Source organism: Bos javanicus, chromosome 27, assembly GCF_032452875.1.
Source record: "Bos javanicus breed banteng chromosome 27, ARS-OSU_banteng_1.0, whole genome shotgun sequence".
NCBI classification, from domain to species: Eukaryota; Metazoa; Chordata; class Mammalia; order Artiodactyla; family Bovidae; genus Bos; species Bos javanicus.
In genome coordinates this window covers 25,679,612-25,751,700 of record NC_083894.1, presented here as the reverse complement: position 1 = coordinate 25,751,700, position 72,089 = coordinate 25,679,612, and the positions used below count along the sequence as shown (strand labels likewise).

General features: G+C 44.0%; 1 long non-coding RNA gene and 1 other non-coding gene across 2 annotated transcripts; both read right to left on the bottom strand.

Moving 5' to 3' along the window:
• Window positions 1–15,777: 15,777 nt before the first annotated feature.
• TRNAE-UUC (transfer RNA glutamic acid (anticodon UUC)) lies at window positions 15,778–15,850 on the bottom strand. The gene has a single exon. It is a non-coding gene; the product is annotated as a tRNA-Glu (tRNA).
• Window positions 15,851–21,705: 5,855 nt separating this feature from the next.
• LOC133239950 (uncharacterized) lies at window positions 21,706–53,579 on the bottom strand. Its single transcript, XR_009734049.1, has 3 exons — window positions 51,524–53,579; window positions 49,621–49,687; window positions 21,706–24,467 (listed from the first exon to the last, which is right to left on the bottom strand). It is a non-coding gene; the product is annotated as an uncharacterized LOC133239950 (long non-coding RNA).
• Window positions 53,580–72,089: the final 18,510 nt, after the last annotated feature.

Genomic DNA, 72,089 nt, shown 5'->3' with positions numbered 1-72,089 from the left:
ACACATCCTGCAAGTTAGCCCAAAATGAACAGAAACCAAACTTCACCTTGCAAAGACTCTGGACTCGGGAAGGTGGCCACTGGTGTGCTGAAATTGAAAGAGACTTAAGAGATGGAAGGAAGTGGTTTCTGGAACAACACAGAGACTTTTCCCAGAATCTTTTCCAGTTCAGCTCCCCCACCCCAACAGCTCCTGTGGAAGGCAGAGAGAGGCAGGGGAGCCCTGTCCCTGTGCATGTTCTTCTGGAGAAGAGTAAACATCGGCAATCTGGACCTCAGCAGCTGGAGGAGTGTGGAGCTGGGGTCTGGGCAAAGCAGCTCAGAGGGTGAGTATTCTGCTCAAATGAATGGCAGACCCCAGGGAGAGTGGTGATGGTGTGAGAAGTTGCCCCCTGGGATGTCCATGGGGTTCTGGAGGGGGCACTCCTACAGAGCAGTGGCAGTGGTTCCAGCCAGGTGGCCCAAGAGAGTCCCAAGGGGTGTCACCAAGAAACCAACACTGAGCGATGACGCCAGAACTGCCAAGGGCATCGTTAAAGATGACCTCCTTTCAGTGAACTCTCAGACATTCCTCAGGAGGGAGGCAACTGACCTCGAAAGGGGCTGGGAGTCCTGCAGTCAAGAAGATGGAAGGATCCAGCAATGTTTGGGCCTGCATAGTAAACGTGATCTCATTTTTCTTGAGGTTCGTGATGTCAGGTCATAAATGTTAAGTTCAACAACACAGAGAAGGTTTCTTTGACAGATAGCTTTTAACCATTCACAGAAAGAGGGGCCCCCGATGTCTCTGTGAACCATTCTGGGTGATTAGGCATGTCAGTTCAGTTCAGTTCAGTCGCTCAGTCATGTCCGACTCTTTGTGACCCCATGAATCGCAGCACGCCAGGCCTCCCCGTCCATCACCATCTCCCGAAGTTCACTCAGACTCACGTCCATCAAGTCGGTGATGCCATCCAGCCATCTCATCCTCTGGCGTCCCCTTCTCCTCCTGCCCCCAATCCCTCCCAGCATCAGAGTCTTTTTCAATGAGTCAACTCTTCGCATGAGGTGGCCAAAGTACTGGAGTTTCAACTTTAGCATCATTTCTTCCAAAGTAATCCCAGGGCTGATCTCCTTCAGAATGGACTGGTTGGATCTCCTTGCAGTCCAAGGGACTCTCAAGAGTCTTGTCCAACACCACAGTTCAAAAGCATCAATTCTTCGGTGCTCAGCCTTCTTCACAGTCCAACTCTCACATCCATACATGACCACAGGAAAAACCATAGCTTTGACTAGACGGACCTTTGTTGGCAAAGTAATGTCTCTGCTTTTGAATATGCTATCTAGGTTGGTCATAACTTACCTTCCAAGGGGAAAGCGTCTTTTAATTTCATGGCTGCAGTCACCATCTGCAGTGATTTTGGAGCCCAGAAAAATAAAGTCTGACACTGTTTCCACTGTTTCTCCAATTAGGCATGTATACACCCATAAAAGGGGAAAAGACCAGGGTGGGCACATGAAACTTGTTGGGCACCACGGGGGAATGCAGTTTGCTGCAGTACAGTGACGCTCAGAAATAATCCTTCCAGCCTGTATTTTTAAATTGCATGCAGGTTCTTTGTGATCTTTTCTCATTCTGTGAGCAGTCTTTCTGTGTATATGTGGTCTCAGACTGACTGGGTACTGACTTTGCCCTTGAGTTCACCCAAATCCCATGCGCTCTGGGACAGACTGCATTTATCAATAATGCCAAAGATTATCCTGGGAGTTCCCTGGTGGTCCAGTGGTTAAGAATCTGTCTACCAACGCAGGGGGCACAGGTTCGATCCCTGGTCCAGGAAGATCCCACACACTGCAGAGCAACTAAGTCCATGTGCTGCAACTACTGAAGCCCGTAAGCCTCCATGACTGAAGCCTGGGCAACAAGAGAAGCCTCAGCAACGAGAAGCCCACGCACTGCAACTAGAAAGCAGCCACGAAGACCCAGAGCAGTCAAAAATAAACCAGTTAAATTAAAAAAGTGCGCCCTACAAGGTGATATCACCTTAACACTTCAGAGTTTGTGCACTGCCTTTCCACTGACTCAGTAGAGCATTATCTTACATTCTGAACTGTGAGCATAAAGAAGCTAACTCTTTTCCTCAGGAAGGTTTTGAAGGTTGAAGGGGTTTTCTTTGTATGTGCCACAAGAATCATAAGTGCCTATTGTTATGTTTTGATTTAGTTACTGAAGTATACTTGATTTATAATATTGTGTTAGTTTCATGTGTATAGCATAGTGGTTCTGGTTTGTTTTTTTTTTTTTCAGAGATTATAATTCCATTGCCTATTTTTTAAGAACATAGAGTACAGAAATGGATAAAAGTGAAAAAACAGAAGTTTTTACTTTTATGTTTTTCAGCTGCCCTCGCTCCCATGCAGACAATTGAGACTTTCTGAGATAGAGACTGTGAAGAGATTTGGGGTCTGTTTTGTTTTCTAAGTATTTATAAGAATACACACACATAATACACACCAAGAAATGTCATCATACAAAAGAAGTGTAGGCATCTTGCCATTTTCAATCAATACTCTATATTGGAAAATTTTCCATGTTAGCCCTTATACACATTTTCCTCATTACCTTTTTAATAGCTGCATGGTTATTCCCTTCTATGAACCATATCTAATTAATCCACATTTTATTAATAGACATTTAAGTTGTACAGAATGCTGCAGAAAAAGTATCTTTGTATAGATATCCTTACCAATTGCATCGATTCAGATGCTAAAGCTGAAACTCCAGTACTTTGGCCACCTCATGCAAAGAGTTGACTCATTGGAAAAGACCCTGATGCTGGGAGGGATTGGGGGCAGGAGGAAAAGGGGACGACAGAGGATGAGATGGCTGGATGGCATCACCGACTCGATGGACGTGAGTCTGAGTGAACTCCGGGAGATGGTGATGGACAGGGAGGCCTGGCGTGCTGTGATTCATGGGGTCGCAAAGAGTCGGACACGACTGAGCAACTGAACTGAACTGAACTGATTGCTGTAAGGTAAATTTCCTGAAGTAAAATTGCTGAATCAAAGGGTACATGCAGATTTTTTTTTTCTTTTTTGATGAATGTTTTCAAGAGGTTGTACCATTCATCCTCCCAGAGAAGTGGGTTTTATAAAAGTGGGAGTATGTTATTGTTGGAGGTCTTGGTGGGTCCCAATCTTGCGCATTGACTTAGAAGTAAACTCCTGGGCTCCCAGCATGACTAAAAGGTGCTCTCCACCCTTGGAAATCCAGCACCTTTATATACAGCTCTGATGGTTTATTTATGGAAAAGGTGGTCCTCAGCAGTTGCGGGGGAGGCAGTCTTTCAGAATCACAGAAGGCTGGCACCATAAGGTCCTTGGCGAGATGACTTAATCGACCTCCTCATTTGACAGATGAGCAAATGCAGATGTGGGCGTGCGCCGGCTCTGGGTGCACAATACTCGGCCCCCACCCACCCCTCTGTGAGATGTGGGAGTTTATCAGCCATCCAGATCACTGGCGTGTTTCCAGTGCAGCCTTGGGGGATGGAGGGGGGCATACTTTTGGAAATACAGCTGCCACCAAGGCTACAAGAGGCGTTCTCAAAAATGTACGTCAACCCAGTATGAATGTATAGGATCGATGCCCAATCTGGGATGAACAAAATGATGAAAATCTACTTGCTGAACAACAGATTGAAGTATAAATCTGCCTCCTGAGTCATGACTCACTCTTCAATGAATGCTCAGCAGGAGCAACCCTCTCCACAGCAATCTCCCTCTCTCAGCCCTTAAAGTCAAACCTCCTCCCTTTCAGAAATAAGAGGGAGGAACTGTCTAGGCATCTCCCCACCTCTCTCTCTTTTCATCTAAGGACAAAGTCTGGTCCATCTACGTGGTCAGGTGGGAGAAAGGGAAGCCCAACCCAGCTCCTGTCTTGGAGGAGCTCTACTTGGAGTGCTGTCCCCCAAGGCTGCCTTCTCGGCAGCCACAGGCCTGATGCCATCAGCTCTGACTCTTCACATGTGCCCGAGGAGGGCCGAGCAAATTGACTCAGCCTCACTGTGGTACTAGTTCTAAACTGGCTGGGTCTGGCTTATCACTAAAATGATATTTTCATTTGGCCCTTGTTTTTGATCTCTTGATGGATTCAAAACTCAGATGAACAAAGGATTTATGTTAACTGGCCATCTTGAAATCACAACATTCTCCCTCTATGACAGTGAGTTTAAAGGCTCAGGAAAGGAGAACTGGATCCAGTTATTTACCTGATAAGTGCTCGATGGCTTTCTGTCTGCAGAAGCTGCTGGACCATGAGACCCTCGTTCTCTTTTCCCTGAAAGATCAGGGATTCATTTCAGGTGCATCTCTCAAGTACATTCACTTGAGTGATGACCTTTTCCCTTGACTGGTAGGACTGGGAGCTTAGGAACCTCCTGGAACATCAGCAGACCTGAGGGGCTTGCAAAGCTGAATAGCAAATAAGAATTGTGGGAGACAAAGAAAAAAATACACCTGTATATATAAACACACACATGCATAACAAGAGAAAGAAGAGTTAGGAAAGAAAAATATAATCGAGCCTCATCTCTTGAATTGTTAGGAACGTTCTTAATATATTGTCAGGGGGTGGACACCAAGAGACTGATTACAGACTGATACATTTACTTTAATTATATCTGAGTAACAACAAACCAAAAAGGAATCTATCTTATATGTAAATATGCATTTGCATCTGTTTGAATGAGCGTGGGCAGTAGGTAGCAGGTGTTAGCATGAGAGCTGGGAGCATGGGGAGAGATGGGACTGGAGACAGGACCAAAGGAGATAGTTTGCTTTTATTTTATTTTATTTTATATGTCTTTGCACCATTTCCTTTGTTACAGTAAGCATGTTTTACTCATATCGAAAAACATCACTAAAAAGAAATGAGATGAAAATGGAAAGAAAATGTTAGTTCCAAACTGGTATATTTCTCTGTGTTTGGGGGGAAGTGTGTTGTGTGTGTGTGTGAGACAGAGAGGAAAGCAAGGCATAGAATAGTGTGTATCACATGATCTATTTATATCAGCAAAAATGATTCATCACATATATGCTGCTGCATGCATTGACATGTCTTTCATCTTTCAAAATGTTTCACGTTTGAAACATTTGCCATGGCTATGTAATTCTTTCATGTGTCAAAAATGTAATTATATTTATGAATGATTTATAATACAAGGAGAAAATGCATGTGATGTATTAAACAAAACAGCAGTAAACTGCTTATATGTTAAAGTTTCAATAATAAGAGAACAACTGGGGAAATTCATAGACAATAAACTAGATGAGAAAATGCCATGATGTTAAGAGTGATGGTTAATTACAGGTGACATTTGTTAAAATTAAAAACACTTCCTGTGGGCATGAGTTTAATGCTGATACTTCAGGGTTGGGAAAGGTTTTGTCTGGCTGTGGATAGAGAGAAGATTTTAGGACCACAGCATCTGCGTGGTATCCGCAGGTCCTAGATGATGCCCTTGGCCTTAGCTGGGCCACATGAGAGCACAAGAAACACAGAGCTGCCACCACAGAGAGAAAATCACCGCCAGCCCTGCCCCAGTGACAGGGTCAGCGGCCTTTTCTTTGACTACAGACAACATAATTAAAGACGGAAGGACTCCACTGGAGTTAACAGAAGTCAGGAATATTCTATGTTCAATGGCTTTCTTTTGCTAGAATGATGCTGAATATGGACTTCTAGTTACACTGCCTGGATTCAAATTCCAGGTCCACAATTTGGGTCAGCTGCAAGCTTCTTAACCTCTCCATGCTTTGATTTTCCCATCTGTAAGATGCAAATAATAACAATAACCTACATCTTATAGGATTATTATGAAGAGGCAATGAGCTAAGAGAGGGACAAATCTTAGAGCACAGCACTTGGAACACAGCACACTATAAGTATTTGTTATTAGCAATACTGGGGGCTTCCCTAGTGGCTCAGATGGTAAAGAACCTACTTGCAATGTGGGAGACCCAGTTCAGTCCCTGAGTAGGGAAGATCCCCTGGAGAAGGGAATGGCAGCCCACTCCAGTATTCTTGCCTGGAAATATCCATGGACAGAGGAGCCTGGGGGGCTACAGTCCATGGGATCGCAAAGAGTCAGACACGACTGAGCAACTAACACACACATACACACGATTCATATTATTATTATCCTTTTCACATTTAAACATGGTGCCATTACTACTTGTTTCATCATCATACTTTAATAACTGCTAGTTTCTTGGGCTTCCCAGGTGGCGCTAGTGGTAAAGTACCCGCCTGTCAATGTGTGAGACCTAAGAAATGCGAGTTCCAGCCCTGGGTCCAGAAGATTCCCTGGAGGACGGCATGGCAACCCACTCCAGTATTCTTGCCTGGAGAATCCCTGTGGACAGAGGAGCCTGGAGGGCTACAGTCCATGGGGTTGCAAAGAGTCAGACACGACCAGAGCAACTTAAAACACACAGTTTCCTAGAGGTCAAAGTTGTGTCTGGAAACCACGTGGATTTTTTTTCCAAGGAAAGGGGACAGGTTCAAAACAAACAAGTAGTTCAGGTGAGCTGCAGAAAGCCTTTCCCACTTGGCACCCCCATGAGGGCTTGGGTTAGGGGGCCAGAGAAGAAGTTATGCATTGGAACAGGTGGTGAAAACAAAAGACATTCTCAACTGGAAACATCCCACTCCAAGGTCTCAGAATCTCCCCCTAGATTTAAGAAGCTTGGTCCTATTTCAACACCTGAAGATAATTAACCAGGTTCAACCCATTCATTATATTTTAGGACTTGGTCTGTGTGTTACTTGAAGTCACAACAGCACATTTCATTCCTGCCTTGAGCCAAAGTGGGCAAAAGAGACAAATGCTACAAATGATAGGTAACTTGCATTTCCTTGAATAAATATACAGACAAGTGACAAACACACAAATAAATGAATATATATATATATATATATATATATATAGTGAATGTAGACATATATTTTCAGGCACCATGAATTTATTAATTTGGAATGCCTACATCTTCATCTCTCAAATTCTGCCCTGGTAAATTTCTACATGACCATGTCTTCCCTTGAATGTTCCCTAGTCACTCCCAGGTCCTACAGATTCCCAGCCCTTTGGAATTCTTAAGGCATTTAAAATAATTGCCAATTTAACCACAGACTGTCTTCCATTGTTTATAGCTGTTTCATATGTGTTAATCTCTCTCATCTTGATAAACTTCCTGATGATATATGGTATGGAGAGTTAGACTGCCTTTAAGTCTACTTACTCCCTTCTCCCCCCTCCCTCCACCTCAGAAAAAAGAAAAAGAAAAGCTGAGCATACTATGGAACTCAACATAGAATGACAGGCTCACAGAATTTTTTAGATCTAGAAGAGAGCTGAATCTATGAAGGGACTCTTCATAAATGAAGAACCTGATCTAGCATCAGCTACTGGGATGACTGTACATCTAACTCACAGACACTGCCAGGAAACACACACACACATTCTTAATACACCTACCTTCCCAGGTCTGCAACCAAATGGCTACTGTCTCTTATGACAGAATTAAACAGTATAATTTTGAACTAACCTCTGATCAGCCCAAGAGAGACCTAAAAATTCTTTCCCCACCTGCTTTAGACAGGACTCCTGAGATTTCTGGATGCTGGTTTATTGTTGCCTTTTAAAAATGTTTTTGCCTTACAAACGTAAAGGGAAAGCCACAAGGTTTGACTAGTGGTGCTAGTGATAAAGAGCCCATCTGCCAGTGCAGGAGACAGAGGGGATGCGGGTTCGATCCCTGGTTTGGAAAGATTCCCCTGGGGGAGGAGATGGCAACTCATTCCAGTATTCTTGCCTGGGAAATCCCATGGACACAGGAGCTTGGCAGGCTACAGTCCATGGCATTGCAAAGAGTCAGACATGACTGAGGGACTGAGCACACGCACACACACACGCATGCACGCACGCACACACAAACACACACACACACCTCAGCCAATAAACCATGGACACTAGTTTCCTGGTTCTAACTGCAAAGTACTGTGTTAACATGTTGTTTAGTCATGTCTGACTCTTTGCGATCCTGCCAGGCTCCTTTGTCTATGGGATTTCCCAGGCAAGAATACTGGAATGGGTTGCCATTTCCTTCCCCAGGGGATCTTTCCAACCCAGGACTGAACCCGTGTCACTTACATTGAGGCACTGGCAGGTGGATTCTTTACTGCTGAGCCACCAGGGAAGGCCAGTTAACATGTTACTTAATCTTATTAATCACATCAGTGGGGAGACTGTGCCTTGTTTTATAGTGTCATTCAATCACTAACTTCTGTCCGAGTTTTGCGACTCCTTGAATTGCACCATTGTTTTATATCTTTAAGCTAATCTACCTTCATAAAATGCAAATAAGGCTAAACATTCATCCCCAAATAATGTTTCACATTATGTACACATAATGTATGTATACATAATGTTTCACATTATGTATTTGTATACATAATGTATACAAAATATAAAACTGCTGGCTGGGCACATGGGTAGGTGAATATAGACACCAGAAACTGGGCCCAGTTCTTAGTTTCCTCATCCACTAAGGAACACAATGGAACCAACCAGGATGTTGGTTCCCATGGCTTACTAGCAGTGACTCTGGGCTAAGTCCAACCCCGAACTCCCCCCCCTGCATTTATAAAACACACAATAAGAAGGTGTGGATGAGGAGTGTCCCCTGCCAAACCAGTACACAAAGGACGTTGTAACGATGAAGCCACCAGCCACTGTAGCCACTTCCGACTGTGCACCCTGAGGGGATTCAGGATGGAGAAAAGCAGAATCCTGGCCCCAGACAGTTAAAGTGCCGTCGAGAGAATGGTTTCAGTGAGGCCAGACTCTTGCATCTTCCCATACATTTTGTTGCTGTTGTTCAGTCTCTGAGTTCAGTCTCACAGACTCTTTGTGACCCCAAGGCCTGCAGCACGCCAGGCTTCCCTGTCCTTTACCATCTCCTGGGGTTTGCTCAGACCCACGTCCATTGTGTCGATGATGCCATTCAACCACCTCATCCTCTGTCACCCCCTTCTCCTCCCGCCCTCAATCTTTCCCAGCATCAGGGTCTTTTCCAATGAGTCAGCTCTTCGCATCAGGTGGTCAAAGTATTGGAGTTTCAGCTTCAGCATCAGTCCTTCCAATGAATATTCAGGGTTGATTTTCCTTAGGATTGACTGGTCTGATCTCCTTGCTGTCCAAGGGACTCACAAAAGTCTTTTCCAACACCACAGTTTGAAAGCATCAGTTCTTTAGTCCTCAGCCTTCTTCATGGTCCAACTCTCATATCCATACATGGCTACAGGAAAAGCCATAACCTCAACTATATGGACCTCTGTTGGCAAAGTAATGTCTCTGCTTTTTAATATGCTGTCTAGGTTTGTCGCAGCTTTCCTTCCAAGGAGCAAGTGTCTTTTACATGGCTCAGTCACTGTCCCATACGTGGCAAGCACCAAATTCATTAACTTGAAATATCTGGTTTTCTTTAATTAATAGTATCTTTTGATATTCTGATTACCTGGATTTTTTGGTTTGGGGGTTTTTTGGGGTTTTTTTGCAAAAACTCCTATGTATCCTGGCTCTTCCCTCATCTCTTTGGAAAAGTCCCTTAACACTGTCTGAGAGGCTGTCTCCTAGGCTTAAGTCCTCAGTAAGTCCTATGACTAAATCATATTTCACAACCTTTAGATGGTATTTTTTGTTTTTTCAGTCAACAAAGGAATAAACTTTGTCCACAAACTTCTTGAGTCCCATAGGCTGACAGTTGTAAGTGCCATAAGCAAGTGGGAAAGAGCTTTGCAACTCTTGAATGTGGTGGTTAGACACTGGGTTCTGAATTTTGTTGTGATTAATCTCCTTCCTCTTTTCTGTATGCATTAGACTGTAAACTGATCAGCAGTCCTGTTATTTATCTCCGTATTCTGGTGCTAACAAAGAACATGGTGTGCACTAAGCACTCAAAAGATATTTATTGAACTGATTTGAAACTGAGCAGTCAGCAGGCTATTGCCCAGACAGTAACTGTCTCTTTTAAAACAACATCTTCCTACTCTTCACCAATAATCACACTCCTCTTCACTTCTCCACATCTCCTGGTTGAGCAGGTTGGCCTTGAATTATAGAACAACCCCCTATGGGCTCTCCTCCTATTTAGAAACCTGACGTTTGTTTACAGATGATCCCAGCTTATGCAACGCTCCCCATTTTCCCAAAATATCATGCATCAAAATGCAGCCTGAATATAGATAGCAAAACCAACACTGATGTTCTGCCTAAAGGCCTTCCACAAGCTGCAGGAAGAATATTAATTATGTGTTCTATTTGTTTTCACAGCCTAGGGGAAGCCCACAACTGACACCAGCCCATCTTTAATCTCCTTGCCATTTCCTGTCTGGGGGCTGGGCAGGCTGATTCTTCCCTCCACTGACTTTCTAATTCAACCATATCCATTCACCTGGAGATACTGTGAGCCAGCAGCAAGCCCTCAGGAATCCAAAACCTGGTGATGAATGTCCTTTCCCCAGTATGGAGTGTGGCATTAGTGTACTAGAAACACAACAAAACCTTAAAACAGTTCTGAAGTGACTTGCTTCTCCATCTGTTCAAACAGTAGATATTTCTTCTTCCATAATGATCCATTATGATGACTATTACAATATTTTGCCCCTTTTTATCAGTTTCTGTTTCTCAAAGTTCACATAGAGCCCAGATTTCATATATTTATTGAATTGTAGAACAACAAGACCCTCATCACAGGTACTAAAGAAATATTACCACTAATTATCTTTTTAGTTACAGAACACTGGCCTAAATGTTCTTGTGTTAATGCTTTGATCTTTCTACAAACATCCTAGGTATTTATAGTCTTATGTTCCAATGAATGTCTGGAAAAAAGTGGAAGAGTAGCTGTACTTAGGGTTTATTTGTCAGCATTTCCTGAAATTGATTTTAACATAAATTAAGTGCGACTTAGAAAGGAAAACATGTTTAAGAAAGGACCAGATGTTTATCACCCAACTTAGAGTCTGCTGTATTTGGACTTTGAGAAAATTTTTTCATTTTTCTAGCAAACTTGGAAACCATTTCTTAAACCAATTTTTGGACAAGGAAAGATTTTCTGATTATACTCTGGCAGGCAGCAATCTCTGACAGGATGAGCCTTACGCATACTTTAGTGACCTGGCTTTTAAAACACACACAGCATGAATCCTTCCCACATTATAGTTCCTTTTAAAGAACATAGTGATATGTTTAATGCATTAAGGAACAATAAAGATTATATAAGCCAGTCAATCAAAAAGTGCCAGTGGTCCTTGCTAAGTGGCAATGGTTGGCCTAGATTTTCAGGCTATGTAACTGATGCTGCTGTTTAGTCGCTACCTCGTGTCTGACTCTTTGTGACCCCATGGATTGTACCCACCAGTTTCCTCTGTCCATTTCCCAGGCAAGAATACTGGAGTGGGTTGCCGCTTCCTTCTCCAGGGGCTCTTCCCAACACAAGGATCAAACCCGCATTTCCTGCGTTGCAGGAAGATTCTTTATTGTTGAGCCACTGGGGAAGCCCAACTGATGCTACGCAGGTGTAAGCATGGTTGCAACCTATGTTGATGGTAAAACAGCTCTCTTTGCTGATTCTAGATGACACAGCATCCTTTCCCAGGGGCGGCTCATATTACATGTTGCTTAGCACCGTGGTCCTTGTGGGCAGTTAAATACAAACCATCACCATTGGAAAACACATGCATACACACAAACTTCATAACACCCAATGTCTTTCACTAAGGTTCCGATGATCTATTTCTTTCATCTCCACCCCAAAGGCAGGACTAGGATGTGAGTAGTGAGTGAGGTATTTGACTTGAGGAAAAAAACTTAAGAGGATGCAAAAAAACCCTCAGTTATCAAGATAAATAATGTGTTTTAATACATTATTTATAAACTAAAATTAAATGAAAAAATACACGATAACAAAATATTGCAATTGTAAATAACAACAAAATCCAATCTGCCCTTGCACAACCTTGCTCACTTTCCCTACCCTAATCCTGGCCCTGGTTCCAATAAAACTTTATTTATATAAACAAGGAGACAGACCATGAGCCGTGGTTTGCCAAGTCAATTTTTTAATATAGTGCATTAAAATATTATTTATTTTGGTCGCTGAGTTTTTTGGTACCTTTTAAAATTTATTTCACATCCTAGTCAACTCTGTTCTCTCACTAGACTATATACACTGAGGGCAGAGACCAAGGGTTATTTATCTTTGGTGCATAGCAAGCACTCATTAAATGCTCAAAAGTGATTCTTAGGGCTAGTAGTTAATTTCACATTTAAATTGTTTCCCTAAATTTAATCCTTAAAATTTTTAGTAAAAAAATACATTACTTGTCCCTCAAGGAAAATAGAAACATGTAGTATAAATGACAAATATAATAATCATATTCAGTATGGCTACTTTACTTCTAGTAATTTATCACAAGAAAATAATTCAGCTAAGCAAAAAGATGAAGGTATTTAAATGTTTTGTTGTTGTTGTTTAGTCGCTAAGTCATGCCTGACTCTTTGCAACCTCGTGGACTGCGGCACACAGGCTTCCTTGTCCTCCACTATCTCCTGGAGTTTGCTCAAGTTCATGTCCATTGAGTTGGTAATGCTACCTTATTGCAACATAAATAATTCCCAAGCTATGGGAACTGTTTACTATATTATGGTAGAACATAATAATATATGTAATATATATGATGGACTCATATATTAAAGAAAATAATTTTTAAAGACTATGTAAAAATTTGAAATATATGATAAAATAATAAGTAAAAATTAACAAAATACAAAGAAATAGGAATACACAAAAAGTAAGCCAGTGTATACAATTATAAATTAATATGCAAACCAAACTTCACTTAGATTATGGAATTACATTTTCATTATTTTTATTGTCTTTAATCTTGTTTTGATAATGCTTTTACTAAAATATTTGTAATGAAAATTTATCTTGAATAAAGTATTCTCAGCAGGCACAAGATAAATCCATTATCTGCAGTACATTTCTTCTTTTGATTAATATTCCAAATCTTGGTGAGAGGAGTTGAAAATCCAAAAACAAACAAACAAAATACCCTTTCTTTTACATCAGGCCAATAAGTTAATTCTTGACTCTTCATTTTTCTTACTAAGCTTTGGAAATTACCCTATTTATAAGCATGGCAAATCATAGGGGAAATCACACCAGGTGGAGAGGATTTAAATATCACAAGTTTCTGTTTCAAATGGAGATGAGAATAGAAACAAGGAGAGGGAAACGTGGATGGGTCTGGCCAAGAGTAAGAAAAGAGAAAGTGTTTTGGGGCAGAAGTTCGTAAACTAGGGATCTTGGGCCCAGATTGTAAGCTAAGAAGATTGTTTAAGAAGAAAAAGGAGGGAAGAGAAAGAAGTGAGGAGAGGAAATGATAGAGACCCACACGGCCCACAAGCCTGGAGTATTCACCATCTGATTCTTTACGAAAACGTTTGCAACCTCTGTTCTAGAAGGGGAAAAAACACACTTCTGGGTGTTAGTCTACTTTGTATTTTTAAAGTTAGTACATTTTATGTTGTTAGATAAGTTTCAAATTTACAGAAAAATTGAGCAGAAAGTACAGAGTTGCCCCAGATGCCCCTTCTGCCCCACCACATATACATAGTTTCTCTCATTCTTGGCTTGCATTAGTATGGTACATTTGTTACAACTGATAAATCAACACTGGTCAATTTTTTTGGCCAAGTGGAATGTGGGACCTTACTTCCCCAACTAGGGTTCAAATCCACACCCCCTGCTTTAAAAGAACAGTGTAGTCCCAATACATTATTATTAACTAAAGAACTAAAGTCCACAACCTCAGATACGCAGAGGACACCATCCTTATGGCAGAAGGTGAAGAACTGAAGAGCCTCTTGATGAAAGTGAAAGAGGAGAGTGAAAAAGCTGGCTAGAAACTCAACATTCAAAAAACTAAGATCATGGTATCTGGTCCCATCACTTCATGGCAATTAGATGGGGTAACAATGAAAACAGTGACAGACTTTATTTTCTTAGGCTCTAAAATCACTGCAGATGGTGACTGCAGCCATGAAATTAAAAGATGCCTGCTCCTTTGAAGAAAAGCTATGACAAACCTAGAGTGAATGAAGTCGCTCAGTCGTGTCCAACTCCTAGCGACCCCATGGACTGCAGCCTACCAGGCCCCTCCATCCATGGGATTTTCCAGGCAAAAGTACTGGAGTGGGTTGCCATGACAAACCTAGACAACATATTAAAAAGCAGAGACATTACTTTGCCAACAAAAATCCGTCTACTCAAAGCTATGGTTTTTCCAGTGGTCATGTATTGATGTGAGAGGTGGACCATAAAGAAAGCTGAGCACCAAAGAGTTGATGCTCTTGAATTCTTGAGAGTCCCTTGGACTGCAAGGAGATCCAACCAGTCCACCCTAAAGGAAATCAGTCCTGAATATTCATTGGAAGGACTGATGCTGAAGCTGAAGCTCCAATCCTTTGGCCACCTGATGAGAAGAACTGACTCATTGGAAAAGACCCTGATGCTGGGAAAGATTGAAGGCAGGAGGAGAAGGGGACGACAGAGGATGAGACGGTTGTATGGCATCACTGGCTCAATGGACATGAGTTTGAACAAGCTCTGGGAGTTGGTGATGGACAGGGAAGCCTGGCATGCCACAGTCCATGGAGTCACAAAGAGTCGGACATGACTGAGCGACTGAACTGAACTGATAGGTTGCCTCAGGGTTCACACTTGGTGTTGTACAGTTTTATGGGTTTTGACAAATGCATAATGTCATGTATCCATCATGACAGCATCACAGAGAATAGCTTCACTGCCCTAAAAATCCCCAGCGCGCCATCTATTCCTTCACTTCCTCCCCCATGCAAACTCTTTGCAACCACTGATCTTCTTATTGGCTCTGTAACTGCCTTTTCCAGAATGTCACATAGTTAAAACCATATAGCCTGTAGCCTTTCAGACTGGCTTCTCTTACTTCATTTCAATAGCAACATGTATTCAAAATTCCTCTGTATCTTTTTCTGGCTTGAGAACTCATTTCTTTTTATCACTGGATAATATTTGATTTCATGGGTGTGCCACAGCTTGTTTATCCATTCACCTATTGAAGGGCATCTTGATCACGTCCAAGTTTCAAAAATTATTAATAAAGCTGATATATTCTTTGTGTGCAGGTTTTTGTGTGGATGTTGGTTTCAACTCATTTGGGTAAATACTAAGAAGTGCCATTGCCGGATCATATGGTAAGAGCCTGTTTAGTTTTGGAAGAAACTGCTAACTGTCTTCCAGACAGACTGTGCCATTTAGTACTCCCACCAGCAGTGAATGAGAGGCTCTGTGGTTCGGCATTCTCACTGCAGCTGATGTTTCTGGTATTTTGGATATTGGTTGTTCCAATAGGGGTGTCATGGTCCCTCACTGTGGTTCTAATTTGCAATTTCCTAATGACATATGATATTGTCTTTTCAGATGCTTATTTGCCATCCATATATCTTCTTCAATGAGGTATAAGTTCACATTTTTTGCCCATTTTTAAATCGGGTAGTCTGTTAGGGTCAGAGACGACTGAAGCACCTTAGCACACACATTTTCTTATTGGCAAGTTTTAAGAGGCTTTTTTTGTTTTTTTCTTTTTAAAAAATTTGATTTTGCCTCATGCCCAGGATGCAGGGTCTTAGTTCCCCGACCAGGGATTGAACCTGGGCCATGGCAGTGAAAGCACCAAGTCCTAACCACTGGACCACAGGGAACTCCCAGTATCTCTCTTTTTGTACTATTGTAGTGTTGTTTTAAGGGCTTCCGTGGTGGCTCAGCGGTAAAGAAGCTTCCTGCCAATACAGGAGACATGGGGGTTTGACCCCTGGGTGGGTAAGATCCCCTAGAAAAGGAAATGGCAATCCATTCCAGTATCCCTGCGTGGGAAATCCTATGGACAGAGGACCCTGGCCGGTTATAGTCCATGGGGTTGAAAAGAGTCGAACATGATTTAGCAACCACAAACAAGTGCTGTGTTTATATTTGAAATTCCAGATGTATATTGTTGACACATATGAAACCAACTGACCTGTGTATGTTAACCTTGTATACACCCTACAACCTTGCTGTAAATGCTTATTAGTTCTAGGAGATTTTATTATTATTATTATTACATAGAAATTTTCTATGTAAACAATTATGTTATCTGTGAACAATTTTAGTTTTCAGCTTTATTTACTCCTTCATCATCTGCATACATTTTGTTTCCTTTTCTTGGTTTATTGTATTAACTAGCACTTCAAGCATAATAATGACTAGGAATGGTGAGAGGAGGCAGCCTTCCCTTATTCCTGCTCTTAGGGGAAAGGTACCTGCTATCTCACCATTAACCATGATGAGAGTTTTTATCACAAATGGTGTGCTGGGTTTTGTCAAATGCATTTTCTGCCTCTATTAATATAATCCTATATTTTTCTTCTTTAGTCTGTTGATGTAAATGATTATATTAATTGATTTTTGAACATTGAGTGAGCCTTAACTACCTGGGATAAATCTCATTTGGGCATGCTGAAGAATTCTTTTTATACTTTGTTGGATTTGATTTGCTTAATATCTCATTAAGGATTTTTGCAGCTATATTCATGAGAGATATTGGTCTGTAGTTTCCTTCCTAGTAATGTCTTTGGTTTTGTCTTCAGGGAATACTAACCTCATGAAATCAGTTATGAAGTATGTCCTGTGCTTCCGTTCTCTGGAAGATACTGTAGAGACTTGGTTTCATTTTACCCCCTAAAAACTGATATAATTTTCCAATAAAACCATTTAGATCTAATCCTTTATGTTTGGGAAATTTATTAATTATTGATTCAATTTCTATAATTGATATAGGGATATTCAAGTTATCTATCCAAGTATGAGTTTTGGCAGACTGTGTCTTTTCAAGGAATTGGTTTATTTCATCTAGCTTATCAAATTTAGGGGCATAGAATGGCTCATAATATTCCTTTCATACTCTTTTAATGTCCATAGGGTCAGTAGTGACGGCCCTTCTTTCATTTCTGATATTAGTGATTTTTTGACTTCTCTTTTATCTTGGCTAGTCCAGCTAGAGTTTTATCAGTCTTATTGATCTTTTCAAAGCATCAGTTTTTGGTTTTGTTGGTATTCTCTGTTGATTTTCTGTGTTCAGCTTCACTCCTCAGCTTTCTAATTCTTATTTATTTGCTTTTGTTTTCTTTGGATTTAGTTTTTCTTCCCCCCCGCCCCCAGTTTCCTAAGGTGGGAGCTTATATTATTGATTCTAGATCTGTCTTCTTTTCCAACACATGCATTCAACACTATTCAATTCCCTCAGCCACATTTTTTTGTTGCCTACATAAATTTTGATGAGTTGTATCTTCATACACTCCTGTGTGTTAGTCTGCTTTTTTTTTTTTAAAAAAAAAAGCAAACAATATCTATAGTATCATCTCCAATAAACAGATCTTTTTTAGAGATTCTTTAAGGTTAGAAAAGACTTAATGGAGCAAAAGTAATAGACAAATAGGAAAAAGCATCCTACACTGAGTTTTCCTGGACTAATTATTGTGAAGAATGACTCAGACATCATTCTTATATGTATGCCAAGGAGCTCAGACCAAAACCAGCCACTATCTCCACTCCTCTTCATCTCACCTTTCCTTTTAGAAAAGTGATGACTAACTAAATTTTACGGTCTCAAGGGCGTGCTGGAGACAGCTTGTAGCTGCTCTACAGAGTCCATGGCTAACCTGATGTTATCCTGCAGGTGGCCATGTTGGAAGTAGTTGCACCAGAGAAACTGACGTATAATGGATATTGGGGGTGGGGACGTTGGTTCACCAGCACACCAGTGCCAAATGATAAAGCCTAGGATTTTCCCCAGCTTTCTACATTCACCGGGCACAAGTAGGAACACACACTACTGTCTGTGAAAATTAGAGGATCCAAGAGCTTTCAAAAACCATATTCCTCCAGATGCCATGAATACATCAGACCATCTGAGAAGAGGAATTCTTTCAAGCAGCAATGTAAATGTAGCTGGGCAACAGTCCAAAATAGATCTTCTAAGAACACTCAGTCATGTATTCTATAAACATGATGAAAACATTCCTCAACCAACTTTCATAGGGTTAAACTTAAGTGTAGTGATTCATCCAAATGCGCAAGCTGAAAGCAACTAAAATTGGAAGCCACAACTTGGATGGTTATTTACTCCATGGTGGTTCAGATCAAAGTCTTTCCCTATGAATCAGTAGCATCTACCAGTACCAGAATAAGGGCAATTACCTGACGTTAGGGGTTTGGAAGGACTGGGCAATAACTGAAGAGAAAAGGCTGGAAGAAGGAGAAAGTATTTTCCAATAAAGCTAAAAATAACGTAGGGTCGTATAGTTATTTGAAAGGCAGATCTCTAACATTCCATGATTTGAACAGACATAAGGCCCTACAATCTAATTACTGATAGAAAGAATAGAGATCAGTAGTCACAACTACAGTGACTACTTTTACTTACTAATAAAAACTGTACAAACTATCTCCTTTAATTACTTTGGTGTATATTTTACAAACTCATGAATACAGGCACATACACACATATACATATGAGAAAATCTATCTATATCCTTCTCTCCAAATTTCCTCTACCTCCCTACCAAAATATAGATTAATAAAAATCAGTAGGGCTATTACTTGTACAGCAGTGATGGTTTAGAAAGCATTTTCACAGACATTATCCCATTCATTTATTATTTATTAATACTGTAAACATTATTTATATCCTCATTTGAAGTTGAGGAAACCGAGCCTCTGAGAGAGAAACTGACCTGTCCAAGGTCACACTGGAGGTCAGCATATGAATGAGGATTAACATGTAATTTTTTTTTTTCCATCATGCCTCATGGCTTCCCAGGTCTCCTGCATTACAGGCAGTTTCTTTACCATCTAAGCCACTAAGGAAGCTGTCTACTGGGAAAGATAGAAGGTAATCACCAGAGACACCTTTAGACCCTGATCAGTCCAGAGGAATCTACATAAAAAACGTTGCTAAAACTTGCCCTTGTCTTCCTTTCGTGCCTCCACGTATTTGCCTTCCTACAATTTGCCAACCCTAGAAACTCAGAGTCCTTTTCCTTTGACTTGTCACTTCTCTAAAACCTTGTTTTCCTTTTAAGATGCTGTGTAAGCACAATTCTAACCACTCCTATTGAGTAGCTCCATGTGTACGTTCAATGCAGTTGCTAATAAACTTCTGTTTGTTCTTCTCTGGTTAATCTGTTTTTGTTAAGTCTAATTACAGGGCCTGAGAACCTAAGATGGACATAGGAAAAAGCTTTTTTTCCCTTGCCTATGGTGTCCTACAATAGAAATAGCCTTGGGCCAGGAATTTTCTCATAACCTCCAAGCTACAGTGGACATTAAACTGGAGGAGTTAAAGGTTTGCCCCTTGCAAGTAGGAAATGTACCTTTGTGGTGTGCTAAGTTGCTTCAGTTGCGTCCGACTCTTTGCACTGCAGCGCTATGGACTGAATGTGAGTGGGATTCTCCAGGCACAAATACTAGAGTGGGTTGCCATTTTCTGGGATCATTCCAACCCAGGGATTGAACCTGCATTGGCCTAAAACAAGATCCAGGGGAGGGTCTTCCTAACTCAAGCATATCCCTTCTAAGCCCTAGGCTGCCACCCTGCTTGAGTTTGATTTTCTAACACACAGGCAGAAGCATAGAAAATGCTCAACTCAAAATGCTTTTAAAAAAGGAGATTTAAAAAAAAAAAAAAAAGGAGCTTTCACTATGTCCTGGATTCTTTTTGGACTTTCCAATACAGAAATAGAGAAAATAACTTTTTAAGTCAAATGAATTACTAAGAATTAAGTCGTTTGCATTCCTGGAATGTCTAAATTTGCATCAATCTAGCTCATGTAATTTATCACTAAAATTTTTTTTCTTTTATTTTTCTAAAAATGAAAATGACTTGTCTAGTACATTTGGAAGGCTTTAAGTCATTCTGATAGGTCTTTTTATATGTTTAAGAATTTTTGTCTGGTTGTTATTACCATTGATTTTCATAATCTTTGTCAGCCACTTCCTATGTTTGAGACCTCATGAAAAGTGTATTATTAAAGTCATAAGTTCACATACGAATAAGGGCTGTGTGTCCATCTCAAATTCTAAGACTTTATGACCAATTCCAAGAATTTTTTTTAAGTAGTCATTTTCTTCAAGTGTTTTGAAGTCCAAAGTAGTTTTAGAAGACTGTCTTTGGATTTGAAGGTCCCCTAGATTTTTTTAATGTACAGACATAGACAAATGTTCAGGTTATAGAAGTGGTGGGAAAAGTCTAAACCAACTGGAATCATCCTGGAAGAGCTGCTCGATTAGCATCAGATTTGTCCACATGCCCCTTTACTCAGCCTCTAGTGGAGAATCTGCTTCTAATTTTAGATGCTACATGAAAGCAAACATACTATAATCAACGAGGTTCATTGGTGCCAAGAACTGCCAATTCGCTTAAAGACTGACTCTCTCCAGGTATTTTGTTAAAGTAGCACCTATCAGTAGTCTTGCCTGGAAAATCCCATGGACGGAGGAGCCTGGTAGGCTGCAGTCCATGGGGTCACTAAGAGTCGGACCCGACTGAGCGACTTCACTTTCACTTTTCACTCTCATGCATTGGAGAAGGAAATGGCAACCCACTCCAGTGTTCTTGCCTGGAGAATCCCAGGGACGGGGGAGCCTGGTGGGCTGCCGTCTATGGGGTCGCACAGAGTCAGACACAACTGAAGTGACTTAGGAGCAGCAGCAGCACCTCTCAGAAGTTGGCTGACAACTCAATTTCCAACAGGGACATGAGGAAAAGTATTTTCTAAAGCTCTTACGTATTAAAGAAACCCCGAACAGTTTAGCAGAGTGCTAAATTCATTGAACAAAGATGCTGTTAGACAGAGGTGGTTCTAATGTCTTGGCTACCTAAGCAAGCAAACCAAAACCTGATCTTATGAACACCTCAAGGTAGAGAAATCGAAACCTGAGGACAACTGATCACAAACAGCCAACCAGGCTTTGCCAAATAAGGTCTCCTAACTGCTTCTTGTTTGGTACCAAACAGATTGGAATGGATGTTTGCTCAAATAAACTCTCAAAATTCTTAATATGCCTCAGTTTATCATTTAACATGAAAGAAAGTAAATGGAATTGTGTAGCTATTTGAATTAATTTTAAAGGGCTTCCCTGCTAGCTCAGTGGTAAAGAATCTCCCTGCCAATGCAGGAGACTCGGATTCTATCCCTGGGTTGGGAAGATCCCCTGGAGAAGGAAATGGCAACCCACTCCAGTATTCTTGCCTGGAGAATCCCATGGACAGAGGAGCCTGGTGGGCTGCAGTCCCTGGGGATGAAAAAGAGTTGGATACTACTTAGTGACTAAACAACAAAAATAAGAGAATTTTACTGTTGACCTAAAATTCCTCTTTAGCTGGGATAGCATTTTTAAAAACAGACTGGGTCCTTAAATGTAAGTACAAATAAAAATTATTTTGGTAATTATTAGTACATTATTATTTAAAATTATAAGTACAAATTATTCCCTCTCTACTACCCTTTGCTAGCAAGGATTTAAGGGAGAGCAAAGGTGAAACAGTGGAACAGGGTCAGACTTGATTTTCTGGGCTCCAAAATCACTGCAGATGGTGACTGCAGCCATGAAATGAAAAGACGCTTCCTCCTTGGAAGGAAAGTTATGACCAACCTAGATAGCATATTCAAAAGCAGAGACATTACTTTGTCAACAAAGGTCCGGCTAGTCAAGCCTATGGTTTTTCCAGTGGTCATGTATGGATGTGAGAGCTGGACTGTGAAAAAAGCTGAGAGCCGAAGAATTGATGCTTTTGAACTGTGGTGTTGGAGAAGACTCTTGAGAGTCCCTTGGACAGCGAGGAGATCCAACCAGTCCATCCAAAGGATGGACTTGATGCACATGAGTTTGAATGAACTCCAGGAGTTGGTGATGGACAGGGAGGCCTGGCATGCTGCGATTCATGGGGTCGCAAAGAGTCGGACATGACTGAGCAACTGAATTGAACTGAACTGAACTGAAAGGGGTTAGTTCTGCAACTCAACACACACCACCTACTATACTACACAGGCTGGACTCCTTGCCTATGATAGCTCAAATGACGAAAGGCCAGCAGAGCTCCTCAGAGAGCCTGGAATGGATTCACAGAGCGGGGAGATCTGAGTTCTGAGATGTTCCTGCCACTTTCTATAGAGTATTCTTGGAGAAACCCAACAATCTAAGAGAGACCAGTCAACGCCCTCCTACCCCCAAAAGCCTCAGGGCTCTCTGTTTCAATTTCTTGATGAATGGAAAAGCTCTTCCCCACAGCCAGAAATAGCCATTTCCCCTCTTTTCTAAAAGAATCAGGCAGGATACACCCTGGGCTTTCCTTTGTGTTTGATGATAGCTTGCAGTCCCTCATTTTGTTCTCAAAGCCCACATTGTGTTGACTTACTTGATTGATAAAGGCTTCATTTACAATCCAAAGGATTTTTTTAAGCAATGGAGGGAATTTAAGAAGTTAATTCCAATGGAGCTTTCTGACTTTTTTTTAACCGAGAAACCAATTACACTAATCCTGCTATTTTAACTCCCTGGGGTTCTTCCTACCTCCATTCCCTCCCCTCTCCTCACCCCTACAAACTGTAAGCAAAATTTTTGTTTTGAAAGTAACTGTTCACATTTCTTTCCTTGGGAAAGGGTGCAGAGAACTCATCCATTTTCAAAGACCCCAAAAAGAACCATCACTGTGAGGTGGAGAAATGCAAGTGCAATCAACAAAGTCTGAAAGAAGTAAATCCACCTAAACTGTGCTCAGGTGCTCCCTAAACTCAATGCAAGACCCCCTCCACCCCCAGAGCACTGTTCCATCAGCAAGGGTCAAGGCCTTTAAAACCAGCAGTCGGATGAGCTTCCTGTGGACTCCATGTGAAATATCACTCTCCTGAGACTCTGGGAGGATTTCTGGTCCTCCAGTTCAGTTTAGGTCAGTCACTCAGTCCTGTCCAACTCTTTGTGACCCCGTGGACTTCAGTACGCCTGTCCATCACCAACTCCGGGAGCCTACTCAAACTCCTGTCCATCATGTTGGTGATGCCATCCAAACATTTCATCCTCTGTTGTCCCCTTCTCTTCCTGCCCTCAATCTTTCCCAGCATCAGGGTCTGTTCCAATGAGTTGGTTCTTCACATCAGGTGGCCAAAGTACTGGAATTTCACTTTCAGCAAAACTGAACTTTTAGCTTCTGGCTCTTGGATGCAGTGTATTTCCAGGAAAGCAGTCAGAAACATACCGAGAAAAAGACAGGTAACTCCTAGCATTGCTGGTCTGCACTCCTGTATGAGATGCTTGCTCCTTGGAAGGAAAGCTATGACAAACCTTGACAGCTTATTAAAAAGCAGAGATGTCACTTGGCTGACAAAGGTCTGTATAGTCAAAGCTATGGTTTTTCCAGTAGTCATGTATGGATGTGAGAGTTGGACCATAAAGAAGACTAAGTGCCGAAGAACTAACGGATGCTTTCGAATTGTGATGCTGGAGAAGACTCTTGAGAGTCCCTTGGACAGCAAGGAGATCAAACCAGTCAATCCTAAAAGAAATCAACCCTGAATATTCATTGGAAGTGTTGCAGGAAAGGGACCCCTTCCAGGGCCCGAAACTGGGCTCTTGTCTAACACTCGGAAATGAATTGTCCGAGGAGACACATGTGCTGACAAAGCAAGAGATTTTATTGGGAAAGGGCACCCGGGTGGAGAGCAGTAGGGTAAGGGAACCCAGGAGAACAGCTCTGCTGTGTGGATCGCAGTCTTGGGTTTTATGGTGATAGGATTAGTTTCCCAGTGGTCTTTGGCCAATCATTCTAATTCAAAGTCTTTCCTGGTGGCGCATGCATCGCTCAGCCAAGATGGATGCTAGCGAGAGGGATTCTGGGAAGTGGACGGACACGTGGTGTCTCCTTTCCATCTTTCCCGAACTCTTCCGGTTGCTGCTGCTAAGTCACTTCAGTCGTGTCCGACTCTGTGCGATTCCATAGACAGCAGCCCACCAGGCTCCCCCGTCCCTGGGATTTTCCAGGCAAGAACACTGGAGTGGGTTTCCACTTCCTTCTCCAATGCATGAAAGTGAAAAGTGAAAGTCAAGGCGCTCAGTCGTGTCCGACTCTTAGCGACCCCATGGACTGCAGCCTACCAGGCTCCTCCGCCCATGGGATTTTCCAGGCAAGAGTACTGGAGTGGGGTGCCATTGCCTTCCTTTCGACCTTTCCCGGAACCCTTCTGGTTGGTGGTGGCTTATTAGTTCAGTATTCCTTATCAGGATCTCCTGTCATAAAACAATTCATGCAAATGGTTACTATGGTGCCTGGCCAGGGTGGGCGGTTTCAATCAGTGTGCTTCCCCTAACAGAAGGACTGATGCTGAAGCTGAAGCTCCAATACTTTGGCCTGATGCAAAGAGCTGACCCATTGGAAAGACCCTGACGCTGGGAAAGATTGAGGGCAAGAGGAAAAGTGGGCAACAGAGGATGAGATGGTTGAATGGCATGACTGACTCAATGGACATGAATCTGAGCAAACTCCAGGAGATACTGAAGGACAGGGGAGCCTGGCAGTCCATGAGGTCTGAAAGAGTTGGACGTGACTGAATTACTGAACAACAAAACTCCTGTATGAGACAGGTAAACCAGTATGGAAGCTGGATTGTAAGAGGCCTCTCACAATACGGGTCATATCAGTGAATCACTCAGTGAACCTGCAGTCCTGGTGGGGCAGCCGGAGGCTAGTTGACCTAGGGAGCCTCAGCAAGGATGCTTCACCTCTGTTCTACATAGTTTTGTCCTCTAGTGGGCTAGCCTGGGCTCATAGCCGTGGAAGCCTTCCACTGGAACAAGAACAGAAGGGACAAGACCTCTTGTGTCCTAGGCTTGGAATCATACATCACCTCTCCGATATTCTGTTAGTCAAAGCAAGTCACAAGGCCAGTCCAGCAGGAAGGGGTGGAGATAGATTTCATCTCTTTTTTAAAAAAAGTTTTGTTTGGCTGCATCGGGTCTTCGTCACAGTATGTGGGATCTTTATTTGTGGCATGTGGGATCTAGTTCCCTGACCAGGGATAGAACCTGGGTCCTACCACTTGGGAGCATGAAGTCTTAGACACTGGACCACCAGTAAAGTCCTTAGATTTCATCTCTTGATGGAAGGACCTGCAAAGAATTTGCAGCCATTTGTAATCTACCACATCAGTAAATCCACGTAGCTTTATCATCTCTGGTACTGATGTCCTGTTGTCTGTCTGTGTTCTCTGGTGACAATATTCCAACAGGTCGGGTATGGAAAGTTTTTCCAAAAAGATTCCAACTGCCACAAGGCAACTGTAGCTTCATTACTTCCTCCGTGACTGTTGATGAGGTCGGGCACATCAAACCTTTCCTGAAACTGTTGCCAGTATCTTAGGTAGAGAAGAGACAGAATGGTCCCAATTTGCTACCCACAGCAGATTGCTAGGGAAATAACTGCTTTCTTTACATTCGAGTGTCATTTTCACAGCACCCTTGCTGATAAACTAATGTTAGCCGAAAACCAGTAACCCGGCTACATTTCGCTGAGAACTGTGATCTCTAGAACACCTGCGGATAAATGTGCTAATGAGAGACTTTTCTTAAGGGCTCTTATCTCCATGATTATTCCAAGCCACAGTTGAATGCAAACATCATCAGGACAGTGTTATGCTTAATAGCCTAGAATGCTCCTGTAATACTTAATCCCCTTTACACAGATCAGCCTCTGAAATAGGAACGCAGCCTCAGGGGAGAGAGCAGGTTAATCAACAAGCCTCAGGTAGGAAAGGACCATGAAGTAATGACTTCCCAGCCCAGGGATGCTCCTATAGATTCTGTATATTTCCAGTCCAATCAAGACGGCAGCCAAAAGAATCCTTTTCCATCAAACTTCATTATTCATTTATGGGATAATTCTCTGAAATGGGCTAGCTATTTCTAACACGTCCCTGTTAGAGTAAGAAGCCAGTAGATGTCTTATATTGTGCAAACGCTTTCATCAAAGACTTGGTGCCCTTACACTGTTTATACAAACTTGATGACCAAGCAACTGGAGTTGGTTCAAGTCCCTATAGAAAGTGAAAAGTGAGAGTCGCTCAGTCATGGTTGACTCTTTGCAAGCCTGTGGACTGTTCAGTCCATGGAATTCTTCAGGCCAGAGTACTGGAGTGGGTAGCCTTTCCCTCCTCCAGGGGATCTTCCCAACCCAGGGATCAAACCCAGGTCTCCCGCATTGCAGGCAGATTCTTTACCAGCTGAGCCACAAGGGAAGTCCAAGAATACTGGAGTGAGTAGCCTATCTCTTCTCTAGGGGATCTTCCTGACCCAGGAATCAAACTGGGGTCTCCTGCGCTGCAGGCAGATTCTTTACCAACTGAGCTATCAGAAAAGCCCCTATGGGATCCATGTAATCCTTGATGTCCACTTAATAGCAGGTTTTTCTTTTTTAAATAGCAGATCTTAAACCCAGACCTCATAGCAGTTTTGCTTCTCCCTTCTTGAGTGTTCCATGCTTACCTGAACTGTAAGCAATGGTCAGTGTTACCTTAGCCATCAATTAAAAGTATCTTTCCTTTTCCTTACCTCTTGCACCTTCTTCTCACTACTCTCTTTCCTTCTATATGGTCCCTTCCTTCATTCTTCCCATGGGACTCATTACTGTACAAATTAGGATTTGGTGTTTGAAACATACTCCATTCAATTTTAAACACAAATGGACTGAATTAGGGCAGTGGTGGAAAGACAAGAGAAGGGGGCTCTTGGGTGAGTCTCGGGGTACTCCCATAATTCCAAAGAGCCAATGACTAGGAAGCTGCTCCCTGTGCTGAAATCAAGACACTGGGGACTTTCGAGGCTGCCCCTGAGTGTATGGAGTTCAAGAACGTCATCATAATTGCAATCCAGGAGTGAAGAAACAGGGATCTGAATGCCAGGATCAGAATGTCATTGCTTCTCATCACCTACAGAGCTGGACAAGTGCTCCAGAAAATTTCATGATCTTGCTTGCCTGCAGAAAATAGCCAAAAACAGCCTGAAAAATGGCCACTACCCCATTTCCTCCTTGCAAACAACATATACACAGATCTCATGAAATGAAACAATCTTCTAGCTAAAAGAGAGTCTGGGAAATGTGGTAGCTTGGGGTTTTCTAATCTCTGTAGTAAGGAGAGGCATTCTGGAAGGAGGCGAGAATGAATATAAGTGCTGACTGATCAAACCCTGCTCAAGGACTCCACTGCTTAGCTCCCCTCTTATAAAAGGAATTAGAATGTTTAAAACACAAGCACATGCCACTAGTCTCATTTTCAACATTATTCCAGCCAATGCTCAGGGCACCCCATAAATAAGGTGCTATTAACCCATTTTTCTGGGTGGAGAAATGGGGGCCAGGGAAGCTAAGTAATTTGCCCAGGGCCACACAGTAATAGTAAGGCTTCCCCAGTGGCTCAGTGATAAAGAATCCACCTGCCAATGAAGGAGTCATAGGAGACACAGATTCGATCCCTGGAAGGAGGAAATGGTACCCCACCCCATGGATAGTTTCAGGATAATCCCATGTTAAGAATAATCCCATGGACAGAGGAGCCTAAAGGGCTACAGTCCATAAGGTCACAAAGAGTTAGATATGACTGAGAATGCATGTACTAGTGGGGAGCTGGTGATCAAACTCAGGTTTGTGTAATGCCAAGGTCCATATGTGTCAAAACCAATATGGTGCCAAAGGCTACAAGCTTCACCACCAAGCTAACCCACGTCATGGAGGTGCTCTGTCCCCAGACCAGGGACTCAGCCACTGAAGCACATGAGAATAGTTTTCCATTTCCTTTTCTGGAATCTGACAAATTACACTTCATTTGCTTAATCCATTCTGACAAGCCCTGGACTGAGGAGCAAACAGGGGCAGAGGACAGCACAGACAATATTGCTACACGACACGTGCCATCTCATCACCTTTATGCCGATTGGTCATCTAAGAAAACCACCAGTATCTTCACGAAAGACTAAGAAAGCACTTAGAATGTGATGACATTTTAAAAGGAGCTGGAGAAGAATTCTTAGCTCGGCAATCATAATCATATTATGCATAATGCGCATCATTCACAAACATTAGGACAAAGAACACAGGCCCTCAGATCCACCGCTGACCCAATACTAGCCTTTTGGCAGGTCAAAATCAAGACAAGGGCATAGCCTCGCCCACTTGATTGGGTGCCAAGGGCTGTCTCAAGCCTTCTCTTCTACTCTGATAAAGAATATAATTTAGAATCAGATGGAAAAATCCCCTCCAGAGGCTGCTTGAGGAAGCTCTCTGTCATGGCTGATTATCAGACTAGTTAGGAAAACAAACAAAAAAACATAAAAATGCTGTTCTTGGCATAGTACTTTTATTCCCCCCATCATGATTTAGTCAAGATTTAAATCCTCTCAACTGAGCAATTCTTTGTTCAAAGAAGGCTGCATGAATCCACAATGGAGGTGAGCGTGTGCCCGCTGAGAAGGTCGCCTGACTCCGTACCTGGCTGGTCTTTCTGGCAACGGACAGGCCACCTCCACCCTCTAGATGGTTCCTTCTTAGACACAAATGCCTTGACAGAGCTTCTGGTTCTCAGAGGGAAATCCCTTTACACACACAAACTCATCTGCAAGAAATGCTTGCAGCAGGCAGGACCTTTCAGAATGACCACCTTCTAAAAAATGTGGCAAATGCTACCAAAAGGAGTTCTATTTATCTGAGGAGCCCCAGGGCAACCTACCTTCCTTCTTCCTCTTTCAGGATTTCTTTACCAACAGCCAATGTTCTCAATTAGCCACGAGGTGCCCTTTCTGCCTGGAAGTCACCTCAGCATATGTGGGCATTTGCTAAATGTGGGTGGTGATTCATCACGGACAATGGCCAAGGTTTTGACATCATCAATGAAGAGAGGAAAGAAGTCCTTTTCTCAATCAGACGATCTTTGTATCTCATCAGATAATAATCCAATAACCCACACTAGCACCTATACCCTCCACTCTGCGTTTCCACTATAATTTGGAAATTCTTTCCACCTCCCATATAATATGCCTGTCCCAATGGGAACTGTTACCACCTTCAAATACGAGTGGCTATTTATTATAATAAAAGTCTAATGTTCTTGGGGCTAATAAATTCTATTACATTTGGCTTTTTCTTACTCTCCAACACGAGAAAGTCAGCCTTGGAACTCACCTCTGAAGTCTCTCCTACTTCGACATATTTTTTAAGGAGACTCTTTTTTTCTTTTTTTCCCAATATTTATTTATTTATCTGGCTACATCAGGTCTTAGCTGTGGCATATGGGATCTAGTTCCCTAACCAGGGATTGAACCCAGGTCCTCTGCCTTGGGAGGGCAAAGTCTTAGACACTAGATCACCAAAGAAGTCCTACTTCTGCATATTCTAATTCCCTAAAAAACTGAGCAAGTTTTGATCCTTTAAAGTCCCAAACTCCATATGTGCAAGGGGAGTATGATCTGGCCTGATAAGGGAAGAACCCTCCTTTGTAAATAGAAGGTAAGGTTAGAAAAGGGAGGGAAATGGTTAGAGTTTGAGTCTGGGCTCAAACTGTGATGGAGTCAAAAATTTATTCCATCACAAAATATACCAGGTAGACGGTGTGCACTCAACTTTATTCCTGGGGTGAGACCAACCACAGTGACTAAAAACTCTTCCGTTTCCGAAATTCCTCTACCAGTAATTTTCTCCAGGGCCTCTCGGGTAAACTTTCCTTTAAAGTTAAATTGGTTTTCATCTAATCTGTTTTTGAGATTCAATGTTTAAATTGTTTCAACCTGATGGATGGTTAGTATTTTGCTAAAAATTTGAAACTGCTAATGGGTAGTCAAAATATACTTATTAGGTTTTAAAAATATTTTCTCATAAAATGAAAGACAAAGAGTATTTGCAGGAAACCCCACACCCTGAGATGGTGCTCCGCTCATAATGTGTCTGCCTCTAAGGGAGGGTTGTTTTATTAAACCCAAGACATGTACTGACACAACATTCATAAAATCATCCAGCTGTACACGCACAGATTGTACAACAACATAACCATCCAGGGGGTGTGGGATAGCTAGGAATAAACAGATCCATTTGTCATTTGGGTTAAAAACAAAGGATGAGAACAAAGATGTCACCTCATATGCAGGTGAGGTGAGTATTTCACTTCAGTGACCCATGCCCTTTCCATCTCGGGGTGAGCTGAAAAGAATCACACAGCATCATTACTTTTTGGCTACTCTGTCCTAAAGACTAACACACACAAAACCTGCGATTTTCCATAGCCATGTCTACTCAGTGTTTCCTCAGAGCTGTCATCTATGAAACCAGCTGGCTTCGTATCAAGCCCTGGAGAAGTACAACTGACGCCCCAAAAATTGATGGATGTATATCTTCCTTTGTACTACTGGGAGGTACTAAAAGGTTATTGTTTGACTTGAATATTAAAAGTCCTCAGTATGCATTGTTATACTGTCCACTCAGACCTGTTGAAAGTAACTTCAAAAACCAGGCATTCAATACTGATGTTACCTTCTGACCTTGGCTCTCGAACTCTTCCTCTGGCTACTGTAGATCTTTCTAAAATTCAGCTATGACCAAGTCCTCCCCGAACAGTTTTATCAGTGTGATATCCTACATCCTGATGCCCCTCTGCTTAAATCTGTAGTCTCTAATGCCGGCTAAACATCAGATTCACCTGCGTTGCTCTAAAGGATCAACGCCTTTGCCCCAGTCCTTAAAATTCTGATTTAATGGAAGTGGGAGCTTGGTATAATGTTCAAAGTCTCCCAAGGGTTTTAATGAGTAGACAAGAGTTGAGAACCAGTGACCCAAAGACGAAGCTTCAGTGCCTTATCATGGAGGGAAGTTCCTCTAGGATTGAGCCCTTTGCTGATCTTCTCTCTCTCTCTCTCACCACAGTGCATCCATCAGACCGTGAACTCACCCTTGCCAAGGGCACACAGGAGCACTTCCCATCAGCATCTCTGTAGCCTTTTCCCAGAAGCCCGAGCTTCTCCCACCCACACACGTTCCTGCAAGCAAACATCTCACTCTTCTTTTAAGGCTACCCTTGCCCCCCACCCCCACCCCCAGGGACCATTTCCGCCTCCCTCCTTCTTCCTTCCCCTCCCCCACCCCTGCTCTGCTGGACTTGTTTACATAGCTGCTTCTCCTCCCTGGGGACTACATACCCTACCCAACCCAGGCCGGGACCAAAATCTAATCCTAGAAAAATGAGCTACATGAGAACAATACACGTCTGTTTTGTTCACCACTCGGGGCTGGCTACGTAATTTGCAGAACCCACTGCAAAATGGAAACGCAGAGCCCCTTGTTCAAAAATTAAGAATTTCAAGATGGCACCAGCCGAGCGTGAAAGCATAGGGCCCTTCTATCTCATACGCAGTGTGTGCTTTAAAATGTTTGTTGAATAAAGGAGTTTTCCCATCTCCTGCAGTTGGCATGGGGGTTTGTGGAAAGAGTGTATATTCCCTGCATTCTGAGAAACACGGAGGCCACAGGAGGGGAAGGAAAGAGGGGAGGATGGGAGAGGCATTTTTCAATTTTTGATGAAGTACATGTCTCATTTAACCACAACAGTCACTAGGAATAACCACGCAGGGATCCCCTTTATGGTCCTATTGAAGAACCTACACTGTAACAGCTTTTCTCCTTCCAGACTGGCAGGCAGGACACAAAGAAAGGGGTCTCTCCATCCAAGCAAATATTTTCTGCTTTTCACTGGGGAGCAACAGAACCAAGAGAGCTTTATCAAAGTCACCTGATCCTAGAAATAAAAACATATATATTTTAAATTTGCAAATCACTTTATTGTTCTTTCCCTTTGCTAACACACAACATGATTGTTTTTCTACCATTTCTCATATTCCTCACAGGCAGAGGGGCCGCCGCTAACCACACCTTCTACACAAAATGACTGTCACAGCTTTGGTCTTCATATTTTTAAAAGCAAATCTAAGGCATTATGAAATGTTATCCCTGCACGCGTCTCTTAAAAGCTTCGACGTTACTTCCATCCCACAATGCTGCAAGAAATCCAGAGCCACCTGCATTATCACCCTCACAAAACTACGACCATACAGCCACCATCACACCTCACAGAAATATCAACTCTTCCTTCCTGGTTCTCATTCTGTCTCTCTCTTGAACAAGTTCTCTGGATTCTGTCTTTATTAACCTCACTGACCCATGCTCCCAAATCCTTGTGTCCTTGGGGTGGATCCTTCGTCCACTCAGAACAGACCATCTGGAGAAGTACTGAGAACACCCAGCTTCAAAAGAAGAGTGAGTCATGTATAATAGGAAGTACATGGTCGTGTCCGTTCCTGCCTTACACTCTGTGTAGAAAAGTCATAACATTCTGATTTCTGGGAGATTAGAGCCCCTGGTTTTTCGCTTAAAGAAGAAAATCAGTAGGTCAGTTAACTTGTCTCATTCTCTATTTTTAAATCAACTTTCTGTAGTAATTTCCTGTCCTGTCTCATCCTGCCCACATTTCTCCTGGTCTTGTTGATAAAGTCGTCCACCAAATACCAAGTTCAGCTCACAAACACTTCTTCAGAAAATTTAGGCTGGATTTCCAAGCACTCGGATCAAGGGTTTTCTTAATCATTCCACTCTCAGTCTTAAACACGTCGTATTCATTATTCCATTAGTGGTGAGGAATCCTCCTCCGCCCCTTCCCCCTCAAGGCAAATTTGCTCCCCTAAAGTTAGGGCTTTCCACTGAGACCCATTTAAGGGAAAAGGGCATTAACATCTAAATGGACTTTTAAATATAAAATAACACTTACTTACTAACACCAAGGTAATCCTCTATAGCAGCGGTCCCCAACCTTCTTGACACCAGGGACTGGTTTCGTGGAAGACAATTTTTCCACAGACCCAGGATGGGGTGGAGGAGGAATGGTTTCTGGATGATTCAAGTGCATTACATTTATTGTACACTTTATTTCTATTATTACATCAGCTCCACCTCAGATCATCAAGCATTCGATCCCACAGTTTGGGGACCCCTGCTTTACAGAAATACTCTGTGCATGACTGAAAAATGCCATTGCAGCCTAAAGTCTAGACGTGCTGGGACTGTCAAAGGCAAACTCTAGAATACAGAATACCACAGAATACAGAATACCACAGAATACAGAATACCACAGAGTACAGAATACCACAGAATACAGAATACCACAGAATACAGAATACCACGGAATACAGAATACCACAGAGTACAGAATACCACAGAATACAGAATACCACAGAATACAGAATACCACGGAATACAGAATACCACAGAGTACAGAATACCACAGAATACAGAATACCACAGAATACAGAATACCACAGAAGCAAACACATAGTGTTTAGGACCCAACACTTAAATTGTAGATAACCATGTTAACTTTTATTGAGCAATTCATCATGCCTCCATTAATCTTGGAAACAGCCCTACCAGGTGTGCACCATTATGCTTATTTTAGAATATAAGTGGCTTGCCCAGAACATAGAGCTCAGTTCAGTTCAGTTCAGTCGCTCAGTCATGTCCAACTCTTTGCAACCCCATGAACCGCAGCACGCCAGGCCTCCCTGTCCATCACCAACTCCGGGAGTTCACTCAGACTCACGTCCATCGAGTCAGTGATGCCATCCAGCCATTTCATCCTCTGTCGTCCCCTTCTCCTCCTGCTCCCAATCCCTCCCAGCATCAGGGTCTTTTCCAATGAGTCAACTCTTCACATGAGGTGGCCAAAGTATTGGAGTTTCAGCTTCAACATCAGTCCTTCCAATGAAGGACCCAGGACCGATTTCTTTCAGAATGGACTGGTTGGATCTCCTTGCAGTCCAAGGGACTCTCAAGAGTCTTCTCCAACACCACAGTTCAAAAGCATCAATTCTTCGGCACTCAGCTTTCTTCACAGTCCAACTCTCACATCCATACATGACTACCGGAAAAACCATAGCCTTGACTAGACAGACCTTTGTTGGCAAAGTAATGTCTCTGCTTTTTAACACATAGAGCTGCTGCTGCTACTGCTGCTGCTAAGTCGCTTCAGTCACGTCCGACTCTGTGTGACCCCATAGACGGCAGCCCACCAGGCTTCCCCGTCCCTGGGATTCTCCAGGCAAGAACACTGGAGTGGGTTGCCATTTCCTTCTCCAATGCATGAAAGTAAAAAGTGAAAGTTGGACTCTTAGAGACCCCATGGACTGCAGCCTACCAGGCTCCTCCGTCCATGGATTTTCCAGGCAAGAGTACTGGAGTGGGGTGCCATTGCCTTCTCCGAATACATAGAGCCAGCTGAAGGCAAATCTGAGACAAAGTCTTCTTATTTGCCAAACAAACAGGACTCTGTCTGATTCACATGCATCGAGCTTTTCACTCTGGGGATGGCGCCTTCTTGCCTCTTCTTCCTTCCTTTCTCAAAACTGCATCATTTCCAGTGGATCTGAAGATGCTTGTGGAAACCTGAGATTAACTACATGCAACTGCTTATGTTTACTTGGGCTTTTATATTTTCCCCTAGGAAAAAAGGACCGAGCTTAACAGAAAACAGAAAATAAAAAAGACATTTCTTTTAAAACCCTACACTTAATTTATTAAAAAAAAAAAATTTTTAGCCACACTGAGAGGCATGTGGGATCTTAGTTCCCATGACCAGGGATCAAACTCACCCCTCTTACAGTGGAAACGCAGAGTCTTAACCACTGGACTGCCAGAGAAGTCCCACCCTACACTTACATTAAACCCCTGGTTGAGCAATTGGATGCTACAACCTCTGCCACACACGCACACACACATATTCCTACAGAATCCTCATACCCTTAGTTCAGTTGCTACATATGACAAATATTCCTGTAACCCAAGGGGTGTTTTCAAGACCAAGCTTGGCACAGCCCATGTAACAACTAAAAATATATCCAAGAGAGACTATGTTTCCTGGAAATGATCACCTTTAGAAATGAAAATTCAAATCAGTTGTTTAGGTGCAAATTTTATTGTGACTTCAGTCTGTTCAGGGGACAACAGTAATGAAATATACAAATGAGGTACACAAATCCCTGGCTACAGATTCATTACTGATTCAACAAACACTAATTAAGATATCTTTGCTGTCACAGTCTGCGAGATTTTTGCCATTAAAGTATTCCATCAGCAAGACTTATATCCCAGAGAGAAAATAACCACCCACCTGCAAAGCGGGAGCAGTCAAAAAGAGAAGGATGAGATTAAATCATCAGAACATGGGCCAGTGAAATTGCTATTTAAGGTGACAGCTGGATATCTGAAGGAAAAAAAAATGAACCTCATCCCCTAAAATCCTGCAGCAAAAAATATATTTTGCAAACTAAAAAATTTTAGTAGCCGAATTCACTCTTTATATCTGACTTGAAAGTGAAAGCCCTACAGGGATGTCCATGGGATTTCTCAGGCAAGAATACTGGAGTGGGTTGCCATCCCTCTCTCCAGGAGATCTTCCAGATCCAGGGATTGAACCCATGTCTCCTGCCTTGGCAAGCATATTACCACTGCGCCACCAGGAAAACTCTTATAACTGACATAATGGCCTGAAAAATCAAGACCATCCTGAAGAATGGGGAGAAACAAATTATGGGGGAAAGGTTGAGAGAATCAGCAAATAGATCAAGGATACAACATGTAAAAAACTAATGTTTCCAGAGGCTGGGTATTGGATATTAACACATGATAATAGTATTGCAGGTTTCTTATGAGTGAGATTCATATTGGTGTTCTTATGAAGGAAATGATCAAAGCTCAAGGACTGGCCTTAAAATTCTCAAAAAAGAAAAAAAACAAACAAACAAGCAGCATGCAGGGGGGTGTGATTAGCAGAAATATGAATAATAAAACGATGACTGTCAAAATTGGATAATTTTGAGAATTCATGAGAGTTCATTATACTGTTTTATAAGAAGTTAAGTTAAAACAAAGTGACAGGGACCACCCTGGTGGTCCAGTGGGTAAGATTTCATCTTCCACTGCAAGGGGGTATGGGTTCAATGCCTGGTCCAGGAGGTAAGATATCACATGACTTATGGCCATAAAACCAAAACATAAACCAGAAGCAACATTGTAACAAGTTCAATGAAGACTTCTAAAATGTCCTCATTAAAAAATCTTTAAAATAAGTACATAAAAAACAAAGTGACCAGAAGAGAGGAAAATTGAGAGTGGCAGCTGCATGGTCGACCAAATGCCCTGCAGCTCCCACTCCCACTGAACTCCTTTCTTCATTCCTTACACCAAACAAAAGTTATAATGGTAATACAGGCAGCACATTCTAGAAAGTAAAGGAAATGTTCAAGAACCAGAAAGAAAAGGAAAAGAAAACCAGAGATCCCAAGCTTGAGTTGAGAGCAGAACAATACACAGGTAGGTGGAAGGAGAATTAATCAGAGCAGCTGCCTGCAAAATACGCTTTATATCCTAAAGTAGCTTTGCCATCGGCTTACCAAGTCTTGAGTACTCTAAAAATTGGAGAAGCCGATGCACAAAAGAGAAATTCCCTTTACACTCCCAGACACAATCAATGATAGACATCTGGAGGAGCTGAGTTATGGGGAACCTTGGTTTCCATCTCTATCCTTCAAGCCAAGGCAGGCAATATCTTGTGGTTCAGAGAACAAAGATTCAAATTGGGTGTGCCAGTCTGTCTACTGTCTTCTATAGAGGAGTGGGACTAGACATCATCTAGTAGCAAAATGGCTTTAATGCTGTGATGACAAGGTAAGCATAAATGACTTCACTGTGCGTTAATGTTCCCTTGCTCCTCTTGGATGTATTCAGCACTTTACACGGTTAGGACATGAACTGAGGGATTCCATTTGGTTTGCTTCCCCCAGATCTACAACATCAGCCAAGAACAACAGAAAGGAACATCATCTGGTCAGATTCCAGCTGCCCTACCAGATGATGGAAGTGGGTTAGAAGGTTCTGCTACTCCTCTCTGTCCCCCAGTAATCACCCCAGTGGACCTCAAATCTCTATTACCTGCTCCCTAGTCACTGAGGTCCAAGTCTCCAAATCATATGAGCCGGGAATATTTTGTTGCAAAGAAAGGATGGGAACAATAGTCTCCACCATTTAAGAGCGAGGGTAAGCCCAAGGTTAGCAAGTGATTAGACTTCTTGAAGCCTCATCTTCTGGCTGAGAAAGCAACTTCCTAACTGACCTACATGTGATTGGGGATCGCACAGGACTGGGGTGTTAAGAAGGTGCATTTGGACTGGAAACCATCTATTTTTAAGGGTCAGGATTGGGCATGATATTCCCTCTTACCAGGTCCCAGGGCCTTTTTATTATCGCCCAGGATGAATTCCTCCTGAGATACCTAAGTCGAAACCAACACAATGACTTGAGGCATCTTTATATATGTGTCTGTGTTTGTGTGTCTGTGTGTGTGTGTCTGTGTGCTCAGTTGTGTCCAACTCTTCTCAAGCCCATGGACTGGAGCCCACCAGTCTCCCCTCCCCATGGGATTTTCCATGCAAGAATACTGGGAATAAATATATATATATATATATATATATATATATATATTTTTTTTTTTTTTTTTAATTTGGCTGTGCTGGATCTTAGTTGGGGCAAGCAGGATCTTCGATCTTTAGTTGCAGCATGCCAACTCTTAATTGTAGCATGTGGGATCTGGCTCCCTGACCAGGGATCGAATCTGGGCCCCCTGCATTGGAAGCATGGAACCTTAGCCACTGGATCACCAGGGAAGGCCTGACTTGAGGCTTCTTAAGCCTAATAATCACCAGGAATCACTTATGATAAAAAGCATTTTTATATCATTCATTTCACTGGACCCCCACATCCCACGGAGGTCATTAGTGCTATTTGCCACATATTTCTGGGTCCACCCCTTTTCAGACACATGATGGAACTGCACTTCCTGGCTCCCTTGTAGTTAGGTGGGAGCATGTGATAGTTCTGGCTGGTGAGTCATGAGTGCAAGAGACAGGTGTCTTTTTCAGTTTACATGATTTCATCACAACACAATCAGCAACATCCAAGGTAGGAGTCGCTCCATCAGCCCAGTTTTCTGAGTGACTGCGGTGAGTGGAATCCCCCATCGCCAGCCGCAACAATCTGTGACGGACACAGAGCAAGAACAAGAAACACACCTTCACGGTTCTAAACGGCTGAAACTTTAAGGTGGCTTGTGAGCACATTACAACTGACACATTTCAATTTACACCACCTCTGGAAGGAGACCATCATTTTAATCACATCACCCTTTCATGTGCTACTTGACTCAGCAAACGTTTACTAGAAATTGTACTAGCTTTGGGTGTGGCAGGAAGTCAATTCTGACTCCATGTTGGAAACTGTTTCTCTGAACTTGCTTTTATTATTACAATCATACTTTATGGCATTCCTGGAGGATACTGCCCCTCTGCTTGACTGTAAACTAAAGTGTCTTTGTTCGGGTCCTGGAGAGATGGTTTGTCCCTGCCCACCTGTGAATAGAAGAGATTAACACAGCACTTCTGAGGGCTGGCCATTTCCTTGGAGATGTTTTGCAAGACTGAAGACCCTTTCACTTACTCCCCCCACTGCATCTCCCTCTCTGTTCTGTCTTTTGACTTTTGTTCCTCATTGCTTCTTTCTCTCTGATCTCAAAGAACCTGACATCCAGACTCCATAAGTTGGTTATTTTGAGGCGATAGCTTGCCATCTTCTCAGTCTGCCGGCTCCCTGACTAAAGTCTCTTCCTTTGCCTCAATACCTCCTCTCTTGGATTCATTGGCCTGTCCTGCGCCGAGCAGAGCAAGCTTGGACTCGGTAATGGGGACCCAAGAGTTCAGAAGGCAGACATGATCCTGTGCCCCAGGTCTGTGGCTACAGATATAAAAATGGTGTGTGCATGGGAGGGGGATAATTTATTCATTTAAAAAACTTGGATTGGCACGTCCCTGGTGGGCCAGTGGTTAAAACTGCACTCCCAATGCAAGGGGCACAAGTTTGATCCCTGGTCAGGGAAGTGAGATCCCTTATGCCACAGGGCACAAATAACTTGGCTTGTCAGTCTCTCTAAGGTCAGTTCCCTCATCTGTAAAACATACATAATACCCATCTTATAGGATTTTGGTAGATTAGCAGCAATGCCTGGCATACAAGAGGGAAACTAAGCAGCTGCAAATATTTTCTTTCATTTTCATAAGCAAATTATTTTTGCAAAGTATGAAAAGGTGGTGAAAATTAAGAATTTAAATTCTCTGGTCATCAATTGCCATTTTCACATTATTCTTGATTCTAGGATGTCTTGGTGTTGGTATTTCTTTTTTAAATTTAGTCATTGGTACCAATTGGCCCTCCAGCCCCTCTCTAGCTAGGTTCAAGGTCTATAACAAGTAGTCTAAGTTTTTTTGGAAGATGAAGCATCTTGGAGAGGCCCCTGTGTTTCCCTAGGCTGAAATTACTAAGGACAAGTATCATCTTCCTAGAAACTCTCAGGAACGCCTGTGTAGAAGAGGAATTCTGATGTGTTGGACTCTTTTCTGCACTTGGATCAGCTCAAAGGGTGGGAGAGACAGGGAGAGAAAAAAATGTTCCCAGAGAGTAGGTTGGACAGAGCGACTTGGGGTATCCAAATATATGCATATGGCCCCCGCAGTCATGTTCATAAGCACGAACACATCTCTGTGAGTGGGTGTCCATGACTCAGGCCAGGCTTGAGCCCCAAAGGATTTGCACCATCTAGACACTCTCCTCAGCCTTTTCAGTGTCAAACAGAAAGTGAGAAGAGGCTGGCACATGGAAGAATTTTTGTTGAGATAACCATCATCACCATCTCAAAATAGTCCTCAACCTTGTTAGCAAGAGTGGTGACATTTGGCCCGTCTAGAAGACATGCAAAGTAGCTAAGAATCTATTTAATCTTTAGGAGGTAAGCAGTGATGGAAAAACACGTTTGGCACTCCCGTCTTGGGGAGCTCATCAAAGCTGGGGGAGCTGTTGACTAACCAGCCTAAGGAATGGGCAGTTCCAAAGGCGTGAAGACAGTGCCTTCAGTAGGTTGAATTTGGGGTGTCTACGGAGGTGTTGAGCCGGCAGTCAGAATCATGGGCCCAAACTAAGATGAGATGCTGGGATTGAAGTTAAATATCTAAGCATCATCCTCACATGACTAGAAACTGAATCCTTGAGAATGATTGAAAATAATTCAGATTCTAGACAATAAAAAAGAAGAAACAAGAGGTGAATGTGAAAATCACTGAGATTACTCAGAACATCAGGCCTTCTCAACTCTGCTACAAAACTGATGAGAAACATAAAGGCGACCATTGGTGTTAGTACCGTATTCTGTTTTAGCTGTTAAAGACCCAGATATGCCACTTCTATTCATATATGGACAGTATAATAGAAAATTTAAAGTCACTAGGTTTTAAAACCAGGTAGACCAGGATTTGAATCACAATTCCCAGATTTATTATATGTATTCTCTTGGGCAAGAAATCTAGAATGAGTCTCAATTTCTTCATCTAAAAAAAATATGATAATGGTAGTATTGACAAGAAATGACTAATTAAGAATTAATTAGATGGTTCATATATATATACAATACAATGCCGTGTTAATAGTGTGTTCAGAAGATGATATATAAAAATGTGATAATGGTTAAAGAGAAAGATAGCTAGGCATATGACGAAAAGCCAAGGCTCCCCCTTCCCTAGTGTATAATTTTTGCTAGAAAGTAGATGACCAGCCAAGGGCTAAAGTTCCTGGACTCATAGTTAGGGGAGCAACAAGAGAGCTCTGGCCAGAAGAAAGTGAGCAGAACGGATGCTCAGCACTCCTAGGTCTGGCCCGCGGAAGCCTGCCATGCAGGGTTCCCCCATGATTCTCCTCCCCTTCTCGCTGATAAAGCGTCAGTCTTGGAAGCCATGTGTTGGAGACAGCAGCGCTGGTGAAGCCTGGTTCCCAGAATTACAATACAGAGGAGGGTCACACTGATGAACTGCTCAACCTCCCACTTGTTATGTGAGCAAGATATAAATTCTGAGCGAGCTAGAGCCATTACGTACTTGGAGATTTGTGTGTTACAGCAGTTGCAAATAACAAGAAATAAGGGAGGTCATGTTGATGTTTGGCAGACACCAACACAATATTGCAAAGCAATTATCCTTCAATTAAAAATAAATAAAACTTAAAAATAGAAAGGAAATAAGGGAGGGATTCGCCTCCCCTCCTGGATATTTCAGTGACATGGCTTTTGAAATTTGAGCGTCTATCTGAGAGGCACTGTCTGCCAGATGATAGCATGATTCTAGTGCTTACACGTTCCACTTTTGTACTTGTTAGGGTATTACATACTCAGAGATGTATGCTCCAATGTTTCGGAGGGAAAGAAGCTGATAGCGTAAGGGTTAGACAGCACAGGCTTTTAATAAGGCACCGAAGGAAGGCAAAGTAGGTTCCGAAAGAGGGCAAGGCAGTTGGAGTCTGCAGAAATGTGGTCAGTAAGGAATTTCTGGAGGCAACGTGCTAGCAGGACTTTGAAAAAGATAGATATCAAATATTAATTATTTGCATTGTTGCAGTGTAAACCTCCTTCTCCCTGAAAGCTAAACAAGTTTGATATGAGTGTGTGTGCACACACACTACACCTCTATACTCTACAACCCTAAAAGTAACACGATGTTTTATAAAGATAAGGTTGAGAAGCTTTGTGAATGTAACCTTGGCAACTTAGATACAGTCTCAGAGAGGCACTTAGTGAAATCTGAGACTAAATAAAAAGACAAAAATCTAATTAACTGCATTGTGCTCAGGAGGAAGGGCAATAGTAAACGTGAAACCTGACTGGGGTAGCGGGGTGGTGGGAGCAGCATTAAAAAAAAGGGGGGTGCTCAGAATCTGTCAGTGTTCATCAGTGTCCAGGAAGAAAATCACTGGAGCTGGTAGACAAGACCATTCCTTTCAAAAGAGAGGATGTTTTACTAGAGCACTCCATGGTAAAAATATCTCTTAAATCATTTGTTCATTTCAGTAGCTTTTGTAATAGCAAGAGATTATAAGCAATAGATGTGCCCATCAAATTACAGTATATCCAAACGGTGGAAAAATCAGACATCTTGGAAAGATGTATGAAGCATAATGATAAGCAAAAATGCAAAGCATAGAACAGTGGGTCTACAGTACTACAGGTGTACATATAAAATGGGAGTGGAAGAAACATAACACATTTCTACATACAGAGAATATCTCCAGAAGGAAGCATGAGACAGATAACTGTGGAGAGGGACTGGGGAACTGGGGATGCAGTGGGGAACACGAATCTCTTTTCGCTGCATGTTATTTAAATTTTTTAGCTTGTGCCTGTTTATTATTATTGGAGAATAATAATAAATAGTAATTAAAATACAAAACAGATAATCTGTAATTCTCCTTTTTTGAAACTTTAGCAAGACTGACGCACACACACACGTGCACACACACACACTAGAGTAACAAGAGGGGTAAACAAAATTGGCTGTACATTTTAAATTCTCCTTTTCCTGTGATTCTAGCCTCTACCAAGACTTTAAAATTTTAATTGGCTTCTCAAGTACATAAATCGACAGGCAGAAGATTGACCCACCCAAAGAACTGACTTTTGCTGGTTATATTTCTGATTCTAAATTGTGTCGTTCTGCTCTTGAGAGTCCCTTGGACTCCAAGAAGATCAAACGAGTCCATCCTAAAGAAAATCAATATTCCAGTGAATATTCACTGGAAGGACTGATGTTCAAACTAAAGCTCCCGTACTTTGGCTGCCTGATGCAAAGAGCTGACTCATGGGGAACGACTCTGATGCTGGGAAAGAGGTGGGAGGAGAAGGGGATGACAGAGGACGACATGGTTGGATGGCATCACTGACTCAATGGACCTGAGTTTGAGCAAGCTCTGGAAGAAGTTGAAGGACAGGGAGGCCTGACGTGCTGCAGTCCATGGGGTGGCAGAGTCGGACATGACTGACACATCAGCTCAGACGCCTAATCGGAATATCTAGATCTGAAACTCCCACCAGAAGACCAGATCCCGGGAGGGGGATGTGCCTCGCAGGCTCTGTTGTATGGGGCCCACGTGGCAGGACATCACCAGCTGGCCCATCTGGAACATTCCATCCACCACTGGGTGGCTAATGCTCAGAGCAGAGGAAGAGCCCCGTTGCCCAAGATGCCAGGAGCTGATGCCAGGAGCCCACGTCAGCCGCCCCCGCCTCCCACCTCCACATTCTCCCACTCACCTTCCAACCAGACCTTCCTCTCACCTAGGCCAGTTCTGGAAGGAAAGAAAAGAATAAAAATTTTTCATACTACACCTCATTTGAGGCCTAAAATAAGAGCCAAGGACCTGTCGTGAACCAAAAAACAAAACAAAACAAAAACACACCGAAACAAGATAAAAAAGCAAGCCTGGGCTATTTAGAGACCGTGTCATTAAAAATGATTTCATCAGCGCCCGGGCTCCAGAGACGTGACTTACCAGAGGCAGCCAACCTTCCCAGGTGGTGGGAACTCATTTCAAACAAATGATAGCGAGTAGGTTTATTTCGACCTGTGACTATGAGTCACTGTGTTTGAAGCTGACAAACACCATCAGAAAGAGACAGGTGACCTTGGCCATGGGACTTTTTCTTTCTGGGAAAACCAAGTGCACTTCCTGCGAGTGAGGCCCCCGCGTCTCAAATCAGGTCAGCCCAACGCACGTGGGCCGGTCAGCTGGGAAAACCAGACCCTCTGCCACGCGGGGCCCTCTCTCCTCAGAAAGCCGGGTGATTCAGCGGGCTTGGAAACCTGGTAGGAGGAACCGTATTTAAATCTGCCTAAAATGCAGCTTCGGTGGGAGAGGAGGGTAAATTACTTTGGGAGGGAGAAAAAAAAGTCCGAACCTTGTGATTCATCACTGATAATACTGTAATAACACTAATAATACCAAAGGCACCGAGGTACCTCTGATCCGCTGGGCTGGGGAACGGGGGCGAGGGCAGGGGCGGGAAGGAAGCCGGCAGGCTTGCTGAACCCCCATGCCCTGGAGGTAGGAGTGGTGAGAACACTACGCGTTCTGAGGACCCCTGGACTCTCGCCTCCCACAGGCTGTGAGTTGCACAGGACACAGCTGGGCAGCTGCAGGGTGAGGGGTGCTGCCCACAGTGGGTGTCAACCCGCTCGTCCTCCACTGCCTCCCTTCTTCCCATTTTCCCTGCACTTGTGCCTCATCTGTGAAAGTACCCATTCCATCGTGTGACCGTAAACAGCTTTTTCTAAAGGGAAGAAGAAACAGGTGTTTGGGGATCAGAAATCAATAGGAGTGGCTGTTTCTCTCCGAGCTGGAAGAGGGAAGTATGAGAAAATTGTGGGGATTAGAATCTGAACCAGAAGTCAGGCATCTTGGTCCCAAAGAAAAAGGCACAGGGTAGGGACATAGGTCAAGTGGAGCAACCCCAGCCTCACTTTACTTCCGGTCTTTGTTTTTATTTTGGCCCAAACTTATGGGCAGTGTGTGTGTATGTGTGTGTGTGTGTGTGTGTATGCTTAAATAAACAAGAAAAATCTCAGGGAAAACACTCAAGAAACTGATAACTTTGTTTCTAGGAGGGAACTTCTGGTACATTCTGAATGTTGAAGGAGGTGGATAAATTTCCTATTCAGGGTGCACATCAATGAAGACTCTCCACTAACAGGAGCAAAGAGCTGGTGGCCCCTATCTGAGAATTGATGGGGATAATGTTATAAGTAATTTAACCTATCAGCAAATTAAACAGAGATGAAAGTCGAGATGGGAGGTTTTCACAATCAGGTGTACACACACACACACACACACTTCAAATACATGGCAGGTAAAGAGATTTTAGTTTTGAGACTCAAGAATATGTAAATCTTTAATAATATTTCTAGCTTAATAGGGCTTCCCTGGTAGCTCAGCTGGTAAGAATCCGCCTGCAATGCAGGAGCTGCTGCTGCTGCTGCTGCTAAGTCGCTTCAGTCGTGTCCGACTCTGTGCGACCCCATAGATGGCAGCCCACCAGGCTCCCCGTCCCTGGGATTCTCAAGGCAAGCAGGAGACCCAGGTTCAATTCCTGGCTTGGGAAGATCTCCTGGAGAAGGGATAGGCTACCCACTCCAGTATAGGCTAACCACTCCAGTATTCTTGGGCTCCCCTGGAGGCTCAAGCAGTAAAGAATCTGCCTGTGATACGAGAAACTTGGGTTCTCCCTGGGGTTGGGATGATTCCCTGGAGGAGGGCATGGCAACCCACTCCAGTATTCTTGCCTGGAGAACCCCCATGGACAGAGGAGCCTGGGGGCTATAGTCCATGGGTCGCAAGGTCAGACTGAGTCAGTAAGCACAACACAGCAGCACCAGCTTAGTTATTGTAAAATGGGCTTCCCAGCTGGTACAGTGGTAAAGAATCCACCTGCCAGTGCAAGAGACTCAAGTTCAATCTCTGGATTGGGAAGATCCCCTGGAATAGGCAATCGGCAACCCACCCCAGTATTCTTGCCTGGGAAATTCCATAGGCAGAGGAGCCTGGCATGCTACAGTCCATGGGGTCAAAAAGAGTCACAATGACTGAGCGACTAAGCACACGATTGTAAAATATCACATACCAAATGCAGAAAATATGGAGTATTTAAAGCAACAAAACTACATTTGGGGACTTCCATTATGGCTGAGTGGTAAAGAATCCACCTGCCAATGCAGGGGACATGAGTTCCATCCTCGGTCGGGGAAGATCCCACATGCCGCACAGCAACAGAGCTCATGCTCCACAACTATTAAGCCTGTTCACGGAGCCGGGGAGCCACAAATACCGAGCCCATGTGCTGCAACTACTGAAGCCCGCATGCCTAGAGCCTGAGCTCTGCAAAGAAGAAGCCACTACAAGGAGAAGCCTGCACACAGCAACTAACAATTTTTAATAAATAATTTAAAATGTTTTTAATTACTTTTAATCCCGCAGTCAGAATGCAGCTTCACTGGGAGACGAGGGTAAATTGCTTTGGGAGGGAAAAAAAAAAAGTCTGAACCTTGTGATTCGTCACTAGTAATACTGTAATAACTAATAATACCAAAGGTGCTGAGGTACCTGTGATCCACTGGGCTAGGGGGAGAGGGCAGTGGGCGGGAAGGAAGGGGGCAGGTTTGGGGAACTCCTACACCCCGGAGGTGGGAGTGACAGGAACATTCAACCATTTCAAGCACTCATTCGTGCCTAAGGGAGTAGAGCTGAGATCACAAGGCCACGTGATCATATCTGACTACACTGAATACAGAATTGGCCCAGAAAGAGATTGATCATTAAAAAATCAGCAACCCAAACCCACTGCTAGATTTTTAAAATATTTTCCAAATACAATCTTTCAACAAGAAGGATGATATTTTTTCTCTCTTGAGGGAGTCATATATCTGATTCCAGTCGGATGGATGATACTCTAGGATCTCTTCAGAAAATATACTGGCTTTTCCTAATCTGGGTAGGCTAAGGTTGAGCCTTTCCAGAAAAGAAGAAATGAGCCACCATCGACCATAAGTTCCAATCTTGAACAAGGGCAGCTGCACCTCTTAACCATTACTTTTTTAATTTAAAAAATGTATTTATTTTTTATTTTGAGTTTTCATTGCTGCTCATGGGCTTTTTTCTAGTTTGGGGGAGCAGAGGCTACTTTCTAACTGTGGTGCGTGGGCTCCTCACTGCTTCACCACTTTAGTATTCACCCAACACACCCTCTAAAGAAATAAAAATGTAGCTTATTTTACTGCCTTGTATGCCTTTAGATAAACTTCCTTTGCAGGGCTAAAGCCAAGTGAAGTAAATTCAGAGATGCCACAAACAGAAGCGATAGAAAGTGTGTTGTTTTGCATTGTTCAGAGGTACAGACCCTCAATATGGCATGCAGAATGTTTACATTACGTGAACATCAGACTCACTTTCCTGTTTACTACCGTATGGTAGAGTACATCAGTTAAAAGTAGGGCTTTGGAGTCAGCCAGACTGGAATCCAATTACTGGTGCTGCTGATTGTTTAATTGGGATTTGGGGCTACATTTTTAGTCTTTTAAGTCTCTCTTTTTTCATCTGTGAAATGAGGATAACAATACCTCCCTCATGAAGTATTTGTGAGGTTTAAATGAGAGGATACAGAAAAAATAAACCCAGTGCATATTACACGACACACACTGAGTCAACACTCTCTGATACCATTGTCCACACATTGTGGAAACAAGAGTGCCTGTCTCACGGGTGAGTAAACACTGCTCAGAGTTTCCAGCGACCTAAACTTTTACAGTCTATCTCTTTGGGTTCTAGAGCCCCTGACGTTTCCGGAGTCAGAAAAGTCATGGCTGATTGCTTGGGCTCCATCCAGTTTCATTCCCTCCCCCAATCCCTCACCCCTGATGAGTAAGCAAAGGCTACATTGTCATAAAGACATGGATTTTTATCATTTAGGGTTTAACCCACATCCTAGGTGAGCTGTCCTTAAGAGAACTCTGAACAATAAAAAGTTGACAAAAAAATTGGGAGAGGGGCTTCCCTGGTGGCTCAGTGGTAAAGAATCCTCCTGCCAATGCAGGAGACATGGGTTCCGTCCCTGATCTGGGAAGAGCCCGCAGGCCGTGAAGCAACTAAGCTTGTGCGCCACAGTTACTGAGCCTGTGCTCTGGAGCCTGCGAGCCGCAACTACTGAAGCCCACGTGCCCTGGAGCCCAAGCACCCCAAGAGAAGACACTGCAATGAGAAGCCTGAACAAAACTAGAGGGTATCCCCTACTCACCACAACTAAAGAAAAGCCCACACGGCAACAAAGTCCCAGCACAGCCTAAATAAATTAATTAATTAAATTATTTTTAAAAAAAACTAAAATATTTTTTTTAGATCTCCAACAGTCTGGAAAGCTTGGCAAGGAGAGGGTAAACATTTTTAAAAACCCCACTGGTCCCATGCAAGAAGCTTACAAAGTCCACTAAGAGCAGCAGCCAGACCGACTTCTCTCTACAGGAAGGGAGAAGCCCAGCTGCTAAGGACAGAGCAAGGGACTTCGAAGGACCAGAGAATTCCCAACCCTTCTTCCCAGACCATTTGTGCCGAAGGTCTCGGGGTCACACAATTTGGAATTTTAAAAAATGACGACAAAGCACATTTTCTATATCCCACAGCACTGAGAAATGTCAGCGTATAAGGCACTTCTATTCAAAACGAACCCTTTCCCACCGATACAAGGACAGAGCCATGCAGACTGGCTTAGTTCCAGAGTGCTTGATGTGGTCTGTAAATCCCTGCACTGTGTTCCTGAAAGGAGTCCCTGAGAAGATGTGCTATATCCCCACGGCTCTCCCACTTTCCCCCTCACTCCACCCCTACCATTCCACCCCACCCCTACCAAGTAACTATAACTTTAAAAAATTAGTAAATGAGATGCCTCACGTTTTTGTGATAAGTTTTCCTAAAGTAGGCTGCATCCTGTTTATTTTATGCGTAGGGAAGTAAGAGTGAAGTCACTTGGGCCATTCACAGAAGGCGTTATTGTACTGAATAGAACAAAGGCTATAGGAAGGAAAGTTTAACCCTGCATATCTCAGTATTGAAGAGAACTATTTGAGCAGGGTGAAAAAAAAGAACACAAAACCAAAAACTAGGGCATCTAACCCTAGTAAGTGCCTCCCTGGTAGCTCAGCTGGTAAAGAATCTGCCTGCAATGCAAGAGACCCCAGTTCGATTCCTGGGTCAGGAAGATTCCCTGAAGAAGGGAACAGCTACCCACTCCAATATTCTGGCCTGGAGAATTCTGTATGTAACCCTAGTAAATAATATTTGTTAAAAATCTAAATTAACACGAGTCAGTAAGCTAAGAGTCTGTCACCTATAGGAAACCAGTTGAGAAGGCAAAGCAGGTAGTTGGAGAAGGGGACTCTTGGGTACCTGGAAAGGCTTATATCCCAGAAATAATCCCAGAGGCTTTTTCCCATCAGTGGGATGATCATTCATTCCAGGTTGACTGACATTGTGGATTGTAGCTCCAGGTTAATGAGAAATAGCACGTTTTTTTGGAGAAGGCAATGGCACCCCACTCCAGTACTCTTGCCTGGAAAATCCCATGGATGGAGGAGCCTGGTAGGCTGCAGTCCATGGGGTCGCTAAGAGTCTGACACGACTGAGTGACTTCACTTTCACTTTTCACTTTCATGCATTGGAGAAAGAAATGGCAACCCACTCCAGTGTTCTTGCCTGGAGAATCCCAGGGACAGGGGAGCCTGGTGGGCTGCCGTCTATGGGGTCACACAGAGTTGGACATGACTGAAGCGACTTAGCAGCAGCAGCAGCACGTTTTTTTAGTCCCCAAACTGTCTTTGTTTGGATGATAAGTTATATACTCACCCTATCAACGGGGGACATTGTAAAGGCGTCAAGTGACCCATAGGACATGATAGATGGAGTTCATTTCCTAGAAGGAGAGAAAAAGTATAGGTGAGTCGATACTCTACAGAGGATGCTGTAAGGCATAAATATCAGTAGAGACGAGCTGACATTACACAGAGGAGAGTCAAAGAATATGACTGTCGCACAAAACAATGTGATAGCAGGTTATAATTCTGGGTCCTTTGAATTCCCTGTGCTTGCTGTGCTTGTACCGCTCTTGCCATTTATAACATTCTGTCTTACACTATAGCCACATGTCTATAATACATACAGAATATTTCTTCTACTAAGATGTCAATGTATTGAATTCTTACCTCTGTGCTGAATGATGCAGGAGCTGTAGAGATAACTGAGCTACAAGTCCTGCCCTTAAAGAATTTTAAATTAATAGGAGAAATAGGATAAAGCCATAATGACATAAGATGGAAACAGAAGAACATAAAAGGCTCTGGGAGGCATTAAAACAAAGGAGGAATCCTACACAATAAAGAAGGCAATCAAAAGAGTAACCCAAGAAGAATCGTCTTATATTAACCTTTATAACATTCACTGGAGATGCCAACATCTAAAAATACCAGAACTGTAGCATCAAGTCCTCTAGGAAATCTTGCTCCATTAATCAAACCCTCCACTGAATCCCCCAGGATGTAAGACTTTAAAAACTCATCCCAAAGGCTGGGCTAGTTACTTAAATGCTATTATCCTGAGCTTCCTATTTTCCACATCCTTGACAAACCAGAAAAAAAATTCATTTTTCAATCAAAAAACAGTTACACATGCTATTTTTGTTTTGCAGGTGTTATTTCCCCCATTGTCTGTAGGTTTAGGGTATCTCTTCTACATTCTAAAACTCTGCAGTAACATCCCCTGTGAGTGGAAGTTAGCAGTACCATGTGGAGATGTTTTGCCCTGTTATAACTGTTTCTAATAAAAATGACTAGGGACTTTCCTGGTGGTCCAGCAGTTAAGACTTCACCTTCCATTGCAGGAGGTGTGGGTTCCATCCTTGGTCAAGGAACTAAGACCCCTCATGCTTCATGCCAAAAAGCCAAAACATAAAACAGAAGCAAGCTTGTAACAAATTCAATAGAGACTTTGAAAATGGTCCATATCAAAAAAACATTTTTTTAAGTTTCTTTAAAAAGAAAAATTAATTTAAATGACTAGTCTCCTAACAGCTCACATGCAGCTAACAGGGGAACTGTCATGCTTGTCTTCACATCTAACTCACCAGAGAATCAGAAACAGGTTGGGAAGAACCTGATCATTTGTGGGCACCCCTTCTTCCAGCCAGATTTCGGTCAAGCGATCCCCGAAAATGGTGCCTGAAGCAGGTGAAGCTGACATGCCTTTCTGTACCTTTCTCCTGGGTCTCAGTGGAATCTGTGACCTAGGGGATTGCTGCTGCTGCTGCTAAGTCACGTCAGTTGTGTCTGACTCTGTGAGACCCCATAGACGGCAGCCCACCAGGCTCCCCCACCCCTGGGATTCTCCAGGCAAGAACACTGGAGTGGGTTGCCATTTCCTTCTCCAATGCATGAAAGTGAAAAGTGAAAGGGAAGTCACTCAGTCGTGTCCAACTCTGTGTGACCCCATGGACTGCAGCCCACCAGGCTCCTCTGCCCATGGGATTTTCCAGGCAAGAGTACTGGAGTGGGGTGCCATCGCCTTCTCCGACCCAGGGGACTAATACTTGAAAATGTGACCAGTTCTTCCACAGCTCTCGGGCTGCAAGCAACTGTGGAATGGGAATCTGTTCCACAACTTGATTGAGAAAAGGCCAAAGAATAGTAGACAGATTGACACGCTTTTGAGGGTCTGGCATCCCTCACCCAAAGGGCAGCAAGCAGCACCTGCTCACCTTCTAGTCAGACAATATCTTCTACCCCCAGATGGTCATTACAGTCTCCCCTAGTCAGGTCCCCTCCAGAAATTTCTGTCCGCGATATATTCCAGGCAAGAATATTGGAATGATTTGCCATCTTCTCCTCCAGGAGATCTTCCTGACCCAGGGATTGAGCCGGCATCTCCGGTTCAATCTGAGCCACTAAGCCACCAGGGAGGTCCCCTCCAGAGACACAACGGCAGTAAACGGAGTCTCCCAAAAGTTGAGGGTCTGCTAGGCTGTGTCTCCACAGAGAAGTCTGGTTATCCAAGAGCTTTGCAGGAAACCATTCGTCAACTGAAAAAAAAGGCACAACTTAAAAAGTGAGAATTCTGTTGTATTCAGCGGACTTACTGAAGACTTAAGCTCCAGACACAGCATCTCAGGTAGCTCTGAGGGATTCTTCCAAAGAGATAGGGAGCAGTCAGGAATATAGGCATTTTTTTGCACAACAAACAACAAACAAAAAAACCCAGGTAGTCAGAACATCAAAAGATTACTGCTAATTAAAGAAAACCAGACATCTCAAGTTAATGAATTTAGTGATAAGAGTCTAGGGCGGGTATTCTGTTTTTCCCTCTGCTGAAGCCCCTCGGGGTACACCGTGGGGGTGGCTGCAGAGGCTGGTAGCTTGGTGGCAAGCAAGGATCTTGCGTCTTGAATTCCCCCCCTGCATCTTGAATTCCCCTCAAGGTGCACCATTAGGGACCACGATAGTGGCTGATGATTTGATGGCTTCAATATCCTTTTTCTTATTGAAATGGTAGGTGACATTCTTTGTCAGCACATTCATTCACAAATACTCCTCAGCACCCACTAGGTCAGACTTGTGCTGCTAAGCCTGCAGGGACTGACGTAAATAAGGTCTGGTCCCTGACATCCGGGATCCCTTCCGACCCACAGGGTAGACAGATAAAGGAAGTCAGCACAAGGGCTAAGAGCTACAGTAGCTCCAGGCTCAGTCCCAGGGTAGTGCTAGAGGAGGAACAGCTTTTGAGCTGTTTTTAAACTTAGGTAGAATTGCAACAAGGAAGGGGGCCTTCTTGGCAGAGCAAAGAACATGAAGGGGATGGCATGGCATGGCACTTTTGAAGAAAGAAGTTTAGCATGATAGGAACATGATGGGGGAAAGAGAAACAGATTTGCTCCTGCCTTCTACAAAGACCTATTAATAACTTGGGGGACTTCCCCAGAGGTCCAATAATTAAGAGTCCGTGCTTCCAATGCTGGGGACTTGGGTTCAATCCCTAGTCGGGAAAGTAAGGTCCCACATGCCGTGCGGCAGAGCCAAAAAGTAATGATAATAAAAAAGTTTTAAAAATAAAAAAGGGAATTGTAGTTAAAAAAAAAAAAAAGAATTTTCAACTTGGCCTTGGGGATACAACAGAGAACAAGATAAAGTTTAGGCTCATGATCTCACCTTCTCACGCAGGAAGAGAGGAAACAAGCCAACAAATGAAAACTGTAAAAGAATTTCAGATAAGGGCTAGCAAGAGAACAAAACAGGATGAAGTGATGGGGAGGGAAATGGACTTTCTTTAAAGAGGTGGTCAGAGACAGCCCTAAAGTGCGGAGAGGACGTTGGGAACCGAATGTGATGGAGACAGGCCCAAGGAGAGGGGTTCCGAGAGAGGATGCAAAAGCAAATTTGGAGACGGTGAGGGGACCACTTAACCTCACCCACCAAGGTGATGGCTAAGACATCAAGTTTTTATTCACCACTGATTTTGAAGTTCTGTTCAGGGGGTGATATTGCAACATACCTAAAACATAAGTACATAATCCCTGACAGAGTTAAACATCAACTCTTTACACCAGTGTTCTAAGGTGTTTATATTAAGATCTTCTGAAGAAAGTTGGTTTACACCACCACCTATCTAGTTCCCCATGAAAGGGTGTTACCGCATCCAAGCTCGCTCTACAAAAGGCCAGTGAATCCGAGAGATGAGGGGTTGAGGCAAGGGAGACTTTAATCAGGCTGACCCAGAAGATGACAGGCTAGTGCCTCAAAATAACCGTCCAGTCAGGGCCTGGTTGCCAGGTTCTTTAATAGATCAGAGATGGGGAGGAGCTGGGGAAACAAAGTAAAAACACTATTCAATCCTTGCCAATCCTTGCAAATGTCTCCTAGAATGGCCAGCCCTGGGCAGCAGGAAAGTGTTAGTTTCACTTCCTTATAGCCCTTCACAGGTGGGCAGCTCAGGTTATCTCCTTGTGGCAGGTCATTATGTATAAGAAAAGGGTTAAAGTCGAAGGGTTAAAAGGGTTAAAGTGATCAGTGCAAAGAAATAGAGGAAAATAATAGAATGGGAAAGACTAGAGATCTCTTCAAGAAAATTAGAGATACCAAGGAAACATTTCATGCAAAGATAGGCTAAATAAAGGACAGAAATGGTATGGACCTAACAGAAGCAGAAGATCATTAAGAAGAGGTGACAAGAATACACAGAAGAACTGTACAAAAAAGATCTTCATGACCCAGATAATAACAGTGGTGTGATCACTCACTAGAGCCAGACATCCTGGAATGTGAAGTCAAGTGGGCCTTAAGAAGCTTCACTATGAACAAAGCTAGTGGAGGTGATGGAATTCTAGTTGAGCTATTTCAAATCCTAAAAGATGATGCTGTGAAAGTGCTGCACTCAATATGCCAGCAAATTTGGAAAATTCAGCAGTGGCCACAGGACTGGAAAAGGTCAATTTTCATTCCAATCCCTAAGAGGCAATGCCAAAGAATGCTCAAACTACCGTACAATTGCACTCATCTCACACGCTAGCAAAGTAATGCTCAAAATTCTCCAAGCCAGGCTTCAGCAATACATGAACCGTGAACTTCCAGATGTTCAAGCTGGTTTTAGAAAAGGCAGAGGAACCAGAGATCAAATTGCCAACATCTGCTGGATCATGGAAAAAGCAAGAGAGTTCCAGAAAAACATCTATTTCTGCTTTATTGACTATGCCAAAGCCTTTGTGTGGATCACAATAAACTGTGGAAAATTCTCAAAGAGATGGGAATACCAGACCACTTGACCTGCCTCCTGAGAAATCTGTATGCAGGTCAGGAAGCAACAGTTAGAACTGGATGTGGAACAACAGACTGGTTCCAAATAGGAAAAGGAGTACGTCAAGGCTGTATATTGTCACCCTGTTTATTTAACTTATATGCAGAGTACATCATGAGAAACACTGGGCTGGAAAAAGCACAAGCTAGAATCAAGATTTCCGGGAGAAATATCAATAACCTCAGATATGCAGATGATACCACCCTTATGGCAGAAAGTGAAGATGAACTAAAGAGCTTCTTGATGAAAGTGAAAGAGGAGAGTGAAAAAGTTGGCTTAAAGCTCAACATTCAGAAAACGAAGATCATGGCATCCAGTCCCATCACTTCATGGGAAATAGATGGGGAAACAGTGGAAACAGTGTCGGACTTTATTTTGGGGGGCTCCAAAATCACTGCAGATGGTGATTGTAGCCATGAAATTAAAAGATGCTTACTCCTTGGAAGGGAAGTTATGACCAACTTAGACAGCATATTGAAAAGCAGAGACATTACTTTGCCAACAAAGGTCCATCTAGTCAAGGCTATGGTTTTTCCAGTGGTCATGTATGGATGTGAGAGTTGGACTATCAAGAAAACTGAGGGCCAAAGAATTGATGCTTTTGAACTGTGGTGTTGGAGAAGACTGTTGAGAGTACCTTGGACAGCAGGGAGATCCAACCAGTCCATTCTGAAGGAAATCAGTCCTGAATATTCATTGGAAGGACTGATGTTGAAGCTGAAACTCCAATACTTTGCCCACCTGATGCAAAGAACTGACTCAATTGAAAAGACCCTGATGCTGGGAAAGATTGAAGGAGGGAGGAGAAGGGGACAACAGAGGATGAGATGGTTGGATGGCATCACCAACTCAATGGACATGAGTTTGAGTAAACTCTGGGAGTTGGTGATGGACAGGTAGGTCTGGCATGCTGTAGTCCATGGGGTCGTAAAGAGTCGGAAACGACTGGGCGACTGAACTGAACTTAACTGAAAGCCGCAGAAACAGATCCAGTGTAAATTTAAAATTAATCCTTCCCAGTTACAAGGAGGTCAGGGTTGATCATTTATAATCCAAAGAGGACTAAAGAAGAAAATGATAGCTTCATATCCAGAGTGGAAAGTATCTTAAAAGTGGTCTATTCTAACCCTCCTCCTTCATCCCATTTCACAGATGGAGAAGACAAGAATCATACTGGGTCATAAACTAAATCAATGGCAAAGTTGGAGCCAGAGAGAAGCCAGGCCTCCTGACTTCCAGGTTTAATGGTTTTGCTAATTTTGGGTTTTTGTTTTTAAAAGAAAAGCTCAGGCTTTTAGCCAATATTAGTCTACACAACTGGACTAAAAACGGATATTCACCATTCTCTTCTATTTGAACTTAAACAGAATCACACACAAGAGAGGGACAGTTACACAAGTGAACAGTGAAGAGTCTTGGTGTCTATTAAACACACTTGTAACTGTCTTTTCTCGGCCCCAATTCCACCTACCGGCTCAGAAACAGCCCTTGCTGTCGAGGCCGTTTCCTGTATATGCAACTTCAGACTTGGAAAAATCAAACCTAAAGTAAATAATTATTGTGCAATGGAACAGGTGACCTTACTGTGGAAGTACCTCTTACTCTTGGCCAAGGAGTCTGCCCATTTTTCTTCATCAGAGCACGTAGCCATTAGAATGTATTATATTTGCCTTGAAGGAGTTGAAAAACCTTTCCCACCCCCTTTCCATATGGACAATGAAGAAAACATTTTGCCTTGAGAAGCTTCTGGCATTTTCCTATTCCCGGTTGTGATCCACACAGCCAGCCTGAGAAAAGCTAGTGTCAGGCAGACTATTTTGGTATCTCTAATCCCAGAGCTGAAAAAGGCACAGTTACATCAAGTCAAAGGAGAGAGACTGAACCACAAGTTGTATTCCAAGTGGGTTCCATCGAATTTTGTGGTGGAAAGTGAGTCCCGCCTCTTACACAGGCTTTGTGGGTTAATTAATAAACGCTACCCTTTCAAGCCTTGGAGCTTTCTCCCTGTGATTAAAGTCACCAAGAAGTTTCATGATTGAAAACTCCACTTTGCCCAGGATTTATTTAGATATTCCTCTGACAAACTCTTGCTGACTCTGCAGCTCCGGTGGGAATTGTATGAGGAAATTTACCCATAAGTCACAAAGCCAAGCTGATATGACAAGCGGAGGAGAGCCATCTGGCAAATTGTTTGTAAGACACTTTCCTTGTGTTTGTTAAATCCTGTTTCCTTTTAAGTCACTTACCAGGAGACCTAACACACATGGTCTAACCAATTCTGAAAGTCCCCCAAAGCTTTCTGAGTGGGTATAAAATGCAGACTTAGGAATGAAAACCTAGATTTTTTCAAATGTTAGAATTCTTGATTATGATGTTATGCAAAAGACCCAGGCATTATGAAACAGACTCAGAAGCTTCCATTACTTCCAATAATTGACACACAAAAAAACAAACAGCTTTTCTTTAATTTGAGCCAAAATGCTTTCCTTAAAGTTTACAAGAGGTTGAGAAGAAGGGGAAAGAGAAAGATACACACACCCACACACACAGAGCTTTATGAGGGCAGAACCAGACTTCTAAGATGGTCATCCTACAGTACATCAGTTCACCTGGGATGATTTTTATTTGTGAAAATTGAAAGGGCTCAGGCTTCCATTCCAGCTGATAGGGGGTAGGGAGCAAAAACTATTAGGCAAAAGTCTAACCAGGCTCAGAAGCATCTTTAATTAGTACTCCATTTCATTTCATAGCACAGTTTACCTCTCTCTGGTTGTTCTCTTTGGGCCCTGGCACTATAAAATGCTAAAGGACTTTATCTAACAAGGTCATCTGAGATTTCCCAGTCCTTCTATCTCACTTGGGTAGGTCTCACGATGACTTCATTAGCGAAGGTTGGTCGTGTTGACTCTTTGGGTTTGGAAGAGCATCACTGAGCTTCACACCCCACTCTACAGCCAGCCCGCCACCCCCCAGGGCCTGCCCCTTTCTTTCCCTGCGGCTGGTCCCCTCCCCACACCAGGACTGCAGCTGGGGCCCCTCCCAGGCTCAGCTGCTCTTACTGACTGTTCAGCTGCTGGTGGGGAGCTGGGGTGTTGACAGCTGTGGTTGCCCAGAGCTCCTACAGAGAGAGAGAGATGCCAGGAGTAGAGACCTACAAAGCAAATGAAATGCGTTTTAGCAAACCGAGGTGGTGTCAGATGAAGAATTTACAAAACAGGAGTCCCCGGACCGAGGTGAAAGAAGGGTTTTAGTAGCGTCTCCAGCATCCATCTGTCCCCCACGTGCAGGAGGCTCCACTACCTCACTGCTCACTCTGACTCTTCATAAATCGCCCCCACTCCAGGCTGATCCTCATGAGTCCTTTAGCGCTGGGAAAACAGTAAGAAAAGATGCTGGTTATATCCTCAAATACCTACTGGCCAGGATCTCCGGGGGGAAAGTCTGGTCTCAAATCAGGGACTGTACATTTTCTTGGACTTCTTTTGTAGCTTAGTTGGTAAACAATCTGCCTGCAGTGCAGGAGACCAGGGTTCGATCCCTGGGTTGGGAAGATCCCCTGGAGAAGGAAATGGCAACCCACTCCAGTATTCTTGCCTGAAGAATCCCATGGACAGAGGAGTCTGGCGGGCTACAGGCCATGGGGTCGCAAGACACGACTTGTGACACAACTGAGTGACTAAACCGGCAGCACCACATTTTCTTACTTCACTTGCTCTATCTTTTCAATGAGAATAGAGCCTGCCCACATCTCCTGCCTGCATTTTTACTGCACTTGCAACCTTAACTTTAGAGAAAAAGAATTTGTTTATTTTTTTTTTTTTGAATTTGTTTATTTTTAAAGAAAGATATCTATAAATATGATAAATTAGATGAATTGGGGCTTTTAAAAATAGAATCAGTTTTGTTTCAAATAAAATAACCAAGACCTAGATTTTTGTTTAACATTAGTGTTTGTTTTTCTGTTATTTTATTTTATTTTTTTTAATTTATTTGTTTAGACCACTCCAGGCAGCTTGTCGGAGAAGGCAATGGCACCCCACTCTAGTACTCTTGCCTGGCAAATCCCATGGACAGAGGAGCCTGGTAGGCTGCAGTCCATGGGGTTGCTAAGAGTCAGACACGACTGAGCGACTTCACTTTCACTTTTCACTTTCATGCATTGGAGAAAGAAATGGCAATCCACTCCAGTGTTCTTGCCTGGAGAATCCCAGGGACTGGGGAGCCTGGTGGGCTGCGGTCTATGGGGTCGCACAGAGTTGGACACAACTGAAGCGACTTAGCAGCAGCAGCAGCAGCAGGCAGCTTGTGGGACTGAACCCACATCTCCTGCATTGGAAGTGCAGAGTCTTAACCACTGAACCACCAAGGAAATCCTAAGACCTAGACGTTTTTATGCAGGCCCCTCAAGACAGCTTGGGTTTCCCTGGTGGGTTATATGGTAAAGAATCTGCCTGCAAGGCTGGAGACCTGGGTTCGATCCCTAGGTTAGGAAGATCCCCTGGAGAAGGAACTGGCAACCCACTCCAGTATGCTTTGCCTGGAGAATTTCATGGACAGAGAAGTCTCACTGGCTACAGTCCATGGGGTCCCAAAGAGTTGGATGTGACTGAACGACTACACTTTCACTTTCAAGATAGCTTGGTGCCTACAATGCATGGTGAAAAGTTATTTTTCCAGCAGCTGTGTGCCCTTGTATAGTTAATTTTTTAGTAATCTATGTTGGTAAGGGCTAGAAATAGTCTGATGACCTAAATTCTGAATTTGTTGTATTCTACCAGTGCTCTCACTTATTTTCAAAGCAAATAAATGTCATCCCATTTGCTCCTCTCATCCGTAATCTGAGGAGATCAAAAGACTAAACTGAAACCCAGGTGTGGTCTGTCTCACAGGAGTGGTGTGGACTCCAGTTTTCTGTTTATTCAATGTTTACAGTTTCACTGGCCTCCCACGGAGACGCTCCAGGCCACTTTCCCAGCCACAAAATTCAAATCCCAACTACATCCATTCACAGGAGATGCTGAGTGACCTCAAGGTCGGAAGCTTTTTCGCCCCTGTGTTCCCTCTCAACCCCCTGGTCAGGTCAAAAGAGTGAGTCCGTAGAAGATAGAAACAGGAACAAGAAGAAACCAGCATCTCTCTGCTGGGTCTTCCCCTGGTTCCGATTATGCCTGTCCCTCCCAGCCCTCCCCTGCTCCACCGTGTCCAACCCCAAATGATCAGTTCTCAACAGATCAGGTTTTAAGAGGTAGAACGGAACACTGACTCCCAGAATAGGGGGGCGACGAGACCAGACAGGTTACCGACGCGGTGGTCACAGGTGAGAAATCACAAGAGCACCAACACTCGGTGCTTCTTCATTCTCGGAATTTAGAGAAAAAAAATTTACATCACAGACTGCTCCACATACAAAGCCCTGACGTTACAGGTCCTGGTAAGTGATACGCACGTTGAGAGAGGAGGGTTAACGCTGAGAGAGGAGGGTTAACGCTGGAAAAGGAAGCAGAGCTCGCCTCCGAGGGCTGGTCCCGTCTGCCTGCAGTCCCCCCATCCCCCACCTCACACACGGGGACCTAGATGCGTGGTGACCTTGAAGGGGTCTTTAGGAAGACAAGTATTTAAACTTGGACAGTGGGATAAAGAAACATTCGCTGTTTATCCAAGGCATTTGTTTCTTTTTCCTTTACTTTATACCCAATATAACAGGCCCCTGAAGTAGTTGGGAAATTTATACAAAGTGTCCAAAAACAGGTGAAATTCATGATAAGTGTTGGGATGGAAGGACAACTTGGAGAATGATGGTACTCCCAGCAATCCCAGGTCTAGAGGTTCATCCTAAGATATAACTGGACAAACATGTGTCTGTACCTTTGTGTCATTTATTTATAAAACAGCAAAAAAAAAAAAAAATCAACAAAACTATGAATAAGACAGAAGTTAAATAAATTGTGGTATATCCACAGAACAGATTACTATGGAGCCATTTAAAAACATCAGTGTTAATTTTTTTTTTTTTTTTTTTTTAATAAGAGACTTCCCTGGTGGTCCAGTGGTTAAGACTTAGCCTTCCAAGGCACGGGATGTGGGTTTGATCCCTGGTCAAGCAGCTAAGATCACACATGCTTCACAGCCAAAAAACCAAAATGTAAAGTAGAAGCAATATTGTAAAAGAAAAATTTTTAATAAAAATAAAAACAATAGTATGAAAATGACATTGAAAATTTACCTAGTGACAAGGTTAGATTCTACAACATATACATTTTAAAAGTAATAGCATTTATAGTATGACTCCATGGCCAGAAAAATAGGCACATATGTGTATGGTTAAATGTTTTCCTCCCCCAAATGTACCCATTATATTTATATTGAAAAGGTTAGAAGAACACATACTGAAATGGTAATGCCAATTACGGGTGGGGGTGGGATTCTTCTTTATATGCAGAATGTCTTTATTGTCCAGTGGATTTTATTTATTTATTTTTATTTATTTATTTATTTTTGTATTGAAGCATACGCATGGGCACAGACAAAACCGATTTTCACTGGTAAGACAGCGAGACCTGGGCTTCTGTCTGAGGAGTCAGTGGCATCTGTGCTCCAGGGCACACATGCTGTGCAAACCTGCTCACGGGGGGGGGGGGGGGGACACGTGCTGGTCCTCTCTGAGCAGCACGCGCTGACTCCTCAATGCCGGGGAGGAAGGAGGTGCCCAGCATTTGCTACTGTCCCAGCTGCTTTATGGGACAGATGTCAAGACTGGTGATTCTGGTCACTCCTCAGAGGAAAATAAAAAACAGCAAATGAGTCAGAGACACTGCTACCTGCCAGGACAAAGACAATAAGCCCCCAACCTCAAATATACTCCTCTGCACTTGGATGCTGTATCACTCTTCCCTGGGGTCAAGTTCAAAGTGATGAAAGAGATTCTGAAGATTACCCCTGGTTTCCGAGGTACAAAGATCAGATAAAGCATGGCTGTATGTGAGTAAAAACAACAGAAAAAGAGAAAAGGTTGTCTTGTGACATTTTAAGAGGACACGGCCTTCCTTTTCTTTCTGTCTGGACGCCCCCACCTCCACCAAGTAGTTTAAATTAAGACCATCCTGTTTTTATTATTTCTTCAAGCAAGGACCAGACAGGCAGATAAAACCTCTCCAAGGTGGTATAAGACGTTGGGGGTGGCTAGGTGAGGGAGACATAGAAAACAAAGAGAAACAAGAACAAAAGGAAAGACAGACCCTAGTATCCAAGCTAGGTTGGGAGCGTTTATTTTATTCCGCTGAAAAGTGCTAGGCTCCAGTTCTGAAAGCCTGGTGCATCCAAGGGCTTCCCCAGTGGCTCAGTGGTAACGAACCTGCCTGCCAATCCAGGAGACACAGGAGACGTGGGTTCGATTCCTAGTTCGGGAAGATCTCCTGAAGAAGGGAATGGCAACCCACTCCAATATTCTTGCCTGGAGAATCCCATGGACAGAGGAGCCAGGCAGGCTACCATCCATAGGAGTCAGACATGACTGAAGCCGTTATACACACATGCTGTGCCTGGTGCACCTAGAACCCACAACTTAATAAGAAAGAGGGGACTTCCCTGGAGGTCCAGCAGTTAGGACTGCGCTTCCACCGCAGGGGGTGCAGGTTTGGTCCATGGTTGGGAAATTCAGATCCCACATGCCACACGGCACAGCCAAATAAATCAATAAAGTTTTTTTAAAATAAGGAAGATGGAAGGAGAGAGGGGACAGAAAATCAGTGTGTGTCTCCGGGGGAGTGGAAAGCAATTAACTCCACTGGTTTAACGGGGTGTGAAAGAGACTTGAAGAATCATCCAGACTCCACGGGGGAGGGGGCAAAAGATGGAAACAGAACTGCCCTCCAGACCCTCTGCAACAGAGGAGATGCTCTTTCTGGAAGCCAGGCAAGAGATGAGAATGCTGCAGGCCAGGTCAGGCCCTGGGGAGGGTGTGGTCTACCTGGCTGGTGGCGGGGAGGGGGCTGGAAATGGATATTCCGACATCAAAGGCTGTAATGTGCTCAAGGACAGGACCACATAAAGGCCTTTACCTCTCAAAAGTCAGAGAGAGGGGATGGAGGGGGAGGAAGGTTGGGGGTGGGGTGGAGGGGGATTTGGAGGCAGTAGCGGAGATGGTTCAGGAAAGGAAAGAGGCTAACAGCTGCTCATCACTCTCAATTTCCTTTCCTGCTCCCTATGCGCATACACCACCCTAAGAAACAACTTCCTCTCTAAATGGCTCTCTTGACCAGGGGCCTTATCCAGCTCGCTGGCATGATTTTATCAACATTTTAAAAATCAGTTTCACAAAAGAGTGCTTGGACAAACTCCATCTAGCAGTTTATGAAGTCACACATTTCCCCCCACCACACGCTACCATCCTGCAAAGCATGTTTTATTAGCCCTGATTTTGACCGGAAGACCTTAAGGCTCAGAGAAGTTAAGGAGCTTAACCAGGTCGCAGAGCATAATGAGGGGTAGAGCTGAGTTGTGAATCCAAGTCGTCACGTGCTCTGACGTCCTTGGTGAAGTCAAAGGGTCTTAAGGTTAAAATCCAAAAGACGAGAAGAAGTGGAGATCGCCAGTATACAGGTCATAATGGTCAGAAAGTCTTTTGAAACCACCTCAGTGTAACCCAGCCGTAGTCACTTGGGCGTCTGTTCTCTTAGGTCCTTCCCTGCAAACAAGTTTTGCCATATGAATGCACAGAAGGTCTTCTATTTTTCTGATTGTGAAATGAACGTATGACACATTATTTCAATTGAGAAAGCAGAATCTTTTTAAAGTGTAATAATTAAAAAAGCATTTTAAAGCAGCGCTTTGTTCATTTATGAAATGCTTCTAATAAAGTGTCTGCTTCTTAGTTAACATTATTATATACTCAACCCCGCAAGGTTTTGTTGCAGGAAGGCGGACCCCTTTCAGGGCCCAAAACTGGGCTCTTGTCTAACACTCGGAAATGAATTGTCCGAGGAGACACATGTGCTGACAAAGCAAGAGATTTTATTGGGAAAGGGCACCCGGGTGGAGAGCAGTAGGGTAAGGGAACCCAGGAGAACTGCTCTGCCACATGGCTCACAGTCTCGGGTTTTATGGTGATGGGATTAGTTTCCGGGTGGTCTTTGGCCAATCATTTCTAATTCAGTCTTTCCTGGTGGCGCTCGCATATCTCAGCCAAGATGGATGCTAGTGAGAGGGATTCTGGGAAGTGGACGGACACGCGGTGTCTCCTTTTGACCTTTCCCGGAACCCTTCCGGTTGGTGGTGGCTTATAAGTTCCATATTCCTTATCAGGATCTCCTGTCATAAAACACCTCATGCAAATGGTTACTATGGTGCCTGGCCAGGGTGGGCGGTTTCAATCAGGGTGCTTCCCCTAACAGTTTGATGATCACGAATTTGTTGCGGAGGAAACTGACCAGTCCGGAGAGGCCGCTGGGCACCTTTCAGGACGAGGGCCCTAGAGATGATACCCGCTGTGTTCTTCCAGGTCCCTGCTGACCTCTGAGAAGGCACACCCCACACCTTTGAGCAAACTCTCCAGGCAAGGTCGTCTCAGAGCCCTGCGAAACAGGCTGGCTGGAGAGGTTCTATTAATACAACTGTGTTGTGCCAATGTGCTAATAAACCTTTGGCTGCTTGGCAGGATTTAGCCTAAGACTGGCTTTCCTTGTCACTGGGACACCACTGTGGGGGCCCAACCCACTTATCTCTGCTCCCCAGATTCTCAGCATCCTTCGAGGTCATCCTGCCATCTGCCCCAGTGGTCAGCCTGGCTTCAGTACATCACCAATAGTCCCCTGACACGGGCCGGGGCGGGGGGTGGGGCGGTGGCAAAGTCGGAATCTGGGGCCAGATCCCTCTTCTCCAAGCCCTCGACCTCTAGAAAGAAAGGACGAAGGCCAAAGTGAACAAACAGACCAATGGTTCTGTCAGTCAACAAGTAGGGAAAAAGCCCTTTTTATTGACTGAACTATCTTTAATCCTCAGGATCTTCCATATAGTGAATCCTTAGAGATCCTCCTTTTGCCGTAACTTCTTTAAAGGTCAGGCTGAATATGTATGCCACTGTAAGTCTGAACAGGAAATAAAGGATGTTCAGAGTATGTACTTATGTAAAACTCAGTGCTTGGCCCAGAAAATGGGGCCGGGGGGAGGGGATGGAAACCACGGACACAAGTTTCTCAGTGTTCCTCTTCAAAAGGTCAACTTTATTTTAACTCTGTGTCCCTGGGTCCAGCCAGGGAAACGCACCCTCCTCGTTCACGTGGTGGAAGACTCCAGGCTGCTGCCGTTTCAAGCAGTCAGATTGTCCTGATCATCTTTGTTGATTTTTAGCCCTTTGCTTATTTTTAGCCCTGAAAGGATGAGAATTTCCTATCCCTCCACCATCCTCTCAAGGCGGTGGGGCCTTGTTTGTATTATCAACAAGGATAGAAAGCAGAAAATCTTTCAGAGTTTTTTTTTTTTTTCCCATCTACACTGACAGTTGACTAAAAGCATTTCCGAATTGGACCCTAAAAAAAAACATCACGAGCAGGAAAATCGCCTTGATAGGAACGTTGCTGTCTTTAAAACATGCGTGTGAGTCTTCAAAACACAGGAACTCGATGCTAGAGATGGCTGTGAATATTTCCCCTCCATGCATTTATAGGGATGAGACTGGTGGGTAAAATAGATAGCTAGTGGGAAGCTGCTGTTCAGCACAGAGAGCTCAGCTCGGTGCTCTATGACGACCTAGATGGGCAGAATGGCTCAGGATGCAGGGTGGCGAGGGAGATGGGGCGAAAGTTCAAGAGGGAGAGGACATATGTGTACTTACAGCTGATTCAAGTTGTACATCAGAAACTAACACAGTATTGTAAAGCAATGATACGCCAACAAAAATGAATAAATAATATCACGATAAGAACCAGTGGGATCAAGGTTTTGAACTTGTGATGCTAGAAGCATAGGTTTTGGAGCTGGAAAGGCGGTGCTTAGAGATTGTCTAATCCAGCATTCTCATTGCACAGGTGAGGAAACAGGCTCATCGGAAGCCCTATAAATAGCTAGGTGCACAACCAGAAGGATTCAAGAATTTGGAATCTTACATCATTTTTCCACTATGACTTCCTGGAAACTAAAGTGCCTGTGGGTTCCAGGACAAGTGAAAGAGTTGGGTCATTACAGGCCCAACTCTAGATCCTTAGATACTAATCCTCCTGTGAGTCACAGTAGAGTCAGAGGACCCAGGAAACATCCTTTTGCCCAGCCTTCCCTTGAAACCTTTTGTTCCTGCCTGAAAGGACTTGAAGTTATGAAGACTTGCCATTTAAGGGAACATATTTATCCCTGCCTTGGGACAGACCCACTGAACTGAGGATGCGGTTTCTATCCCTTGTAAAATCAACTTTCCGTCAATGGGCACGTGTTTGGTTTCCTGAAGAGCTGAGCTGTTGGAACCCACGGCTGGGGGAGAGGAAAAGCTCTCCTCCCGGCTCTGCTGGATACCTTGAAGGACGGGTGAGCCTGAAGCAGCCATGGAAAGGGAGGGGGGCAGGGCATTCTAGAGGCGGTGGGTCCCTGGGGATCTCCAGGCAAATTTCTCAATTGTAAATGGGTGGCTTCCTGTGCTTGGGTCTACCAGGGATGAAAATGAAAGAGCTAACATATAGGGCCTGGGGGCAAGAGCTAGAAACCAGCTTATTTTAACTTTCTTCTGGAAACTCTTAACCTCCTCTTCCTTATCTCCAGGCCTTCCCAGTGGACCTTGCTCTGCGTTTTACACTGACTCTTTGTCCCCGTAGCCTGGTGAGTGTGTCTTTCCAGGAAGCAAGTTTACTGTGGAAGCCAGGATGGTCCAAAAGGAAGAGAAGCTAGTGACTATCACTCCAGTGTGTTTACTTCTTTTCATTTGTTCGACATATATATTCTGAACACTTAGCCTGTCCTAGGAGCTGAGCTTAGCACTGTGGCTCTCGGATGAACAAACCCCATGTTTTCCCTGCTCACATTCTGTCTTATGCCTGGTGGAGCTGATCAGGGGTGAGCATTACCCCTCATCTCTTAAACTAGGCTCAGAGACTAGGCTGCACATTTCTTCGCCTTCCACCCATTCAACAAAGACTTACCAATTCTCTCCTATGTTCAAACCACTGCAGTGGTCCCTGGAAGAATCAGGGGGGCATCCTGTCCTCACTGTCTTTGAGGAAAGATGATCGTATCAAAATAGAACACTCATCTGGGTTGTTTCCAGTTTGAGGCTATTATGAGAAAAGCTGCTATGAATATACTTGTGGGATTCTTTTCATGGACATACGTCTTCATTTATCTTGGACAAATATGTTATGGGAAGGTCCTTTACTGGGTGAACAGATACACTGTGGTATCTGCATCTCATGGAATATTACTCAGAAATAAAAAGGAATGAATTACTGACACTTACGGTGTCATGGAAGAATCCAAAAAATACATAACGATGAGCAAAAGAGGCCAGCCACGAAAGAGTTCATTCTGTATGATTCTATTTATAGAAAGTTCTAGATCAGGCACAATGAATCTATGGCGAGAGACATCAGGACAGTGGTTGCCTCTGGCGGGGGAGGATGGACCGGGAAAGATACATAGGAGAAAATTCTCCAATTTGTCTGGGGTGGTAGTTCCACCTATGTACACAGTTGTCAAAGCTTACCACACTGTACACTCAAAATCTGTGTACTCTGTATATGTAAATTATGCCTCAATAAGTATTTAATTTTAAAAAAGACCCCACAAATCTGCAGAGGGAATTCATTTGTATCCAGAATAAACACGGCAAGAGGCTAAATTTGACAGTTGGTGCTGGGTACATATACGTTTGTCAGTTATTGTATTACTTGTGAACTTTTCTGCATGCTTGAAAAATTCACAGTAAAAATTTTTTTTAATTAAAAAACAAAAAAATAGCTATAGAATAATCAAACCCCCAAGTGAGAAGGGATCCCAGAGGTCATTTAACCCAACTTCCCACCTTGAACTTGGACCCCCTTAAAACATCCCTGTTAGATGGTCTCCCAGACTCAGCTGGAGCACATCGATGGAGGGAGCGTGTGTACTGCCTCCTGGGGCAGCTTGTTCCAAAACTGCAATGATGGGTGCAGCAGCCAAAGAGGTAGAGAGACGAGGTGTCTTGGACATCGAGAGGGCAAAGGGAGGGCCCCCAGGAGAGCCCACCCTCCTTAGGAGCCGGGTCATTCGAGAATGACCATCCATTGAGCCCTTCCTCAGAGCCTCCGTTGGAGATGCAACAGTGAGCAAAACTGGCCACACTCTTGCAGGTTGCAGAGCTGCAGCCAATAGCTTGGTCAGACTCGGGTTCTTTCCTCTCTGCCATACACTCTCCTTGTCTGCTGGTACTGACCCAGCTCCAGGGCTACTTGGGTGAGCTGATTTGGAAGAAAGGGGCAGGGCAAGGAGGAAGACAGAAGACTTGGAGCCTGGCCTGGAGTCAGAGCTGAGAGGCCAGGCTGGATGCTGGCCACCTAATGAGAGAACCTCCCTCCGCTCCACCCAGGACACAGGCAGGGGGAAAAGAATCTTCTGGAACCCGCTGTTCAAAATACGAAGGTGTTTTCTTCATGCCACCTAGAGCATGCAGCAGAGGGGCGGGAGCTATTTTGGATGGAGCTCGCAGTGCAGCTGAGCGACTCTGCTAGCAGCACCCTCCTCTCTCAGCCGTCACTGGGGAAGGCAGGGTTCTAGGGACCCTGCGAGCCCAACTGGTTCTGTGTCAACCTCTCCCTGCCCAGAATCAGGTTAAGGGACAGCTGCAGGCTACCTTTGCCATCACTTAGAGTTCTAAGGTTGCCAGCAATGGAAGACAACTCCAGATAATCTAGGCAAGAAAACCAGTGTATTGGAGAATACAGAGTGGTTCCCAGCATAGGAGAAAGAACTGAATAATCAAGCAGGAAAAGGACAGGAACCAGGGCCACTTGGGATGTGAGTACCAGAATCCTATCAACAAGCCCACTGGGACAAATCCACACGGCTGATCTCACGCGTACTCAAGAGAAAGGCGCTCTGAGAAGCCACCTTGATGTGTCCATCACAGGCAGGCAGCTGGATTGACAACCCCACCACGACTGAGGGAAAGCTCATTTCTCCAGACAAAAATCATGGTGCTGTGGCTGAAAGAGGAAACACGGGGCCGGTGAGATGCCTGGCCTTGTTCCACCATCATCTGCCGCAGGGCAACTTCCAAGTGACAGCACGTTACGGAGCATCATCGTCCAAAGGCACCCGCCAGCCCTCAGCTTCCGCCATATCCCCTCCCCTGTAGTCTCCCAGCTTGGACCTCAGATAGTAAGCACAGGGAGTAGACAGTGTGGATTCCGGACTGTACCTTTCCCCAAACCCACCAGCCAAATGATGCTCACAAATGTGAGTTTCCCAGGCCCCCCCAGTTTGGATGAACCTAAATTCAAGTTGATGGGGGGTTGTCCCTGAGCATCACCGGAATGAGTTTCCTGAGTTACCTCTGTCTCGCATGGCCGGGAGGGCCTTAGGGAGGTCTTCTGTGCCTCCAGGAGGCCGTGGTGGGGGCTTAGAGGGTCGAAGAGGCCCACGTTCTGCATCCAGGCCGACTCCCAAGATGAGCAGGATCAGAAGGTCGGACCAGGCTGGGGGAGGAGACAGCAGCAGGGACTGCAGGACACGGATGACGGGGTGTCCAGTGGGGCCAGATCAGCTTAGGGCTGGATTTCTCCAACAGCTGGCTAAGCTCATTCATTCACGTGCTAAGATGTGAACTCCTGAAGGGCAGCTTCTCCAGCGGGCTTTGTTAACTGCTCGGCCTTCACCACCTAGAGCAGCACCCAGCCCGTTTGGGAGACAGAAGTGCTTATAGCTTCAAGGGATAACGCTGTGTCGCCTCCTTTGCTTGGGATCCTCTCCCTCTGAGGCTGGGGTGCCTGTAAAGAGGGGCTGGAAAGGCCATCAGAGGCGGCCCAGGGACGGGCCCAGGCAGCCGGCCAGCTGCTCTGCAGGCTCAGGGCTGGATGAGTCAGGCGCTCGGCCTTCAGCACTGAGCCCAAGAGGCTGTGACGTGGCCCGCCGGCCCCTCTGGGCAGCAGCTCGCAGCAGAAACATGCACACAGACGCACACGGGAGCCCGGGGCTGAAGCCTGCGGGCCGGAAGGAGAGCGGGAGGCTTATGTAAGAGACGAAGGACGGGGTTTGAGGCCGCTGTCCTCGGCCACTACGCCCAGGCTGCCTTTCTTCCTGCCACTCCAGAGGGTGTGATGAAAAGGAGGGGGAAAAAACCCTGTGGCTGAAAAAGCTTCACTCACTGAGCTTGAGAGACAAATGCTCATATAACTCAAGCCCCCCTCCACCAGGGCTTCCCAGGTGGCATCAGTGTTAAAGAACCCACGTGACAATACAGGAGAGGTAAGAGATGTGGGCTTGATGCCTGGGAAGATCTCCTGGAGGAGGAAATAGCAACCCACTCCAGTACGCTTGCCTGGAGAATCCCGTGGACAGAGGAGCCTGGTGGGTCACAAAGAGTCAGACTGAAGCGACTTGGCAGGCACACCCCTCCCCTAGGCACTAAAAGGGACCTCCCACTGCACCCAGCCGGGCTGATGGGCCTTAAAGCCACTGAGTCTCCTTGGAGATGCCCTTTGCAGGGACTGATTCCATGCTGGTGTCCTGTGCAGCCCTGTTTGCCAGCCCACCCCCACGGGTGTTTGGGGTCTGCTGATGCGGTCCCTAACGCAGCCCCCTCTTGGCTTTCTTCCTGTTGCTTCTTCCCCGCCCCCGCCAGCTTCTATGCTCAGAAAGTGTCTCCCCTTGGCAATCAACTGTCCAGAGCCAGGACAGCAGCCGTCAAAACTGTCCCCCAACAGCCTGGAAAACTCCCCCACTTGGCCCAGCGTGGCTCCTCTGAGCCAGGCAAGGGGGCTCACTGAACCCCAGACTCCCTCCTGAGCCCCACTTGGCTGCTCATTTGTCCCCCTCCACCTGTGTGCACCAGGGTCAGGAAGGAGGAGGGGTTAGCATAGGACTCTGGGGCCAGTGCAGGGGTCACAATCCTGGCTCTGTGAGATCCCCCCGCCCCAGGGAACCTCCGGAAGCGCTCCAAGTTCTGCGGGCCTCACTGTCTTCATCTGTAAATTGGGCATAGTCACAGTACCCCCGAAACAGCTCCTGGCAGAACAGCTCCTGGCACCTGCTGCTGCTTGATAAATATAATTATTATCACCCCTGTCCTAATCCCACCTACCTAACCCTCTGGGCCCAACTGGACATCTCGGGAGGAGGGGTTCTTTTTCTTCTCCAAACTCCCACAGAACATCTCATCTGAATCACACGATATAAACCTTATTTCACAATATATTATCAATGGGTTTTACTCGGGTTACTCATCGGCATGGTTCTCTCTGCCTCTTGGGGAAATGGTGAGCACCCATCTCAGTGAAAGGCCCCTCGTAGGTGTCAGTTACATCTAAGACATGTCCGCGGTCTCTAGGAACTTAGACCTTCTATGCGTGGGTTGCGGCAGTGTGTCCTGATGTCCTACAAGTTGATTTAAAAACTCTCCTTTAGGTTTTTCATATTTAAGTTCAATAACCAAGACAGATTTTTCAGGCGTCTATGATGAAAGAGCTTCATCAACCACTGTTTGAGGCACTGTTTGTGCCCCCGTTTGAGGCACAAACTTGGAGTGATGTCTCCCTCCCCTGAGTCTCCATCGCAGGCCATCACTCCTTCAGTTATTTTCACTGCAGAGGTCCCCTCCTGCACCTCCTCACAGCATCGCCCTAATCTGCTCTTTCTTGCCTTTGTTATTGTTGATTAGGTGCTCAGTCATGTCCAGCTCTTTGTGACCCTGTGGACTGTAGCTCACCAGGCTCCTCTGTCCGTGGGATTTCCCAGGCAAGAGTACTGGAGTGGGTTGTCATTTCCTTCCCTTGTTTTTTTCTTAATTTCAAATTTTTTAAAAAATTGAAGTATACTCTTGATGGGAATGCAAATTGATAAAACCACTGGAGAAGAGTATGGAGATTCCTTTAAAAACTAGAGATAAAACTACCATGCTACCCAGCAATCTCACTCCTGGGCATATACTTTGAGGAAACCATAACTGAAAAAGACACATGTACCCGAATGTTCACTGCAGCCCTATTTACAATAGCAGGGACATGGAAGTAACCTAGATGTCCAGCAACAGATGAATGGAGAAGGCAGTGGTGGTATATAAACACAATGGAATATCACTCAGCTAAAAAAGGAATGCATCTGAGTCAGTTCTAATGAGGTGGATGAACCTAGAGGCTGTTATCCGAGTAAAGTGAAAGAGAAAGATAAATATCATATATTAAAGCATACATATGGAATCTAAAAAGATGGTACCAATGATCCTACATGCAGGGAAGCAGAGGAGCCACAGACATAAAGAACAGACTTCTGGACACAGTGGCGGAAGGAGAGGGTGGGATGATGTGAGAGAA